This window comes from Diospyros lotus, chromosome 15 (genome assembly GCF_014633365.1).
Source record: "Diospyros lotus cultivar Yz01 chromosome 15, ASM1463336v1, whole genome shotgun sequence".
In the NCBI taxonomy this organism is placed as follows: Eukaryota; Viridiplantae; Streptophyta; class Magnoliopsida; order Ericales; family Ebenaceae; genus Diospyros; species Diospyros lotus.
The window spans coordinates 16,803,886-16,874,860 of record NC_068352.1 but is presented as its reverse complement, the minus strand read 5'-3'; the positions used below and the strand labels follow the sequence as shown (position 1 = coordinate 16,874,860).

General features: G+C 39.1%; 1 protein-coding gene across 2 annotated transcripts; it reads right to left on the bottom strand.

The window, feature by feature from the left end:
* Window positions 1–11,560: 11,560 nt before the first annotated feature.
* LOC127792211 (probable galacturonosyltransferase 15) lies at window positions 11,561–56,447 on the bottom strand. 2 transcript variants are annotated; one of them, XM_052322641.1, is made up of 7 exons: window positions 56,037–56,447; window positions 55,460–55,934; window positions 55,298–55,341; window positions 53,090–53,251; window positions 12,617–13,195; window positions 12,221–12,523; window positions 11,561–12,087 (listed from the first exon to the last, which is right to left on the bottom strand). In XM_052322641.1, exons 2-7 carry the CDS (start codon window positions 55,719–55,721, stop codon window positions 11,803–11,805), a joined length of 1,635 nt encoding a protein of 544 aa, XP_052178601.1. In that variant the 5' UTR covers window positions 55,722–55,934; window positions 56,037–56,447; the 3' UTR covers window positions 11,561–11,802. The 2 variants fall into 2 exon arrangements, with proteins under 2 accessions (XP_052178601.1, XP_052178602.1); XM_052322642.1 differs by lacking the exon at window positions 56,037–56,447 and having other exon boundaries at window positions 53,090–53,246; window positions 55,460–55,564.
* Between the last annotated feature and the right edge of the window lie 14,528 nt (window positions 56,448–70,975).

Genomic DNA, 70,975 nt, shown 5'->3' with positions numbered 1-70,975 from the left:
TTGAACTCTTATTCTCAAAGGCTTGAGTCAGACGAGTAAGTTGCTCCATCATCTTTTCTTGCATTTGTTTGAGACCCATGATTTGAGCTTCTTTCGATGAAAGCCCTCTTGGTGCGTCTTCTATCAAAACCTATGCTCTGATATCAATATAATGTACTCAAAATATAAAAGAAATACTAGCACCCCTTATTTGATAAGAAAATTTATCACAAATAAGAAAATATTAATTTTGATTCAGCACACTCTAAAATAGAACAAGGAAGAGTGATAAGAATCAAGTAAATTTGTCACTAAACAAATGAATTACTTAGATAAAAATTAAGGTAAAAATGCTCTTTGCATTTTCTTCATAAAAATGTTTATACTAAAATATTACAAGATCACATATATAAATACTAGTCTTGTTGACAAATTACAATGATTAAAGAAAAATATAGTGATTAAAGATAGGCAACATCATTGCCTCTTTTGACAAAATGAGGTTAATGATGATAAAAGACAAAGAGAATTATGATGATAAAACACAATGATACATAAAAAACAAAACACCCTCAAACATAAAGAACAAATGAATGGTGACATTATGTATGACATCAGTTAGAAGACTTGAATTTGTTGAACAGGCTTGGGCTTGGCAAATGGGCTGACTGTTTGAACTTGATCATAGAGTGCTTAGGTTGCATTTTGGTTTGGGCTTCCAAGCAAACGAGCAATATGATTAATTTAGATTTTAACTTTTTCACTTTGAATTTTAACTCTTTCAAATGGACTGGAGTCTTCTCAATAAATAACTCAAGTTTCTTTTGAAATTATTTAATCCTTGAACAAGTAATTGGCTCAAGACTTGGAATTATATGTTCTTGGACTGCCTTTGCCTTTCCATCTTTACCGTTCACATCAATTTGGATAGTTTCTAGTTTTATTCTTGCAATCAGTGGGTTTTACAGTTTTTGTTGCAATGTGTCAACATGTTAAATTTATTTGTCTTATTTTCTTTCTAACAATCAGAGAGTTGTTCTCTCACTTCTTCCTGTTCCTGCAATGATGCGCAAACTCGATCATCCTCTTGGGCTCTATTTTCCATTGCAGATTGGAAAATAGGGTTCTAGCCAGCCGTCTCTTTTTTCTTTTTTAATATATATTTTTTTATTTTTACTTGATTAAATTTATCTTAGTTAGCTTAAGTGAATTTATTAACTTATTATTTGCAACGAAGGAATAATAAATCACAGGTATAAAAATATTTGATTAAAATGCGTGCTTAATATATTAATGTCTTTTTGCATCTCTGTATTGAGTAAAATATTAATTAAATATTTATTATTATTATTATTATTATTATTATTATTATTATTATTAAAGTACAGTGCCCCACTCAAGACTTACTAAGCATTTATGCATTGTGCAGTATTTGCTGCAATGTCTTGTGTTATAAAAAAATATAATGTTGATACAAATAATGCTTGGTAATTGAGTATGGTATTGTATTAATTAATATTATAAAAATAAGTGTTTAGTTAATATTTTATTATTATATTGTAAATTTTTAAAACGACAAACAAATGGTAGTATATTAAATTACATTTTGAAACAATAATATATATGAAATTACTTATAATATTTAAAGTGAAACAACAAAATTATAAAGATAAGATACTTTGATTGACAATTAAATAATGAGAATAGTTAAAATCAATCTGGATTGCAAACGAAATTACAGTCGAAAAGTCCTCTATGCCAAGGTTCTTAGGGGTATCATAAACAGTTGAGTCAGAGGACTCTCTCACATCCCACTTTCTTCCTTCCTAGGCCTCTCTTTTTCATACAAACCTCGTTCCCTCGGTTATCTTCGGATTGGCGTTTAGAGAAGGGTTTGGAACCCTTGACTAATCATAATGAGGACGAGGACCCCTCGACTTTAAGCTGAGGGCTAACATAGACATTTTGGGGCCATGTCTCTTGAGGGCCATCCTCCCCCATTGTCCTTATAGAGTTCATAGGGCTTAGTGATTTTCTAGTTATCATACTTCTTAGAACGTTATGACGAGGGGCTGACCCATAAGAAGGCTTTGAGCCAACTATAATACTAAAGAGTATAACTCTAATTGTAGAAGATCAAGATCCCAATGAAAAGAAAGATTATATTAACGATAATGGATAATGAAAAAGGCCTGAAAACAGCAAAAAATAGATGTCAAGATTTCAGGATATAAAGCTGTGAGGATGGCTATCTAATCTTGAACAAGACATCTAACTCTTAAGTTTGAAAAGGGGGTTAATAAAGTGAAGATAAGAATCTTAAGATCAATATATTAGTATTTGAGAAAGCGGCTAAAGAGAATCCATATGAATAAATATATGCCAATGCCACTAAGGAATACTTATACCTATAGCATTATTGGCATGCATGGCCGGGGATGAGTTTACATGTGGAAATAGCTCAACTTCTCTCTTAACTATTAGTAGAGATAGGTAGGGTAGAAAGGACTCCTATTAAGGAAATTATAAGCCCCAACAATCAAACTAAAGTGCTAGCCCGTCTTAAATAAAGCAACCTTTCACAGCAGATATAAAAACAAGCAACAAACCTAATAAAGCGGCAACAAGCACCTTCTCTCTCAAAGTCAACTTTCTCGCTTCTTGCTCTAGAAAGATTTGTAGCTAGTGCGCTTTAGGAATAAGATAGAAATGGCTTTTCTCATTTAGTATTGTTGTTCATTTTGATAGAAATAGGTCTTTTTGCAGGAGGATCATTTGACCCTAGCATGATCATTTACTCACCAAGCTAATAGAGAAGGTTAGACCCATCAATGGAGGGAGTGAGGCTTTCAACCGAACTAGGGAGGGTTGGGTAGAGCTATATTTGCTGAGGCAAGGTTAGATTGGAATCAACAGTGCTCCAAGGGCGAAGCTAAAATCACTCTATGCCACTTGCTGCGCAAAGTCAAACTTTGCTACTGAAGTAAGAAATAAATTAGACTTCACCAACCACTTTGGCCTAATCATCCCACGTCTTTCCTCAATCCCAAAAAGGATATTGATTTTTGATAACCACTTTCACTTGATCCTATTCACCTCTACCAAGCTAGTGAACTAATAAATCATCTTTTCTGAGGAATGGAATGATGTAGCGATATTAGAATTATCCCCAGCTATAAGAAAAAACATCCACAAACTCCTTCCTAATAGTTTCTTCTATTTGGTACTTAATTAAGATGAAAGACATAAGAAGTGCATCTTGCTTGGAAAGACTATTATCGAAAAAATGACAAATGATGGCAATTTGTAACGGCCTGCTCCCACCTATAGGCACTACTGATGAATAATCGACCGAATTACTCACATACAACACCAAACTAATAAAGAGATTGACTATGTTTAATCAGGAAATGTCCTAGGTGGAGATTAGACTTCGTCCTTCCCTTTGCTCCACTCGAGGAGTAGGTCCCAAAATATAAAAAGAAGCACAGCAGACGGGACCCGAAACCCGAATGAGTTTCACCTTTCTCCAGCTCACCTCATAACAAGCCAAAGGTGACCCAGATACAAAAATAGCACATTAAATATTTACCGAGTACTGGGATTTATGAGAAGTATCTCTTTGATCTTTACCTGATCCTAAACTTGGCTCCACCAAATAAGCCACTATCAATCAGAAGTCTACACAATCAATACTACATTATACCGATTACAACAAACGAGATACCATCCAGCGCCCGACAACATACACATTCACCCACAAAGACATATATATACATATCACTACATGAATAAATACAGGAGATAATACAATTTACAATGCGGCAATAACATTAGTCACCACTTTAACCTCCCGACATAATCCCTACTTGCATTTGGACTTGCAACATTTACAATACGAGGTAAAACCTCATGAGTCATAAAGACTCAATAAGGGTGCAAATGAATGTAAACAAGATAATATATGCAATGCAATGACAAATAATTATGCATGAATGACGAGGCATCACTGCTCTCCGAACCTACTTGTTCAAGGCACTTACCTCCCATATTACCGCATGCATTTAGTCTCTCCCATGGCCATAAGATTCCATTAGACTACTTATAGAACATGCACAACACACCACTGCACATAACATATATTTAACCATATTACCAAACATTCGCATGGCCGCCACCATTGGGGTCGTCTTTTATCTGGCTCGAAGTCTCATCTCTACCTTGGCACGAGGTCCAGCCTGAACGCCGAACTCTTCTAGGATCACTGCCTCCTCGGTCGACCCTAGATGAAATCTCAAAACCTAACAACAAAATTAAACCAGGGTCTATGTTTATACTATTCACCGCAAAGACCCACTCATCAACCACTTCCAACAACCCCAACCGAGGGTCTGATCCAACCAACAATTCACATTATATCATCTTACATAATGCAATTAACTAGAAAGAAATAATTAATTTATCTCATCAAATCTCGAGGAGAAAATCGACCAAACTCCCACATCGATGTCGCCTTATGGGATGCCACCTTGCTCTCAAAACCTCCTTTTCGAACTTTCGGTACGCTCCTAGAGCCCCAAATTAATTTCCAAAATTTTTCTTTAATTTTCTGAAATTTTTTAGCTATTTTTCTCTATTTTCTCTCCTTTTTTTTTAAATTTTCTTTATTTTTATTTTATTTTATTTTCTTCTCCACTATTCATCATCCTCCTCCTTCTTCCATGGCGCGCACAGTGCCTACGCACGCACCAGCTAGCCACTGCCGTTGGCCTTTTGCCGACCGCCACTGCAACCAACGACGTCACCAACAACCGCATCTCGTCGCCGCACACAATCGGCCAGCCGCCACCGCCGCGAGCTGCCGTAGCCCAGCTTCCTCGCGCGACTAGTCACCAACTGCCATGGCTGCTTCAGCTCCGTCGGCCTCTATTGCCAACGCCTCAGGCGGCCGTCGCTCACCATTGTCGTTGGTCGCCCTTCAGCTAAGCGGATCGCCACTACCTCAGCCACCATCGTTGCCATCGAGCTCCATCGCCGCAACCGTGGTGGCCACTGTCTCCTTCGTTGGCCATGGCTCGCTGTTGACGTTGCCGCCTTCGGCCAGCCCCTAGCCGGCCACCAATCAGCCCACCTCTCTCCCGATCTCTTGCGATCTTGCACGCCTCTGCCTTCTCACTCTCAGCCTCTCCCTTTCTCTACTCATTCTCTCGGCCAAATGATTCAGCAGACCAAATTTTTGGATCCAATGTTGTTATTCAGAACTTGGCCCCAACCCATAATTATATATATATAATTATTATACATTAGATCCTCAAATCTCATTAATTCCACTTAATACAATTATAATTGCACATGTAATTTTGATAATTACTCTTGGACCCTCTGAGCTTGAAATTAAATACCACAAAACCACACAATTCTTGATTTATCCCAAAATTAATAATCGGTCTATTACTTGGTAAAATCGATTTCGTCACTACGCTTGCACATGACCTTATCTCAGCCTGAAAACGTTTCAACTTGACTTATTCATAAAACCGGGCAACCCTTCGGGCCCCTCTGACTTACTGATAATTTCTCTGTTGCCCCTCACGAACATTCGGTTCAACCAATAATTTCAACTTATACAGTAGCTATATCGGAAACTATTCCCGATCTGTCTTCTTTTAGAGCCATTAGTCTCATCCCGAAACGTTCAACAATCCTTTGTCCTATTTCTTGGACATCCAAGTCCTATGGCATTTCCTGCCATTGATTCAACAATTTGTTACTTTACTTCTCAAAATTGCCCATAGGGCCCATCGGACCGCTCACTATCCAAATTACCAGAATGCCCCTTCCTAGTGCCCATCATTTATTTCTCACCTCTCCTTCAAAGAGCACTCTTTGAATTTTATTTTATTTTATTTTCTAACATCAGTAACACAGGGTGTTACACAATTCCTACACAAATTCGAGAAATTGCTTTTCAGTATAATAGATATTCAGTAATGAATATGATGTGGATCCATTCTAAGGCCCTTAATTCAAAATATAGTGTGAAAGGGGCCGAACTTTTATTCCTAGGTACAATCTTTTACCTTAAGGCATTTTTCTTTTTTATAAGAATATATCAATCGAAGAAATGCAACCAATCTTCAAACCTCAAAACCCTACAAGGGATTTGAAGCCTTTCTTAATGTCTTTCACTCACCCAGTGGATCCAAGAGGCAAGAGAAATCCCTTGATTGAATCTATTCTTAATGTTGTGCTGCTAACAAGGCCTACCTATTCTCTTAATGCAACTCAACTTTTTAGGGGCATATCATTCAATCCACTCTCAATATATGCTCATTCAAGGCTTGAGGGTGGATTGAATTTGTCATGACCTAGGCGCCACCTTCAAAGGTTGATGCCTAGCCCGAACTTAAATAGCACAACATTTTCTTCTGGAAAATCGATGTGAGATTCACCAAGGTCACTCACCGATTACAACGCACCGGGTTTAAAGGTGGTGCCTAGGTCATGACAAGTGATATTAAAGCCGATCTCTTGTTACCAGATGATGGGGCCAGCACGTGCGAGGACGCACGCGTCCGAAGGGGAGGGCTGCTTAGGTTGTGACAAGTGGTATCAGAGTCGACCTCTTGTTATCGGATGGTGGGGTCAGCATGTGTCTGAAAGGGAGGGCGAATCTGGTGCGTTGTAGCCGGTGAATGACCTTGGCGAATCTCACATCGGCTGGCCAAGAAGATGTGTTGGGCTATTTAAGTCTAGGCTAAACATTAACCTTTGAAGGTAGTGCCTAAGTCGTGACAAAATCCAATCCCATCTAGCATAAGCGAGTAGATTTCACTCATCCAGTAGTGAGGCAAAGATGAATAATGATGCTATTACTACAACCCTAATAATGGGTTGGATCTATTGAATGATATATTTGGGATAGGGTTGAGAGGTATGAGATGATTGGATGCTGGGAAGCCTAGGCAATTTGTTCATTTCAATCATTCATCAAGAATCAATTGAGAAAGAGTTGTCTTTTGAAATCTCATTGTTGAAGGTGCAGAGAGGGTTGAAAAAAGTTAGGAGAATTTTTTTTTAGCTATATCAAACATGAACATAAAGAATTGTGTAATGTAATTAATTGGACCGACAGTCCTTTATTCGGCAAGCAATTTCTATGCAACTATGGTTTTTTGTAGTCTCTATTATGTTAATTACAAAGAATCCTTAAAAAATCAAAACTCTCTAATTCAGTATGTAGAACCAAAATGCATGTTGCGCGATAATTTGATTCCCCAAAATGAAAAGTCTCCAAGCTTGAACTCCCCCACACGAGTGACTGGTTGGGGAAAGAACCCGAAAGTAATAATTGTAGTCTCGACACAACTTAATTTGAGACTAAGAGGAAGGAATGAAAGATAAAACACTTACACATCTACTACACTCACGCCTTCGGTGCCTATTTGAAAACCCTTGGCTTTTGACAAGATAATATAATTTGTTCATTTCTCAAAGGTCAAGTTCTCTTGCCCCTTTCCTCTTTAAGGGTCCTATTGCTGCCTAGTTTTTTTGTCATTTTGAATTGGAATGGGCACAACCCAGTTCATTCAATTACTACAAGGATGAACCTATTTTGGAATATGAACCGTAAAAGAAAAGGCCTATTAAATCAATCACAAGAATATTAGTTATAGTACCTATTAGCCAAAGATGAATCTTTCCAGTAGGGTGCTATCGAACATTTACCCCACTTCCCTCCACATTTCATAAAGTGGTCATGCTAGAGACAAATTGTCATGGAGAATTTTGAGATGAGATACTTCTGAATGGGATAAAGAGAATTCCTACAATTACTATTCCCTTTTTCTTTAAGTTAAGAAAAAAATTAAAAAGAAAACAACTAGTTTAACTCGTCATATATAGGCTAAGAACCCCTAGTAGAGATTGGTACGATTTAATTCAATGACATTTTCTTCGTTCAAATTTGATTGTGTTGTAGCTTTAGAATTTGAATTAGGTTTCTTGTTGGATGAATTACATTGCTGATAACCCTAAAAAAGAAAAGGTAGGTACAACTAGTTCGTGAATAGCTAACCATCACATTGTAAAAATTAGATTGGGTAGGTTCAATCATTGCTTACTACTAGAAGGCCTCCTAAAAAAATCTACTAAATTCATCGAGTTGTGCCAAAATGGCATTTTATTGTTTATCTACTCTCTTTGAAATACTTCTTTGGCTGAGGGCTCCCAACCCTATACCAGAAGAGGAAGTTGAACCTGTGCTGACAAATAACCAACCCCAACATTGGTTGAGTAAATAGGGAATGTATAAGTTTGTTATAAATGACCTAGTATCGAATAAAGACTGCTAAGGTCAGCAAAAGAATGTTTTTTTTTTTGCTTTCAAACATGATGTACTCTACATATTCATATACAAATGGTGATCAATTATGCCTTATCTCAAATTCTTTTCATCTTTTTTTCTTCCTCATCTCCAAAACCTTTTCAGCATCATCCATCTCTTATTTTCTTTTCTCTTCCTTTCCAAGGAGTTACCGTCCCAGCTTCAACCACCCATCATCTTCTCTTTTCTTCCTCCTCTCTGAAACCTTTTCGAACTTTGTCTTTCCAAATCCCATCTTGAGCCTGTCGTTCCAGATCTAGATCCTACCATTTCTCCAACTCCATCGAGCTACGAGAAAGGCTATAGTCATTCATTATTTTCTCTTTTCTTCCTCATTTTTAAAACCTTTTCAAGCTTGTCGTTTGCCATTCCAGATCCCTTACCAAACTCGATGTTTTAGCTTCAAAACCCATTTGGTGGGAAAAAAAAAAAGAGAAAATGAGGAGTGGTCGAAGTTAGGACTATGTCTAAAAAAAGAGAAAAGGAAGAGAAAAGAAAAAAGAAAGATGGTTGACACTAAAAAGGGTTTTGGAAAGAAGAGAGAAAAAAGGAAACAAGTCAAATGGGGCCAAAATAACATCATTTTGGTCCTGATTGCCAAAACAATGTCATTTTGGCCCCTTGGAATTGTAATTTCATTTGTAATCCGAACTGATTTTGAGTATTCTAGGAGAAAAAAAAAGTATAATTTAGTCTCTAAATACATTTAGACTTGTCATCAATTATTGTGTTGCAAACAATATACATAATCTTAAATTTCATGTTTCTCTTAATATTCACACTCAAACAATAATGAATGAAAGTTCTACACAAAAATGAAATAGTTCATTAATAATCATACACTAAGAAACAAAACTCTTATTAAATTGATTTCTACTTACAAAAACATAACTTTATTTTTGTGGTATTATTAACAAGAATTTTATAAGAATATTATTTTTTATACATGCATGTATGTATGGGAGCGCATGCACGCATATATATATATATATATATAAATGAATTTGGATTGGCTTGATATAGAAAATAGGAAAATTACACTTTTTTACCCCTAAGGTATGAACTAATTGCAAGCAATACCCTTAAATTTTTAGAAATAGCATGAACTTACCTTGACTTACAAAATTTGTTGCATTGAACTCCTTAGTAGTTAACCTCATTTATAATTCGAATATGATTAAAATACCTTTATTTATTTGTCAATTCTCTTTCCTTGTTTTATTTCTCCCTAGTACTTGGAATATGACAATATGGTTGGAAAAGATAAAAAAAAAAAACTCTTAAAAGTGTGTTTAATTACACACATTTATTATGAAAAATATGTAATTATTACACATTTTTTATGAAAAACAATCAAACACTCTTAACTTTTCTATAGAAAAATATATATGGTACAAGTATTTAAAGTTTCTTTTCATGAAATTTATTTTTTAAGGGGGTGAGGTGATTTTTATTTTCTAGGCAATATTATTTAGAATTAAATTCTAGATAATGCAATTAAATACACATTTACTGTTAATAGCCCATTGTTGGCTATTGATTGCTTGACGCCATTGATCGTTAGAAAATCGAGATTGTCAATCCTTGGAGAAGGAAAAGTCTCTTTTATCTCTCTCGCTACCTTATTTTCTCTATGTGAAAATCTAATTCTACATCAATAGTTTTGTAAAGAAGTCTTGAGTATATTACTTGGTTTTATGGGTCTTTAAGTCATTTTTTCAGATCACAAAAAAAAAAGGTATTTTTTTAAAAAATATATGTATTTGGATTACAAATATAAATATATATTTATTCTTGTGTATATATTTTTAATTTTTAATATATATATATTTCTATTTATTTTCTATTTTTGTCAAATAAAATATATATGTAGTTTAGAGAAAGAAAAAATTATTGAGGAAAGGAGAGAAAAAAGAGAAGTCCAAGGAAAAAAAGAAAAGAAAATAATCATTTGAATTTAATTTTTAAAATGTAAATTCATTACTATTGTTAAAATGTAAGAAATACTCTCTATAATTAAGTCAAATTTTAGGAGTAGGCAATGAAATGTACCCCAAAAAATATTGAATTTGTTAAAAAAGAATATTTGTGTTGGCTTGAAATAAAAATAAATAAACGGTTTGAAATAAAGGATAAAATTGCCTATTATTATTTTTAATTAAACCTAATTCAAACTTGATCAGAGCTTTTATCTTAGCATTTTCAATCTGTTGGACCGCCTTTTTGGTCCTTTGCTCTCATGTGATGAGCAAGTCTGCTTTCTTTGATGCTTTTTTTTTTTTTTTTTTTTTTTTTTTTTTTTTTTTTTTAAAGAATCAATTGATAACAAAAGATTAGCCCTAGGAGCGAATTTTCCTACCATATTTGAACCAACCACTTTGGGTTCTACTTTCTAGGCATTTAGGGGCAGGCTCGAGTTGTTGCCCTCTCCCAGATTCAGCCTTCCCTCAAGTTTGCAAGGCAAATTTAGCCCATTTGAGGGGAGGATAGCTGAAATAATTTATGAATATGAGACCAGCACTTTTCCAAATTTGCTCCTAGATCTAATATAATTACCGCCCCAAGCACCTCTTTAGCTTTTGCTCAGGGAAAAACTACCTCGTCTTCACCTTTGTTACACTTTGGCCAAGTTAGAAATGCAAATGAAAGTCTACTCTCACTTCTTATATGTTACAGGAGTGTGTTTTTTATATTAAAATTTTAAGATGTTACATATAATTTACTTTTTATTTAATGCACATCTAAAAAGAAAGTCTTGAATATCAATCACAACATAAATAAATAAATAAATATCATCAAATAATTTAAGCATAACACATTCTGCCCCGTACATTCCTATTTCTAGTCTATCTTAAATCCAAATAAAGGAAGATTTATTATTCAACAATCAACATTAAATTTATCAGATCAAAAGAACATGAATTTTAGACAAATAACAAAATTGATAAGAGTTAAAATTTAAATAGTCGACTCTCTCGTAATGTAATAATGAGATTAAGGCTAACCGGGCACAACTCAATACATCATTCATAGCACTTTGTAAATAGCACATTTATAGATAGGTGGTTATGAGGAAATGCACACGCAAAGAAATTATCATTAACAAGTGAAAATAACCATGGAAACTTTTAGCAAGTGAACTCTACTTCACAGCATCGTACATTGTTATGTCTATAAAATGACTGGAGCTAAATATCTGAAAAGTATTGTTTATGGCGTGCTACCTTACGAATTATATCTATAAATGTAACAGTAATAATAATAATAATAATAATCCTGTACAAAGCTAATAATAATAAGAGTAAAACAGTAAGCAGAGACTGAAGGCAAAACCTTCTTCCCTCCGCGTGACACACTAATATACCTCCTCCTCTGGTTAGGTGGTGGCTCTCAAAACGAATGCGTGAAAAGAGTGAGGGAAGGGGACTTTGTCCTCTTCACCCCATGAATCTACATTTCCTAACTAATTCGTTCGAGAAATTTACATGTCGGTTCCATAAGCTTCGTACCTCCGGCGATGAAATCTCAAGCCAGGGCTTTGCAGGTCCGCTGAAATGTATAACAGCAGCAGCTTCCAGTATCTGTCGCCCAACGGGGGGAAACCAGTAACCTAATCCGGCCAGATGCCATGAAGGATCGATTGGATGGACATGACCCTCGAATGCTATCAACGCCGGTGGAAGCGCTCCAGGACGCCACAATGTCATCCCCGAATTTAGACTCTAAAGCAACAAAATGTTTTTTTGTCAAGCAAACGAGGATCCTGTACTAAAAGTAGTATTTGTTGAATCGCTACAGATAATAGGAAATGCATTAGGGAGCATCTTAAGGCGCTTCCAAGTAGAATAAACTCACAAGTTTAAGCCATTGATGGTAGGCTGAAGTGATGCTGGTCATCCTCCATGCCTGAAGGTCAAATACATTCACCCCGTACAACCATCCACATCGGTCATGATCCAAGTTAGATGCTATAACTGGGTTGGAGAAATTGAAGTAGTCCATGTATTTTCTTCCCGGACAACACTCGTGCCCACACCAGGAGTCAACAACAGCACCGACAACCTTCCCGTTGATATCCAATTGCCAGAGCGATGATATGTCGTGTTGTACTACCACATCATCGTCCAAGAACACAATCTTCTTCAGATCCGGAAATAGCTGTTGGCCATGATGAAAATAAGACTCTTTTTTTTTTCACCCACAAATTCACATTCAGATTCATCAATAAACTACAGCAAATAAAATAAATACCTCAGGGATATAAATCCGGAGATGATTCATAAGGGAGAGACAGCTTGGGCTTAGAACCTCTAAATTTCTTTCGTTTCCAGTGTCATACTCCAAGTCCTTTTTTAAATTGTCATAGTGATGGCTCCAAATCAAACGATGAATCTCTAGCATCTCCCTAACTCCAACATTCACTTCATGAGACCAATCATACTGATGCAACCCCTTGACCTCCACAACTGCTGAATTAATGTTACTTATTGCAAACCATGCATGCATAGAAGTGTAAGTTTTCTTGTCAGTGACTATGTGGAACACTAATTTCTCAGGCTGGGCTGAGTTTTTTACAGCCGATGAGATGACAACAGAAGCAGCAAGGACATTGTCAGTGAGGAGAACAACATGGTGAAAAGAAGGATCAGTCAAACGAGAAACAAATTCAGGTTGAGGAAGGCGGGATCGTGCCACGGCATTTGCAGCATACTCCTCAGCCAACTTCAGGCAAAGGCAATGAAGACTCTTTGGAACACCATGTGAAGCCAAATGCCAATAAATGGATTCACGCCACCTAGCTGATTGGATCTTCTGTTCCATCTTCAATATCTGTATAAAGCAAAAGGTTGCTCTAGTTGTTATTCCAACAGTAAATATTGTTGATGTCATGTACGTTAACGGTGCTATATTCTTGTAAAAGGCTTCTGGCTTCTAAAGGGACCTAGTGAAAAGAAAACCTTTTTTTTTTTTGCCAAGTATAAAGGGGAAGAAGAGGGATGTGCTATCCTAGCTTATAGTCCTTCCTCAACCAGTTTGCCTTACTATAAATGTCATAAAAATGAAACACTGGCATTGCCATCCAGCATCTCTAAAAAACACCACTCCCCCCCCCCCCCCCCCCCAAAAAAAAAAAAACAAAAAACACAAGCACCACCACAAATAAGAAAGGAAGTACAATTAATTAGAGTTAGTTTATAAAAACACGGTTCCAACCGACCTTCATCAGTTAACAAAATGCCAATGGGCTAGCCACTCAAGTATGATATTTTGTCACTTTTTTCTTTTTCACTAAAATGTCAGTCACCTGACTTGTACATGTGAAATGAATTCTTATATACAAAAAGTGCAAGTACAGTTTTACAATGAAAAATTAATTCTTCTAACAAATTATTAGAAAAATTAAAAATTAATAAGATTGCCTAAACTTTATTAAGATAAGAAAGATTGGAGACAGTAGTGTTTGAATTTTGTTTTCCTTTTTTCTTTTCTTGGTACATATAAAGGGGGTGCATTAAACAAAGAAATAAAAGGAAATTAGACAAGAATGAAAATGTAATTTCTATTTTATGTTAATGTCATTGAATTTTTATAGCTGAGGAGGTAAAAGTGCACACTTTTTAAGATAAGGAGATTTATGATACTATGACATAATTGACAAGGTGCCAATATAACTAACTTTCCTACATGAAGAAACGTTCAGAAGCTATTCTAAGGTGACTTTCTTAATTATGTGAGAAAGGTAGAAAGTTTGATGCCACATTGTGATTAAGGTATTGGATACTAGGTGTTTCGGCTTTAATAGCTAAATTATGTATGAAATAATCTGTTCATCTACTCAAATCTCTTTCGGCCTATTAGTATTTTATGTAGTTATGAATTGGACATACATTCCACAACTAAATTTTGTTACAAGACCACATGCATTTTGTAGAAATATTTGCAATCTTGGCGAAAATATAAAAACCTATTGATTTTTTGAATGAAAGGCCTCTACTTAAACTCCATGTTCCGTATTCTTTCAACTTCATTCAGTCACTCATACAAATATTCAGACTAACTGGAGCTGGTTATGGGGCCATAATTTGACGGAATATGTTTGATATTTCACAGCTTTCATAAATGTGGTCCTTGTGTGATGTAGGAAAAAAGGATAGAACCTTAAAAAGGAATAGAGAGTAAAAATATCCAATAGAGAATGAGTAACTTCCACTACTCAAAACCATTAAAGATAAAAAGGAAATTAGGTGTTTTCATAATAGCTGAAGAACAATATCTTAATGAGATTGTGAATAATGTGAGAAAGAAATATGAGAATACAACTCCTTGACAAGTTACTCATGGCATTTCAAAAGTCTTCGATCTGTTTCTAACATTGAAGTATAGTGTGATGAGCTCTAGCACATCATTCTCTACAAAAATGGGCATACACTTTTCTTTTTTCAACAATATCCATTTTAAATGAAATAACATAAACAAAAGATTTCACAGGTTGCTCTTTCATGATAGGAAGGTCACGATTTCATGTTGTGGATACAGCCTCATTTCAAAGAAAGGATAAAGATGCATAGAAGCACCACCTTCCTAGACATAATTGGGAGAAGCTCATCCGAAACGCTTAAATTGCATTCTCTTCGCTGTTTTCAACTCATTTTGAGTTTTCAGTTTTTCAAAACATTGAAAACGCGTTTATTTTGTTATTTTCAAAAACATATTTTTGAAAAAAAGAAAAAAATTTATAAAGAAAACCCAAAATAGCATTTGGGTATTTTCAGCCAAAACACGTTGAAGACACCCAAAACGCGAAAAACACACACCCCCCCCCCCCCCCGGCAATCTTGCACAGACCCAACATATCTCCTCTCTCTCATCTCTTCTCTCTTTTCTCCTTTCTTCCTTTCCTTCGGTTGTCGACCGCCGGTACCACCACCATCACTGCCGTCGACTGCATTGTCAACTGCACCCACCATCGGCAGTGCAAGCTGCAATCTATCACCCCCTGTTGCTCTCTTGCTGGTTTTATCTCCTCTCTCATCTCTTCTCTTCCTTCTATTGCTGGTTTTTGGGCATGTTAGTCGATAGGCCCTTGGGTGTCAGGTGGTTGCCTCTGATAGTCGGAAACCACCGGCCACAGTGGCCGATGGTGACTGGCAGTGCATATATAAGCAGGTGTTGGGTTTGGTCAAACGTTTAAGCTTAGATATAAGAAGATCTGGCCATTGGATCTTACTGGCTTTTGGGTATGTTAGTTGATGGGCCCTTGGGTGTCAGGCGGTTGCCTCTAATCGCTGGAAAGCACCGGCCACGATGGCCGGTGGCGATTGGCAGTGGTTTTTCGCTTGTGGCCGAAAATTAAAAATTAAATCTACAAAAACCCAACTGTTAAATCTGGCCCATTTTTGTGTATGTTAACCCCTTCGGCTTGGAGTTTCTAATGGTAGGCTCTAATCGTATGAATCTCTGACCAACAGTGATCGCTGGCAACAGAGAAGATGCAGGGTGCCGAAGAAGAAGAAAAGAGAAAAAAAGAAAAAAATATTATTAAATTTTGAAAATAAAATTATATATTTATTTAAAATTTAAAAAATGTAATATATCTATATTATAATTAAAAATATAGGATAACATATAGTATATTATTAAGTGTATAATTTAATATAACATATTGTTAAGATGTATGTCAGTAATTTGTTAATCAAATTTATTATTTTATTTTAATAGTAGAATTTCATTAAAAAGAGTTAATTTTATTATTTAATAATTAAATTCATTGAATAAAATATCATAAAATAAGTTTTTTCAAAATTCCAAAGTAAACACGTTTTCTAATTTTCTATTTTAAGAAACAGTTTTTCAGAATGACAAAAAGAACACGTTTTCAAAAATCTCAAAACAGATACTCAAAACACAACTGAAAATTAATTCAAAACTCAAAACTCAAAACTGAAATACGAAAAGAACACCATCTTAATTTGTCTTTCGATTTGCTTCTCAATCATAGTCTTCTACTGCTTGAAAGTAGCAAAAACATCAATCTTCTGTTTCAAAAAGAAAACCCCGATTTTCCTTAAAAAATCATTGATGAAAGTCAACATATATCTGTACTCTAGTAGGACTCAAAGATTAGAATGGACAAAATCTAATATCCCTTTCGTATTGTGAATGTCTTTATTAAATATGACTCATTTTTCCTTACCAAACATGCAATGCTCACAGAACTCCTATTTTTCAGTACTTTACACTTTAAGAAGTCCTCTTTTACTCAATTTAGTCAATACCTACTTCACTCATATGTTCAAGACGTATATGTCACAACTGTGCAATATCAGTATCAGATAAAGAAGAAGTAGAAACAACAGAAACACTTGTAACAGTAGAACCTTGCAGAATATATAATCCACCGTACTGCTTTTTACCTTTCATCACAACAAGAGCACCTTTACTGACCTTGATGACTCCACTTTCACCAAAAAATTTGTACCTATTTAAATCAAGAGTACTTAATGAAATAAGATTTCTCTTAAGATCATAAACATGTATGACATCAGTTAAAGTTCTAACCAGTGTTCGCTACCCAGAAGCATAGAAACACCACTTTCCTAGACATAATTAGGAGAAGCTCATCTAAAACGCTTAATCTGTCTTTCAATTTGCTTCTCAATCATAGTCTTCTATTGCTTCAAAGTAGCAAAAACATCAGTCTTCTGTTTCAAAAAGAAAACCCAAAGGCGTTAGCCGTTGTGAATTCATGCCAATCGGCATCTTAGGTTCCGAGCCCGATTAACCGGGCCCACTACTTTTGTCTTCTTGAACCTAGAACTAATCTACAATAATTTGTTTTCTCAACCTTAATTCCATTATTTCACTTGTCTTTCCAACTATGATTTACCTGAAAATAACATCAAATTACATCAAAAAGTTAAAAAAAAAAAAAACTACAGTTTTCCTAAGCCCTACCTAGGCGCTAAGCCCTAGTCTAGCACCCAATTAGCACCTAGCATGTTTTAGAACACTGGTTCTAATAACGCCATAAAACATCTTAATTTTAACTGTTCCAATGCCACCAATTTTATAAAAAGAATTATTTCCCATCAACATATCACCAAATTTTTATATATAAAAAATCAATCCCTACGAGGAGACATGAAATGTGCATGCTGTGTCAAGAATCCAATCTTCTCTAGGCTTGGTAATTTCATTAGTTACCACCATAAGTTCCTCATCACTACTGTTATCTTCAACAACATTGGTTTCACCTGAAGTCTCTGGCTGTTTCCCTTTCAGATTTCTATCTCTTAACTTTGTTCTGTAGTTTATAACACTTCTTCTTGATGTGTCCTTTTTTCTTACAATAATTACAGGTTTTGTCTCTATTTCTTGACTTGGATTTACTTTTCCCTTTACCACCAAAATTTCTTTCATGTGTTCTCCCTCTAATCAACAGACACTCTCCTTGTTTTTCAAAATTTCCAAATATTTACTTATCAATTTTCTCTTTCGAGAACAAAGCATCATAACATTCATCTAGGGTGAGAGTGTCACAACTATAGAGTATGATGTCTCTAAAAGTTAAATATGAGATCGATAGAGAACATAACAAAATTTAAACCAAATCCTTATTATCATATTTAACCTCTACACTTTCCAAATCAGAAACAATTTCCTTAAAAGTTGTTAAATGGCTTTCAATCGATGTAACTTTTGTCATTTGATAAGAATATAATCTCTGTTTGCGATGCAACTTATTGATTCATACACAACCGTTCTAGTTTCAACCATAGAGCAACAACAGTTTTTCCTTTCAAAACGTTCTGTAAAATTTGATTAAATAAATGTAGACATATCTGAAATAAGTCCTTACGATCCTTACGTTGATTTTCTTTAGTACTCTATGATTGTGGCATTTTTCCAAACCCCAAAAATGCATCATCTAAATCTATTTATACCAAAATTGCATGCATCTTAACATGCCATAGCAAAAATATAATATTTCAGTCCAATAATGAAATATCATACTTCAAAGTGGCCATTACGAAAGATTAAATAGTCTCAAATAATATCAAACGATCGATAAATAAAACTCCAATAGAAAATAAACCAGAATAGCGGATCTGGGGCAGTAAATCTAGGAAAAACATATATTGATCTATCGAATCTAGGTTGGCAGAGTGAACCAATGGGTCTTGGCAAATCAAGATCGGATTTGGGCCAAGATCTGGGTAGGAATCTTGGAATGGTCATCGATGGCAAAGGCTTGAAGAACAATCGTCGGTGACGAGAGGGGCCTGCTGGACGAGTGTTGCTGAGGGCGACGCAACCGAAAGAAGGTGATAGCATAAACGTCGATGACAGCAGATCGATCACAAGGGGAAGACGAATAGGCGATGGTGGCGGGAGACAATCGACGATGGTTGATCTACGATCGCGAGCAAGGGGACGAGTGGCAATGGGGGTTGAGATCGATCAACAATAAAAGAGGCAGCGGTCAATGGCAATAGCGGAAATCGATGGTGGCAAAAATCCAATGGTCAATTGCGAAGGGAAGACAAGAATAGAGGAGGAAAGCTGACAGTCGCGCGGACAGCGATGGAGAAGGCTGATAGCTTACGGTGACGATTGAACGATGACAACAACTAGGCAACCTGAAACCCTAGCCAAGATGATGAAGAACAACTACAAATCCAATTGTTGTGATCTACCAATAGTTGATGATTTGATCCAACTGCTTTGATACCAGTTTGTTACGATTTTGGATGGAAAACAAAGCACAATCAAACCATCAATCACACAAACAAATACATAATTTAACATGAAAAACCCAAATCAGGAAAAACCACGGATAGAAAGAACAAAATATCACTAAGCTAATATTGGTACAACAAGAGTGACATTGCTACCACCAAAAAATCACTAAGATGATATTACTATAATAATTCCAAGTAATTGGTTTCCTATTTATAGACCTAAAATCATCTATAAATAAACACAGAAAATTATATATTGATCAGAAGATCAATCAAGAGGATATTTCTCTAGATGAGATAAATTCCAATAAAATTAAATTTGCCATCCTAATCACAGTCAAATTCAAAATTCTAATCACAGTCAAATTAGAAATCCTAATCACAGATGAATTTGAATTTTGAGTCACAGTTATTACAGAATCCCTTTATAGAACTTTTGGGTTCCTTACAATTAACCCCTGAAAATTTATCGTCCTTAAGAAATGGACAGTAGCTTGGCAACCTATGGGAATTGAGTCATCAAGTTCGGTAGGTATTCCCATGTATTGTTATCCAGATGGAGGCAAGTCCACTGCACCAGCACTTGTGTCAAAGGGGCTCCATGCTGGTAGATGACCCTCATATCCAAAATGAGGCCTGGTTTCACTAGAGGTGAAGTATCACAAATAAAGTAAGAAGGGAAGAACTAACCGACTGTGCTCCCATTGATTTCTTAAGCATTGAGACATGGAACACTGGATCAATCTGAGTAGAAGGTAGCTGGAGCTTATAAGCCATAGTCCCAAACTTAGCCACAATCGTAAATGGCCCTTAAAATCTAGGACTGAGTTTGGAAATTTGTCTGTGAGAAAGAGCTCTTTGGTGAAAGTGTTTCATCTTGAGATAGACCATATCCCCCACTGTAAACTCCCGTTCACTTTTTTTTCTGTCAGCAAACTGCTTCATTTTGTTTTGAGCAGTTGTTAATTCCTTGTGCAACACGTGTAGAATTTCTTATTGTCACTATAAATGGGAGTCAATTACAGCTATAGATGTAGATTCTAGAGTGGCAGGCAGGAGAAGGGGTTTATAATCGTATAAGGCCTCAAATGAGGACACCTTAGTGGAGCTGTGGTGACAAGAATTATACCATCACTGAGTTAATGGAAGCCACTTATGTCAGCCTTTAGATTACACAAAACAGAGACAATGTAGGTCAGTCTCCAAACACTAATTCACCAGTTCTGTTTGGTCATCAGACTCGAGGTGGTATGTAGTGAAATATGCAGCCTTACACTCAAAGCTCTAAACAATTCTTGCCACAATAAACTCGTAAAAACCTTATCCCTATATGAAATAATGGACTATGGAACTCCATGTAGTTTGACAAAATTATCCAAAAATGTTCAGGCCACCTCTTACGCTATAAATGGGTGTGAAAAGCTCAAAAAATAAGCAAATTTGATAAACCGATCTACATCCACAAGGATGCAGTCCTTGCCCTCAGACTTAGATAATCCTTAAACAAAGTCCATGGATATATTTACCCAAGCTTGTTCTAGCAATGCCAATGGCTACAATAGTCCAGAGGCTACCACCGTCTCATGTTTACAATGCTAGCACATGCCACATGTCATCACAAAATCTATCACTGACTTCTTCAAATTTGGCCAATAAAATATCTACTTTACCTTATGATAAGTATTCTGGATACCTGAGTGACCTCTCAAAGGGAACCCATGCAAGGACTGTAGGATTTTGGCTTTCAATTGGTCACAATCCCCTATCACCATCCTTCCCTGAAATCATATTAAGCCATTGATTATTGTACCCTAGTTTGCTAGATGGATCAATGACCAACTAGCAGTTAACTAATTGCTCTAGCAGTTCCTTAGTCCAGGTAGCCTTCTCATAGCTGGTTGTAACCTCTTATAACCAATCTGGAATGATAGTAGTGTGTCATAAACCTAGGGTTCATAACAGGGTTGAATTGGCAATCGAAAGGATCAATTGAATAGAACTAAGAACATAATGATTTAAGAGGGAAATAGGACAGAAATGAGGGAGAATTGCAGAAGGGAACGAGAGGGAGAATGGGAGAGAATTCTAGAGAGAAAAATGAAGATTCAATATCAATTCAAGCATGAAAAATCCCCCTTGTTTACAGTAACCTTATATAGGCATATCTAACTCCTAACAACATACACAACTCACCCATGTGCTCCTACCCAATTGCTAAAATATCTCCTAACAACTATTATTAGCCTATTACCATATTGCCCCTTTATTGTTCCTTGAGTCACAACAATTCCCCCGTTCTTGAAAGAGTTCTTATCCCCAAGAACTTGCAGCACGTAATCTTGGCTCGTCATCCAATGCCCGCTTTGTCAATCTGTTTCATTCCTCTTTCCTTCTTGCTCCTTCTAAGCCTCTTCTTCGTTCTTAGGTTCCTAGGAATAATTCTAGGCCTAAGTTTCCCAAAAACTTCCATAGGAGAAACTTTATTGAATTCAAGCAGCCTACAACCATCCCCAATAATAGCTACCTTTTCAAGTTTGATCTCCAATCTGAGGACATAATCAGTGACTTCCAGACAAACATACTTAGTAGTTGAAACTTGGGGTCCAACGTAAAGACTATTCGTGTCTATGACCTCCATTAGTAGTTCATTATTGTCCAATACAAGGGTGGCAGATCTCCATCCATAGTTGCCTTTACTATATTCTCATTCAACCCACGACCATGCTTTGTTGCAAAAATATCAACATCATCCTCGAAATGTAGCAATGGAGGATTGTAAACTTGCCTTAGATATGTTAGTGAAGGTGCTCTAGACCCAATCAAATTGGACATGTTGTACATTGACAATTGCAATCATATTTATTATTGAATAAAGAGTTATTCAATTTCACAAGAAGTCGTTCTATTGGTTTCTTGTTATTATAGTTTGTAGACATCATTAAATGTCACAAGTCGTAGCAATGTCAAGAATGGACATTGACAATTGCGACAAGACTTGTATATGCTATGTTTTTGCTATCGGATAGCATTAGGGGTCCCATACTCATAGGCATGGGGATGCCTAGACAAGTACATAGGTGACTAATGTTGGAGAACGTGTCACTAGACATAACTCGCCATGAGAATCCATTTTGGTTATACATTGATGGAATTCTCATACGAGATGGGTGTAACTAATCCTTGGACCTAAGGTTGTCACGGTCATCTCATAAGAAGACCGGTATGCTTTGACATCGTTTCGATGGGCCTAAACAAAGGCTGCATGTGGGCGATCGTTGGGCATATCGTGAGGCTTATGGAGATGGGTGCATAACCAATATGAGACTCGTTTATCCCTTGATAGAGGATAATGTATCTAAGGTGCTTTCGGTGGATATTCACTTTAAATCCATGGCTATGGTGAAAGAGATCAATAAAGAGTTATTGATTCACTTTCTATTTAGTGAGGATATCCGGAGGACCGAAGAAAACTCATGTGATCGTAATCAAGCAACACATCACCAGATTTGAGATCACAGAAGATACATTGATGAGAGGATCGAATTACACGGTAATCATGCTCGTGAAATGTTGTTTATTTATGGATTATGAATCCTTTTGAATAATTGGGTAGATATGATGCCTTTTTAGAGGCCAATCTTGTTTTATGTGTTCATACTGACACATTGTCAACATATTTGAAAGCTTAATGAGTCATACACAATAAGTATAGTCCCTTGCTTAAACTAGGAAAGCGGACGCACGGTTAAGTGGGACACTTCGGTAAGAAGTTGTACCGTCATAAGTTCTCACGAAAAAAAAAATAGATGTAATAACGTCAATTTGACGAGTGACTGTCATAAAGGAAATAGTTTTCTAAAATGGCAATTGATTAAATTAGGAAGAAGTTTTTAATTTAATAATTTTCTATTTGTTGGAGTGGAAAATAGGAAATAAAATATATTTAGCATTAAATTAATATTTGGGTTAAATAAAGTATTTTGGTCGATTTGTACCAAATATTTTATTTAAACTTATTATAATTGGATTTGACCCATTTAATTAAATTCCTATTTGGACTAAGATAAACCCATTCAATTAAATTACTAGTTGGACTAGTAAAGGGCCAGGCCATCTCCATTAGGGTTTTGGAAACCCTAAGAGGTCTTGCTCCTCTATAAATACATTTTTAGGGGTTGCCCAAATTAACGAATGGTTTTGTGGTTTTTCAAGAGTTGAAAAATAAAAATTGCCGTTAACTCTCTCCCGTTTCTTTTTGCATCGATTTGAAACAGGAGGTTCTTTTCCGTCCATACACAAGCCATGAAAAGGAGAGGGAGCTAGCACTCTTATTCCGCTCTCCTCGCTAAAGGACGCATGTCGGGTATCACGAGTTAGAGGCCAGATGCTTGGAGAGCTTGGATTTGCAAACGACTCGAAAATCTAAAGGTTAGACTTATTTTATTTCGTATGTGAATGTTTTGATTTCGACGTTAATCCAATTGCCAGGATCGGGGCAGATTTCAAAATTTTGAACTACGTTGCTTATCCCATAGCGATCTTGATTTACTTTCAGGATACTCATACCAAGACTGTCTATGAGCATTAACATTAGGAGCTACTGCAACTTTAATTCCAGCCAACAATTTCTCAATGACTGACACCTGGCCTCCATCTCGACCTTCTTCCCTAACATGATTTACACCTAGATTAGGCTATGCATCACCGAGATTATTAGATTCTTGTTCTTGTAAAGTGTGGTCTACCCCAATCTCCCCATCCAATCTTCTTTCATTTTCGAAATCCTAAGTTTCTATTAACTTGTTTGCTTCATTTACAACGTCAACTTCCTTAATATTGGCTGAAGTTTCAGTTGGAATCTCCTGATTACATGCAAATAGTCCAAAAACTCCTTTTTCTTTGTGTTTGCTAGAATTTTCCTCAACATGATCTTCTTTTTCAAAAATATCTGATGGTACCTTTGCATCTGCTGCCCTATCTATTTGATTGTCACCGATTCCCTTTGGGTAATGCCATTCACCATTAATATCATCTTTGATGTTGCACTTCTCCTCCGGTTGCTCCATCTTTAGGAATTCCTCTTTGTTAAAACTCCTACGATAATCATCGAAGAATTTAGCGGGAAAGCTATAGTGATACTTCTTAGTTAGTATCATTGCAAACTCTTGCAATTGTCCGTGTATCATACAACTGAATTCCTTGCTCGTATCATGTACCACACTTCTTGTTTCTTTGTCCAAGTGGCTGATTTCATTCTCAAACTTCTTTTCCCATGCATGAGGCTTTTGGCCAAACTCCTCATAATGTCTACCTCCAACTGAAAATGCAACATTCTTTTGCTGCCCTTGAGACTCCATTTGTCTCATGCATGAACAACTCCCCATGGTCAACTTCTCATCAACAAAACATTGCAAAGACCAAGGAGTAGGACTTTTGTTCATTCTTAAATCCCACACTTATCTGTCTCACAACAATCACCTCTGAAATTGATCCAAGAGGTGGCAAATTTCAGGCTCTGTTTCGCTTCAAATTCCAACCTATTTTAGGAACGGAAGAAGTCGCACAGTTACAGCAATTTGATTGGCCTCCTAGAGTCTCCTAGAGCATCTCACTCTCAGCCAAAAATCACAATCGAAATCACAGCAATTGAGGATTGCTAGAATTCACCAAATCTGTTAGATAATCTACTGCCTCAAGGCCAATTAACTAAGAATTCCTTCGTCAGAATCAAGGAGGTTTAATTCGCCTGCAAGTTCCGATTAACCGGAACTGCTCTAGGCATCTCCGAAAGCACCTTTGAACCCAATTGGCCCAGTCGCCTTTAATTTCTAAGCCCAAAGTATTAATCGACAATCAACTCACATCAATCTAGGAGAATCGTTCACCCGATCACCGTCCCATGAATGTCGAAATTCACCAGAATTTAGTGCCTTTAATCTACACTGAATTGTCGATTAGAATCGATAAACGCGATGGATAACACCCTTTGGACTTGCTCGCAATCTGCTCACAATCGCTATAACTTCCAAATCGCCTGAACCTAAGTCTACTTCATGCCTTCACTACTCATTGGACTCGATTGATTCAACGGTCTCCCCAGCCGCGCCTTCTTCTTCTGGCCTCAGATGTTAGTTAACCAACACTCTCCTCTTTGGAATCATTGGAGCTGAATTCAATTCATTCCACCTGAAGCCCACACCACATGTAATTGATCGACTATGTTCTGCAGCTACTTCGCCTCCTCTGATTTGTACTGAGTTGCCCGTCTAATCTGCCACTACTATCTTCTCTGAATTCCGCCGCTAAGATGGTCGAAATTTGCAAACACATAAGAAGCGAAGCCTACAGATGTTTAACGATATTCGCCAAAATCACCATTGAACTCACCTTCAAAAGTCGGACACACTAACTGAATTTCTGAACTCACAACCGAGGAATGACTGCTTTGATACCATTTGTCATGAACCTAGGGTTTATAACAGGGTTGGGCTAGCAATCAGAAGGATCCGATTGAATAGAACTAAGAACATAATTATTCAAAAGGGAAATGGGATAGAAATGGGGGGAGGAAATTTAGAGGGAAATGAGGGAGAATTGTAGAAGGGAACGAGAGGGAGAATGGGAGAGAATTGTACAGAAAAAAATGAGAGATTCAATATCAATTCAAGCACGAAAAATTCCCTCTGTTTACAGCAGCCTCATATAGGCATATCTGACTCCTAACAGCATACACAACTCACCCATGTGCTCCTACCCAATTGCTAAACTATCTCCTAACAACTATTATTAGCCTATTACCATATTGCCCACTTATTGTTCCTTGGGTAATGACACAATGATAGCTGAAATTGTTCAATTTTCAAAGAATCAGGACAAGGCATCCACAACAAGGTTCTTTCTTCCTTTTCGGAATTGGATGGTGTATTATAAACCCAACAGTCTAGTTATTCCTTCCCTTTGAAGCTGAATTTGTAATTTCTGTTGTAACAGGTACTTCAAACTCTCATGATCAGTCCAGATAATAAACTGATTCCCTTTGAGATAATGCCTCCACTTGTCAACCGCTGAGTACAACTAGCAACTCCTTATTATAGACACTTAACCCTCAGGTGTTTTAGAGCTAAGGCTCGGCTTAGAAAGGCAATAGGACATCCTTCCTACATCTAAACAACCCCTACTCCATAATTACTGGCATTAGTTTCTAACATGAATGGTTTACTAAAATTCAATAAGGCCAACACCAGGGTTTCACACATGGCTTGTTTGAATCTAACAAAAGCATTGTCTGCCTATGTATTCCAACATAAGTTATCTTTCTTCAATAAATCTGTTAGAGGCTTACTAATGACTCCATATTTGTTTAACAAACCTCTGGTAGTAACCAGTGAACCCTAAAAAACCTCTCATAGCCTTGACAAAAGTGGGTTTAGGCCAATCAAGCATGAAAACCACCTTCTTGGGGTCAATACTTACCCCAAGATTAGACATGACGTACCCCAAATACTCCACATGCCTTTGGGTAAAGGCACATTTCAATTTCTTAACATACAATTGATTAAGTCAGAGAACCTCAAATGCAGTCCTTAGGTGGGCAATATGTTGAATAATAAGTGGGGCTGTAAGCAAGGATGTCATCAAATAATACTAGGATAAACACTTATAAATAAAGCTCAAAGATATGGTTCATAAGGGATTGAAAAGTAACTGGGGCATTGGTTAGCCAAAATGGCATAACCTTGAATTCATAGAGCCCATGATGGGTACAAAAGGCTATCTTTGGTATGTCTTTCAGTTTCATCTATACTTGATGATAACTGACTCTAGGGTCAAGTTTAGAAAAAACAAAAGCATGCTTGAGCTCATCCAAAAGGTCTTCTATAATGGGGATATGGAACTTGTCCTTAATGGTTATGGCTTTCAATTGACAATAGTTGATGCAAAAATGCCAAGAACCATCTTTCTTCTTGACAAGTAATACAGGGAAAGCAAATAGGCTATGGCTAGGTTGAATGATACATTGCTAGAGCATATCCTTTACAAATCTTTCAATTTCGAACTTTTGTTTTAAAGGATATCTATATGATCAAACATTGATAGGTTCAGTATTTGGTTTGATGGTGTTATGCCATGAAAAATAGGTTGAGAAAAAATGAGAAAAATAAAAGGCTCACGGTAATGTGCCACAAGCCTACTTGCGGAAAAGGGCTTGCTGCAAGGGCCTTGCAACAGTGTGCCACGAGCCTCCTTTGTGGCAGAACCTTGTGGCAAGAGCTAGTGGCAAAGTCTTGTGGCAAAAACCTTGTGGCGAGAGCTAGTGGCAAAACCTTGTGGCGGAAGAGCTAGAGGCAAAGCCTTGTGGCGAAAGAGCTAGTGGCAAAGTATTGTGGCGAGAGCTAATGGCGAAACCTTGTGATGAAAGAGCTAGTGGCAAAGCCTTGTGGCGAAAGAGCTAGTGGCGAGAGCTAGTGGCAAAGTCTTGTGGCGAAAGAGCTTATGGTTAAACCTTGTGGCGAAAGAGCGAAGGCGAAACCTTGTGGCAAAATCTTGCGGCGAGACCTTGTGGCGAAGGCAAATCTTTACGGCTAAACCTAGCGGCGAAGTTAAAACCTTGTGGCAAAAAAGCTTGTGGTGAGACCTAGCAGCGAAGTTAAAGCCTTGTAGCGAAACCTTGTGGCGAAGTTTCTTGTGGCAAGGCCTTGCGGCAGTGTGCCGCAAGGCCTTGCAGCAAAGACTTGATTGCAGCCACACACCTTAAACATGGTTTATTCAACAAGCGACACGTGTCAGTACCAAGCATCCTTGAGAATTGTGCCCTATAAATACCCAGCTACAGGACATTGAATGGGACTTCCAATTTTGGTAAAATCTAAACACTTTGAATGCACATTTACTGTTTTCGTGAATAGTGATTGAGATTCCAAACTGACTTTAGCATCAGAGGGTCTTCGCGGGGGAAGATTCCCGCGAGCCTTTTAACCCATTTTCTGAGCATCAACAGAGTTAAATCCTTGCGGTGAAGTCAAATCCTTGCAGCGAAGCTAGCGGCGAAACCAAATCCTTGCGGTGAAGCTAGCGGCAAAAGCAAAGCCTTGTGGCAAGAGCTAATGGCGAAGCCTTGTGGCGAAAGAGCTAATGGCAAAGCCTTGTGGCAAGAGCTTGTGGCCAAACCTTGTGGCGAGAGCTTGTGGCGAGCATCCTAGCGGCAAACTCCCTTGAGGCCACCTCTCTTACGGCAATCTAACTTCACCCGACACCGAGCTCGAGTGGACCCCACTTCACAAATTTTAATTGTTGTATTTTGGCAATAACATATGAGAACGGAATAGTCAAAAATTCGACTGGGTGGTAAGGTAGTAGATTCTGCAGAGAGTTCCTCAAAACTCATTCAAAAGCATATTTAAAGAATCGAGTTCATGTACCTGCCAAGTTGCTTGGGGTTAGCTGCTAACAGTCACCCTTAGCTCTCCTACATACTCCTACACTCCTTCCATTTCTTTATAGCATGTATTGAGAATAGCTGTGAGGTGGCTCTATCTTATTCTTTAATAACTTCTACAGCTTCTTTCCAGTGATCATTTTACATAGGCCCATATCGAGACTGCCAACAAGAGTTAGTTTCTTTCCATTCCTTTCAAAGGTGGCATCCAACTTATTAAAATCGAAGCTAATTGGACTAATAGTCTTCATCCAATTTACCCAAATGGAAGCTATATATTTACTAAGGCGTCTAATGGAAAGATATCGAGATCATCAGAAGGACCTATATATGGTGTTTATAGATCTAGAAAAGGCCTATGATAGGGTCCCTAGAGAAGTATTATGGAGGGTTTTAGAGAAGAAAGGAGTCAAAATAGCCTATATACAAGCCCTTAAGGACATGTATCATGGTGTAGAGACAAGGGTCAGAACATGCGGAGGGGATACTGAACCATTTACAACTACAATAGGACTGCATCAACGTTCTGCACTAAGTCCATACTTATTTGCCCTAGTAATGGATGAACTCACTAAAGATATTTAGACAGATGTGCCATGGTGTATGCTATTTGCAGACGACATAGTGTTGGTGGATGAAACAAAAGAAGAAGTGAACACTAAGCTTGAGTTATGGAGAAACAATTTAGAATCTAAGGGATTTAAATTAAGTAGAAAGAAAACAGAATATATGGAATGCAAATTTAGTAAAAATGCAAGAGTGGATGATGTTATAATAAAATTAGAAGACCAAATCTTACAAAAAAAAGACCATTTTCGATATTTGGGATCAATAATTCAAAAAGATGGAGAAATCCATGAGGATGTCGCACATAGAATTAAGGCAGGTTGGCTAAAATGGAGAAATGCATCGGGGGTGTTATGTGATGGTAAAATCCCATTAAAACTGAAAGGAAAATTTTATAGGACAGCTATAAGACCAGTCTTGTTGTATGGCTCAGAATGTTGGGCAATCAAATATCAGCATGAGCAAAAGACGAGTGTAGCGGAGATGAGGATTTTAAGATGGATGTGCGGACATACAAGAAAGGATAAAATTAGAAATGAAGTTATTCATAATAAGGTAGGAGTAGTGCCAATCGAGGAGAAGATGAGAGAGACTAGACTAAGATGGTTTGGTCATGTGAGAAGGGGACTAAGAGACGCTCCTATGAGGAGAGTTGATGAAATGCAACAATTAGTCACAAAAAGAGGTAGAGGTAGACCCAAGAAGACTTTGGGAGAAACATTAAAATTTGATATGAAATATATGGATCTAAATGAGAATATGACAAAAAACAGAAATACATGGAAGTCTAGAATTCATGTAGCCGACCCCATATAGTGGGATAAAGGCTAGATATGTTGTTGTTGTTGTTGTTGTTGTTGTTGTACTATATCACATCCTCCCAGTTTTAGCAACCTCAAGTCTATCATAAATTGTTCCCCTTCCATATCCCATCAAAAATCAACACAAGCAAACCAACTGATCACTTTCTCCCCATTAGCCACAGTTACTAACAGTGGTTGCGTGCTAGTGAGACAACATCCTAGTTTCTTGGCTACGTTTTCATCCAAAAACTATGTGTACTTCCACTATCAATTAACATCATCAGCTTGTGATTTTGAGCCTTTTCTTTAACCTTAATGATTTTACCATTAGTTAAGCCCCTCAAGGCATGCAAGGATATGTCACGAGAAGGATCATTACCATAACTCATTTAAATTTTTATTTGCTTCTACTACTATAATTCCTAATGTAGAAGTAGTTATTGTCATGTGCAAGGAGATTAGGAGAATATCAAGTTTGTTAGGGTGTAGGGTCCACCCTGGCAGGAGAATCTTTCATCCCAAATGCCTTGTGTATATTCTCCCATCTTTGGGATGGATTGGAACTAACGAGAATATCAGAATTCTGCATTATTTACCTCTTTTCTCCCTGTTCTTCCTCATTCTTTCTCTCTTCTCTCTTATTTCTCTCTATTTTCTTGGTTTTTTGCTCTCTGTTCAAGTGTTTGATCCTTTTAATTCTCATCGTATTAGAAGTAAGAGAATTGTCAGGCTTTGGGTCATGACAATCTTTGTATCAAAGTAACAATTCTCAGTTGTTGCTCTGTGGAGAGATGCAATGGCAGAAGGAACTCGCATGAAGAATCTGGAGTCATAGCTATAGTAAGTTAGCTCGACGATGAACGACTTCCAAAATCGAGTAGATCAATTAGAGTTTGGGGCTACTTGGAACCATGAGGCAATTGTGGCCATTGATTGAAAATTGGAAAGTTCCATTGAAGGACTGGAGCTGAGATTGTAAGGGTCAATCGCGCGAGTGCGGGAAGAGCTAGGAGCTCAAATGCAGCAGTTCATGGTGATGTACACTGGCCAGAACTCAGTAAGGGTCTCTCCCGACTTCCCTCCTGGAGAAAGAAATGAGCCAATCCTACAAGGGAATAGAATGAACTGGGGAAATGGGACCTTCGAGATTAAGGTAGACCTGGAAGAGGAGTTGGAGAGGATGATGGGCAGGGACAGAGAAGAACTGCACAACCCTCATCATCCGAGGATTTCTATGCCCCAGATGGAGATTTTGATGTTTAGAGAGCTAATCCCCAATGGTGGTTGAGGAAATGCGAGAGGTTGTTTGAGTGGTATAACATACCAAGGGTGCAGAGGGTGAGCTTGGCCACTACATATTTCAATAAGGTAGTGGATGCCTGGTTTCAAGGGTGTTTAAGGGTGAGAAGAAAGTATACCTAGGAAGAGTTCTCTAAAAATCTCTATGAGCGCTTTGGGAAGAGGAGTATGGTGGACACCATTAAGGAATTTAATAAACTAAGGAAAACAAGGAGTGTAGGAGCCTACCTACAAAGGTTTGAGGAACTCAGGTCTTATATGATTGGCTATAATCCTCACCTGTCATAAGCTTACTTCGTGTCAAGCTTCATGAGTGGCCTGAGTGAAGAGCTACGGCCAATGGTCAAAATGATGAAGCCCCAGATGGTAGAACAGAGATCTAAGAATGCCAGCTTGTAGGAGATGCTAGTGGAGGCCCTAATAAAGAAACAAAGGTAGCAACCAAGGGGGGTGGTTACAGGAACATCTAACATAGGAGGAAAGGGCTATAACTGAGATCCGTTGAAAGGGGGTAGTGGAGTGAAAAATGTGATAGGGTCAAGTTCAATTCCCTTTGGGGAGTAACTCAAGGAGCAAAGGAGGTTCTCTAGCCTTTGCTTTCGATGTGGGGATAAGTACCATCCTGAACATCAATTCAAGAGGCAAATCCTATTGCTAAAAAGGGATGAAAAGGATGAACAAGAGGAGGCAGAGGAAGAGGACTATGAGGATATTGGGGAAGAGGACAATAGAGAGATCTCCATTCATTCCTTGAAAGGAGTAGCCAACTACAAAATCATTAAGGTAAAGGGGCAAGTTAAGGGCTGCAACCTCATGATTCTAATAGATAGTGGGAATACCAAGAGCTTTTTTAATGAAAGCATGGCTAAAAGGCTGAAGTGTCAACTCACAGGGACTCCATCCTTGAGTGTAACTGTAGCCAATGGCCTGAGAGACGCAAGGGGAAAAATTTGAAGCAGATTTGAGCTTGTTACAGTTGGAGCGTTGTGATGTGGTTATAGGAGTGGATTGGATGAAGGGGGTAAGCCTCATTAGCTTTGATTTTAACTGGATGGAGGTGTCTTTTGAGAAGGAGGGAAGGAAGATGACATTATCAAGGGGGAAAGAGGCTAGAACCTGCAAGATGATATCAATGAAGAGATTAGAAAGGGTGATTAAGGGAAAATGGGGAACACCTTTTCTCAATTGTGGCAGCAGAGGAGGTACAAGGAGATCAAGGACTGCATGGGCAGATCTACCTATCAGTTAGCGCACCCCAGGGGATGCCGAATCAGGTACATCACTTAGATCTCCTTAATAAACTACTAGTAGAATATAAGGATCTTTCCATTGAACCCCAATCACTTCCTCCAACCAGAATGTTTGACCACTTCATCAACCTAAAACCAAACATTGAGCCTATTAACATTAGAACTTACCGTTACCCTCTAATTCAAAAGAATGAGATTGAGAAAATGGTTAAAGAAATGCTGCAACAATCCATCATTAGACCTAGCCAAAACCCTTTTGCTTCCCCTGTCCTATTGGTTAAAAAGAAGGATAGAACATGGTGATTTTGTGTGGATTACAGCCAACTAAATGCCATGACCATCAAGGATAAATTTCCTATACCATTGGCGCAAGATCTATTGGATGAACTTCACCATGCCCAATTCTTTTCTAAGCTTAACATTCGCTCGGGTTACCACCAAATTAAGATGAAACTCGAGGATATCCACAAAACAACTTTCAGAACTCACCATGGGCACTTTGAATTCTTAGGGATGTCAATTGGACTCACCAATGCCTCTGCCACTTTTCAATCCCTCATGAACAAAATTTTTGAACCCTATCTTCGAAAGTTTATATTAGTGTTCTTTGATAACAAACTCATTTACAACCCTACTTTTGAACAACATTTAACCCACCTTAAAACTACCCTTGACATCCTCAGATCGTACCAACTTTTTATTAAGAAATCTAAATGTGCATTTGGTTAAGGGCAGGTGGAATATTTGGGACACATTATATCAAAAGGAGGGGTGAGTACCGACCCAAGAAAGGTAGAGGCCATATTGTCCTGGCCAAGGCCGACTTTGATGAGGGCCTTAAGGGGATTTTTAGGGCTAACCGGGTACTATCGCCGGTTTGTAAAGAACTATGGGATAATTAGCAAGCCCCTAACTGAATTGTTGAAGAAGTAAGGTTTCAACTGGGGGCAGAAGCAAAAGAGGCATTCAAGAATTTGAAAGGCGCCATGAGTAGGGTGCGAGTATCAGGGCTTCCTGATTTCAATAAGCCCTTTATTCTAGAAACAAATGCAAGTGGAATAGGAGTAGGCAAAGTTTTGGTGCAGGAAGGAAGGCCTCTAGCATTCTTAAGTCAGGTATTAGGTCCTAAACACTTAGGGCTTAGTATATATGAAAAGGAATTTCGAGTTGTGTTGATGGCTATTGATAGATGGAGGCACTACTTGGAATAGGGTAAATTTATAATCAAAACGGACTATGAAAGTTTGAAGTTTTTGTTACAATAGAAATTTCAAATGCAGCTACAAAAGAAGGGGATGGCCAAACTAATGGGATTGGATTACATAATACAATACAGAAAGGGGAAGGAAAATGTAGCAGTTGATGCACTTTCAAGGTGCCATGAAAAAAGGAGTTCTGCAGCTATGATAATGGTGGTGCCCCAGTGGTACCGAGAGGTTATTGATAGTTATGAGGAGGATGAGAAGCTTAGAACCTTACTGGAAAGACTAACTGTTAGGGCCAATGAGGCTGATGGGTATACTTTGAGTGGAGGAATGTTGAGGTACCAAGGAAGAATAGTGATTAGAGATAATACAGACCTCAAAAAGAAGATATTACAGGCCCTACATGAGTCTCCATTGGGGGGGCATTCAGGGGAACAGAATACTTACCTGCGAGTTAAACGAATATTCCATTGGCCGAGGATGAAATCAGAGGTTAAGAGGTTTGCGCAAGCATGTGACATCTATAAGAGATGTAAATCAGAAATGGTGGCCTACCCTGGGCTACCGCAGCCCTTGCCTATCCCAGACCAAGCTTGGTCGAGTATGTCTATAAACTTTGTGGAAGAATTGTCCAAGTCAAAGGGTAAGGATGGTATTCTGGTAGTAGTAGACCGGTTGATCAAGTTTGCCTATTTCATAGGGTTAACTCACCCCTACACAGCAGGAGGTAGCTAAGGCTTTCTTGGACCGGAGGTTAAGTTACACGAGACTCTTACGTCCATAGTTTTAGATAGAGATAGGATTTTCACCAACTTGATGTGGCAGAACTTGATGAGGTCATTGGGAACAAAACTAAGCATGTCCACAGCTCATCACTCTCAAACGGATGGGCAAACCAAGAGGGTGAATCGGAGCCTCGAGACTTACCTAAGGTGCATTTGCCCCTTACAATCCAATGGGTGGCACAAATGATTATCCCTGGCCCAATGGTGGTACAATACTACCCACCATTCCTCAATTAAAATGTCCTAATTTGAGGCCTTGTTTGGGTACAAGCCAACCGTTCTGCTTGCAATAGGGGGAGGATCCAATGTGGCTTCAGTTAGACGATTATTTGTAGTAGAAGAAAAGGGTAACCCAACAACTAAAGCAGGAGTTAGCCTTAGCTCAAAATGGAATGAAGCAATTTGCTGACAAGAGAAGAAGTGAAAGAGAGCTTGAAGTAGGGAATGAGATGTATCTGAGGCTGAAGAACTGTGATGCCCCGATCCCACTTACGGGTGCCACTTGTGAACAATTACCCGAATTATTCACCTGCGTAGCCTGTGGAGAAGGGAGGACCATGTTTCAAGATGAAACGCCCTAGGTAGGAACTAGGCTCGTCCTTCCCTACGCTCAACCCCATGATTTACTAGCAGAATTGGGCTTAACCACACTGCACTTGGCTGAAAAAAAATCTCATTATGATGCCCAATTGTCATCCTCATATTTATAATTAATTCTTTTCCCATCCAAGAATTTCACCGGGCTCCAAAAATTCATCATTTCAATCCATACATTGATTGATTACCAATTTCGGAGTAAAAACTTAAAATTTTTCTTTTTTCAAAATTCGGCAATTTATCTCCATAAATGCCCAAAAAATCTCTTCATTATGAAAATCCCTTTAGGGCCCAAAATCAATTACGAAATGCCCCAAAAATTCCAATTTTTTTAAAAAAATTGGCCAGCAAGCATGTTGCACGGGCCGCCCGCGCCCGCAGGGGCCGCATGCTCACTCGGCCGCCAGTGCGCACACCTCCGCACGGCAGCCCGAGTGCGCTCGAGCGTCCCAGGGCGGCCCAGTGCGCCCTCGTGCGTGCTCGCGCGGCCTGCTCCTGCTGCTGCCAAAAACTTCCTTCTGTTTTTTTTTCCTTGGGATTTTAAACCCATATTTTCCAGAAATTTCACCCCCCAATAAATGCATTTAAAATATCCACTTTTCACATCCCAAAGCCTCTTTTCATAAACAAAATCATTTACTCCAACCTCATGATTTATTCCAAATAAATTACATCCATGGTTTTAAGCCTTCACAAGCCATTACCAACCCTTAAATTACATCACATAAGACACATACAATAAATAGACTTCCCTAAGCCATAAAGCCACAAATTAAATAACCACATGCCTAGGATTCTTTAAACCATAAATTTACAACAAAATAATTAACACCATGAGCTTCCAACCACAAGCTTGCAACTCTTCCTTTTCTCTTTTGACATAAGAACAACCTACAAGGGGAGGATAAAACTTCATGGGCCACAAAGCTCAATAAGGGTGCAATGAGCATAAGTATGAACAAAAACATAATATGTGATGCCAAATGCATGTATGCAACATGGTTAGGACTTACACATCCTCACCACCACCTTAGTTTGAGGCTTTAAACTACCCTACCCCACACAACCTCATGGCCATAGGTCCTTGAGCACAAACAACATGCTAATGCACACACTCAAAGTTTAAATACATACTTACAACTTGCAAAGCCACCATCCCATGGGGCTATCCCTTACCTCATTCTTTTCTTTGAAACTTCAAGAATCTCCCAGCTTCATTTCCCACTCTTCTCCTTAAGAGTTCCTTGAACAAGATTTAAAGAAGCTAAACTACCATTAAAAGAAATGGAAGAAACTTACACACTAGCCTAAGGAAGAATACTTACATTCTTTTTTTTCTTCTTTCATTTCCTTCTTCTCTTCATTATTTCCTTAAAGGCACAATCCTTGTGCTTAAGGGAGACTTAATCTCAACCATTCATTTCAAATAAACTCATCCCTTCTCTTGGAGAAAACACAAGAAAGCACAATCCATGTGCTCCTTTCTTTTTAAATCCAAGCCTTTGGATTTTCAAGAACCATCCACCGCCCTTGGATCAATTTCCATAAATAGATTTCTTTTCTATTTATTTAATTGAACTAATTTTAAGACAAGCCTTGAAAGACATAATCACTTTCTTTTCCATTAAAGAAATTCTCTCCAATTTCACACCATTAATTGATGACTAATTTCTTTTATTTTCTATTTTCTTTTTAGGCAACATCATGGCTTGCATTTAATGCTTGAAAGACCATTAGTTCACTAATTTGAATTTCATTTAAATGCTTATTCTTGCTTCACAAGATTATGCCATGTGTCACTAACCACCGTCTCCTAATTTCTCATTTCTTTTTGGATTCTTGAATCCCATTTGGCAATCCTTGCCCACTTCCAAGACTCATTATTAGCCATTGGATCCCTTTCCAATTTCAAAACCAAATATCAACCATTGGATCAAGTCTTAGAATTTCCCAAAATTAGCCATTTTTCTCATTTACTTAAATGAGACTATTTTCATATCCATCACATTTGAGAGACATAATTAATTTATTTCCTATTTAATTTAATGGGACCATTTTCCACCATTAATGCATGACTAATTTATTTTCTTTTGGATTTTTTCTTTTAATCCAACACCATCATGCCTCTCATTAAATGCTTGAAAGACTAAAATCATTTCTTTTTACATTTAATTAAATCACACCATTTATACTTGAACAAGACTTTGCCAAGTGTCACATTTTAAACCCATACTTGGCTCCCAAGTTCTCATCTCATCCATCCATGTGATATTTCCACATTTATTCACCAATTTAGGGAAAACATAATTATTTTCTCAAATAATTCAATATCCACCATTTTCCCTAATTTCCATAATTAAATTCCGTTATGGAATCACTCCAAATTATCAAAATACCCTTTCATGAATTGTTAATCCCATACCTCCACATAAATACAAAATTGGGATTTAATTCACTTACTCACCTAATTCCACATAGGAATTATTTTCAATTTACCAAAATACCCTTTATTGAACTTCACTATCCAAATTACCAAAATGCCCCTCTCATAGGGCACCAATATTCTCAAGGATCTAACACCTCCTCAAGGGCATTTTTGGAAGTTTTCTTACTTCCTTTCTCATTCTCATAACACTAGGATTACTGGGTGTTACGTTCCACCCCCCTTAAAAGAATTTCGTCCTCGAAATTCACTTTACCATAAACTCCTGCCCAAGACAATCACATTCTCGGGCTACATGCCAAATTCTCATGCTCGAGAATCTCATAGCCTATCCATTCCTCACATTTACCTCAAGTTACACCTACCTCAAGGATTTGCTTTAGGCTTTTGATCCTCCGACTCTCGAGGACATTCAATAACCGAACACCGCTTTGGCTCGGGCGTGCGCGGGGGGCCGCACGAAGGCGCGCGCGCGTTGGTGGCCGGACGCACATGCGCGCGAGCGGCTGCACAGGCATGCAGCCCCACACGGGCGCTTGGCAAGCGCACCGCGCGGGCCCCGGGCGCACCAGTAGGCCATGCCGGCCAATATTTTTTAAAAATTTGGAATTTTGGGGGATTTTGGGGCATTTCTTAATTAAGTTTGGGCCCCTGAGGAATTTTCAAAATAAAGAGATTTTTCGGGCATTTATGGAGATAAATCCGAATTTTGAAAAAAGAAAAATTTTGAGTTTTTCCTCCAAAATTGGTAATCAATCAATGTATGGATTGAAATGATGAATTTTTGGAGCCTAGTGAAATTCTTGGATGGGAAAAGAATTAATTATAAATATGAGGATGGTGATTGGGCATCATAATGAGATTTCTTTTCAGCCAAGTGCGATGTGATTAAGCCCAATTCTACTAGTGAATTCTGGGGTTGAGGGAAGGGAAGGACGAGCCTAGTTCCCACCTAGGGCGTTTCGTCTTGAAACATGGTCCTACCTTCTCCACAGGTCGGGCAGGTGGACAATTCGGGTAATTGTTCACGAGTGACACCCATAAGTGGGATCAGAGCGTCACAGTTTGGTATCAGAGCGATGGTTAGAGCATCAAGTGAAGGATGCTTGAAAAAATGTGGTTGAAGGTTGATGTAAAGACCTTGGTAGTGGGATCACATGTAACCGAGGACCCTAGGAGTTGGGTCGGGGCATTGAGGCTTGTGGCAATGTGAATGGAATGCTCAAATATTCCTACTATAGGAATAGGAAAATATCATGGGTTGAGATGATATACCGTAAGAGATATACGAGTCGAGCAAAGAAGAGTCAAAAGCCCAAGTGTGGGTGTTGGTATCAGGAACCCGAATGTGAAAATTTGGGAGTAAGTGAAGCATTTTAAGGATGAGATTTCCTTATGATTAAAGTATTGAGGCTTGTGTGGGGACACAAAGCCGAGTCATGATAAGAATTATGATGGGACAGGGAGAGCCCGAAGTATATCTAATCCGGGAATGGATTAGCGGAGCACCCCTATGTTGGGGAGATAGTCAAGCATGTATGAGGAAATGGAGTTGTTTCCGTAGAGGGGGTGTGCTAAGGGTTGTGTGCTTGAACTAGGGTGAGCTAAGGCTGAAATTAACTCGAAGCCCTAGGAAAGAAGTCATCAACGGGTTGTGTGATGAGCTCCAGAAGGAGAGTAAGATAATGTTGCTTCCAGTGAGGCTCTAGGTGGAGCGAGCATGTGAAGCATATGTCTGTCATGGCCAGGGTAGGCATGACGTTAGTAGTTTGCAGAAAGACACCGAGGGGAGTCGAGTGTGAGTTATGCATGAGGGATGCATATGGTGCCATGTGATTGTACCGCTATGGCAATCCCGGAAGGGATGTGCCTAGGGTATGAGTGGATCTTAGTTGGTTTCATGATGAAACAGGAATTATCCTAAGGAAGGATAAGTGTGTGGCAAATGGACCCCAGCGAGTGTTTATATGAGATAGAAATCCCAAGTGAGTCGAGCTGGAATCCAGGGGAATCCAGATTGGGGATAAAGGAGTTGAGCATGCATAGATATGCGTGTGGGAGCCATGGGATTAAAGTCCTGGTTGTGAAAGGCCAAGTGACTGTTCAGGTGAATGATGGATGAGGGGCTAATCAAAACTCTCATTATGACGCTTGGGGTCCAGTAGGATGCCTAAGGTTGGGAAATGAGAGGTGAATAGACCCTCATTGTGATGCTTGGGGTCGAGAATAACGCCTAAGGTTATGAGACCCTTGATGAGAGACATGGAAGTCACCCAATGAAGGGTATGAGCGATGTGTGGGCCAAGGGTAGTGAATTGTGGCAACAGGACATCCGTGGGCTATGCGCGCGCAAGAAATGCCAACTTTGGATGCTAAGTAGGCAGGGGCATGGTGAGCAATGTGGAGGCCCCGAAATTTTAGTTCCAAGTCATGGAAGCCCGAGCGAGGCGTGCGGGAAGGCCAGGCTAAGCGTAGTGACTGAATGCGTTCATGAGTGTGCAAGGGGAGACAAGAGATCTCAATTTACCTAGAGAGTAAAGGTAGGTGCTCTATGGTTATGGGTGCTAGAGCTTGAGGTAGGATCAGCATGTTGGTTGTGGATTAAGAGATCATTGATAATCAAACTTTGGGGATGAGCTAGGTGGTGAAATGAATCATGATGAAGTTGGATCCATTGCCATGGAAAGTTGGGGCTTTCAAATGTTAAGTGAGAGCCGTGAGGTATGATCTTGTGGGGTAAGATCATGAGGCCTCAAGATGTGAAGTGGTTTGAGAGTCTCTTAAGCAGTGAGAGATGTAGAGTCCTTAGGAGCGGGGCTCATGGTATGAACTTGAGGTTATCAAGAGAAGGATAACCAAGTAAGATGGCTTTGGTAAGATGGTGGCGGAACCATCGTAGCTTGGGGAGGGTTTAAGTAGCTTTAATGCTATGGGTGCAAGGCTCGATGTGACCGATTTGATGCTATGGACCGTGTGGCAGAGGACTAATGAGTTGGCTCGCGTTGAGAGCAAGTGGCCCATAGGCCTGAGCAATTTAGTGAACTGCAGGTGACGGTCAGATGTCGAAGAGCTGGAGCAGCACCTTAGGAAATTTAGTCAGGTGAGACCGAGAATCTCCTGTAAGGGATAGGACAACTAGAGTAGTCCTAAGGAGGAATCGCGGAACGCGGTAAGGATCCGATAAATTTGTTGCCGAGTAGGAAGCCTAGTAAGGAGAATGGTTGCGAGCGTGGCGAGGTAGTCATGTCGGGTTCGATATCAGAGGTGTGACTGGAAGGCTGAAAGTCACACTAAGGGGTACGAAGCAGATCAGAGTGGGACCTGAGCCATGCTGTTGGAAACTGTTGTTGGGCTAGTGTAAGGGAGCAACACGGTAATAATGATTGGGTGTTGACTCTCCAAAGCACAGGGCAACACGATGGGGAACCAGTGTTGGGCCAGTGTATGGGAGTGACACATGATTGGGTGTCGACTCTCTGAAGCATAGGGCAACATGATGGGGAACCAGTGTTGAGCCAGCGTATGGGAGTGACACGATGATGATGACCAGGTGTTGGCTCGCCTAAAGCACAGGGCAACACAGTGACTATGCAGATGGTCAGGGGCTGAAGATCTGTGAGATGCACGTTAGGGGTGGTGAAACCGGTGGTCAGTTCCGTAACTCAGCTGCGAGTAATAAGCGGCGTTGAGGTGGTTTAGCGAATGTGGAGGCGTTATAGCGTCTCGAGATGTTTGAGAAAGAAACCTGGGGAAAAGAAACGGGTCTAGCATGGGAATAACACTACGGTTAATGCTAGGGACCACTGGATACAGACGGTTAGTCCACAGGAGGGACTGCATCCCTCTACGTGGAGTAACTCGTTTGTAGTGGAGACGATTAGACGCCGAAGACCTGGGGTATGCTGTAGGTTATTCCTGGGCCAGACTTAAACTTCTGTGAGGGTTGAAGTATCGTGGTAGTGCCTTTGTTGTCATGGTAACAAAAGGTTGGTGAATCGATTGGGTGATATCTTGTGGTGTGATATCAAGATGCATAGCGATGCTCCTTGCTTAAGGATGCTAACACAGTTGTGATTAAATTTGACCGAAATGGTTATGGTAAATTGGGATGATGGACCCAGTGTGACCTTGCGATAATGCGAGAAGATGGGTCGATTGTGGAGTCGGTAAGTGGCTCCCAAAATGTTATGTAAGTGTCGTGAAGGGCGAGACTTACGAGTTGGAAGCCAACCATGAGATGGGAATGCTGAAGCGGGTGAAGGTTGCAAGTAAGGGGATCTCTAATCCTGTGATGAGAGTTGGGGTAGGCTGAACCCGTGGCTAAGGCATGGTTCGAAATCCGTGAAGGCTTGCAATTGCACAGTCTAGTGTTAGTCCTGCTCGTGTCGATGTGAAATGAGGAAGTATCCTCATGTGGCACTGGAGGGGTTTCCGGTTGATGACACAGGACAATTGCCAGGTGGTAGCACCTGATGGCAATAATAAAAGCGTGAGGCTTAAGGACTGTGATGTAAAGCCTTGTTAGTTTTCGTGTATGCCTTTAATATAAAGGTTCAACGGGTCCTGGTGGTTAGACCAGGCGAATTTTGAGAAAGAGATCTAAGATTATAAAAGATGGTTGGTCGGGGTAGAATTGTGCCGCTTAAAGGAGTGTGGCTCCGGAGTGAGAGCTATAAATGATAGTGTGAAATGTGGTCAGGGTAGAACTTGAGGTGTTCTCCCAAGAGAAGTTGAACATGGGGCAACAGTGTGGGATGAACCTCCTAAGGCGCTACAACTCTATCAGGAGGGATTACCCAAGGGGAAAGTCAGCATAATGGTGAGTGCTTAAGTAGGAAGGTGAGTCCTACGACATCAAGTGGAAGTGTGAATTCCACATGAGTGACAGGGGTGATTTCCAGTGGGTAGAGTTTAAATCGAAGTCATAGTCGATGATTGCAAGAGTAGTGCCTGGAGAAAGGTTGTGTTGGTGGTGAGCTGGGCGATCCGGCTAGAGCTAATCGAGTCGGTTAGATGGAAGATGAGGGCGAAGTTATGATGTCGCCAATGGGTAAAGAGAGCTCGAAGGAAGAGCTTATATAGGACGAGATTGGTTTTCAGGAATAGTGTTGAGGCGATGAAATCACCTAATGGCTGTGGGTGATACAGCTAGAGGGATGCCTTAGTGTGTGGGCAATTGATGAGAATTAACCTCGTGTCTAAGGTTAATGGTTGTGAAAGGAAATCGGCTAGTGAAGCTGTTGTGGTGATAGAGCCCGTGTGGTCGCTCACCGAGTGGTGTGAGCTGGTTGTAGCAAAGGTTATAAGGAGTCTGGGAGAAGCCAGAGTCTCTCAGGGAATTAGCTAGCTGCTATAAGTATAGCAAAGTGATATGAGGAAGGCGGCCTAAGAGTGGGGTCGTGCTGGTTGCGATGACCAATGAGATTCAAGGAGCAGCGAGTCTTTTGAGATGACTTGGTGGTGTCGTCGTCGCTAGCAGGGAAAAGATGTTGTCAGAAAGGTCGAAAGTAACCATGGTGCATGGTAGGACCTCGAAGCCGAGTGTGAATGACCACGAGGGCTGGTGCCTGTGAAATTTGAGATGCAACGACCGTGGGGGGAAATTAGTTGCTGTCATGGTGATGTCCTTGCCGAGGAGGACAAGGGGAACCATTATGCATGGTTTAGCTCAGGTGTCTATTGCGGATTGAAAATGAACCTGATTTAGGATGGCTGAAAGTGTCGTGCCTCTAGAGTAAGAGGCTCTGTTGAGAAACGGTGAGATTTGAAAAGCCCCAATGAAATTGAAGCTGGGCGAGTAAATTTGACTAAAAGACCGCTACAAGAGTGGGGGGTGTAACCATGTTAGCTTGTTGTGGTGCGGACCAAAGGTACGAGTCATCTTTCAGGTGCGATGCAATAAGTGATTGTGCAAATGGTAATAAGCCAATCACTTGTGCCACGCACCGTGGGTGATGACGAAGGCCGATTAATGGTTCCGCGACCTTAAGCGCAATGGGAGGATCCTTGACTCGCAGTAGGGTTTAATAGCCAAGGTAAGGCCTAGCATGGGGCATGATTGTGAAAACTGAATTGGGTGAAGAATTGAAGAGGGGTTACTCAATGAAGAGTTCCCTGGTATGGGTATGAGACCCTTACTAGCGTGCAATATCTGCCAGAAAAGAAGGCCAAAATATTCTGTGTGCTTATGCGAAGAGCTCCTAGTTGGAAGAAGGTTGTGGCCCGAGCATGGTTAAGCTCGAGGTGAGATTGTGATGGTGCGTGCATCATCAAACTTGAGGTGAACTCGGGTAGTGCACGTAGGGTTGAAATGTGAAATACCTGGCATGGTGTTGGGTATGTAGAGTATGCTTAATCGTATCGATAAATGAGGGTCGGCTGGTCAAAGTAGAAGACCATGTATGAAATGGTCGAAGTTGGCTGGGTGGGCCAAATGGTTGCTTCCCATGTAGTGCTAGCATGGTTAGTTGATCGGTAATGAGAGGTTGTCATGAGGATCGACTCAGACTATGCATACTTGTAATAAATGGCGGTATGCCATGGTGAAATGGGTGTCAAAGTGTCTTGTGGGCACTAGAAGTGACATTGCAGCGGATGATCAATTCTCAGACGTTGCTGGTGGGACCAGCGTAAAATCGTGGCCATGTGTGATTGGCAATGGGAAACATTGCCGTGTGTGATAGGTGTAAAATCGTGGTAGACTGATCAGTGATGCAATGTTAGCGAGAGTTAGTTCAATTGATGGGAAAATGGGAAGTAGACAGCAAAGCGATGCTTCGAGGTAGAGGAAATCCATTCAGAGATGGATATCGTTGCAGTGAACATGACCAATGACCAGTGGTGCGGTTTGGTGGGAGGCCAAAGCGGTGTTCGGTTATTGAATGTCCTCGAGAGTCGGAGGATCAAAAGCCTAAAGCAAAACCTTGAGGTAAGTGTAACTTGAGGTAAATGTGAGGAATGGATAGGCTATGAGATTCTCGAGCACGAGAATTTGGCATGTAGCCCGAGAATGTGATTGTCTTGGGCAGGAGTTTATGGTAAAGTGAATTTCGAGAACGAAATTCTTTTAAGGGGGGTGGAATGTAACACCCAGTAATCCTATTATTATGAGAATGAGAAAGGAAGTAAGAAAACTTCCAAAAATGCCCTTGAGAAGGTGTTAGATCCTTGAGAATATTGGTGCCCTATGAGAGGGGCATTTTGATAATTTGGATAGTGAAGTTCAATAAATGATATTTTGGTAAATTGGAAATAATTCCTATGTGGAATTAGGTGAGTAAATGAATTAAATCTCAATTTTGTATTTATGTGGAGATATGGGATTAATAATTCATGAAAGGGTATTTTGATAATTTGGAGTGATTCCATAAAAGAATTTAATTATGAAAAATAGGGAAAATAGTGGATATTGAATTATTTGAGAAAATAATTATGTTTTCCCTAAATTGGTGAATAAATGTGGAAATGCCACATGGATGGATGAGATCAGAACTTAAGAGCCAAGTATGGGTTTAAAATGTGACACTTGGCAAAGTCTTGTTCAAGTATAAATGGAGTGATTTAGTTAAATGCAAAAAGAAATGATTTTAGTCTTTCAAACATTTAATGAGAGGCATGATGGTGTTGGATTAAAAGAAAAAATCCAAAAGAAAATAAATTAGTCATGCATTAATGGTGGAAAATGGTCCCACTAAATTAAATGGGAAAGAAATTAATTATGTCTCTCAAATGTGATGGATATGAAAATAGTCTCATTTAAGTAAATGAGAAAAATGGCTAATTTTGAGAAATTCCAAGACTTGATCCAAGGGGGGATATTTGGTTTTGAAATTGGAAAGGGATCCAATGGCTAATGATGAGTCTTGAAAGCGGGCAAGGATTGCCAAATAGGATTCAAGAATCCAAAGAGAAATGAGAAATTGAGAGATGGTGGTTAGTGACACATGGCATAATCTTGTGAAGCAAGAATAAACATTTAAATGAAATTCAAATTAGTGAATTAATGGTCTTTCAAGCATTAAATGCAAGCCATGATGTTTTCTTATTCCTGTAGCAAGAATATTCGAGCATTCCATTCACATTGCCACAAGCCTCAATGCTCCGACCCAACTCCTAGGGTCCTCGGTTACATGTGATCCCACTACCAAGGTCTTTACATCAATCTTCAACCACATTTCTCCAAGCATCCTCCACTTGATGCTCTAACCATCGCTTTGATACCAAACTGTAACGCCCCGATCCCACTTACGAGTACCACTCGTGAACAATTAGCCGAATTGTCCACCTGCCCGGCTTGTGGAGAAAGGAGGACCATGTTTCAAGACTAAACGCCCTAGGTGGGAACTAGGCTCGTCCTTCCCTTCCCTCAACCCCAGGATTCACTAACAGAATTAGGCTTAACCACACCGCACTTAGCTGAAAAGAAATCTCATTATGATGCCCAATCGCCATCCTCATATTTATAATTAATTCTTTTCCCATCCAAGAATTTCACCGATCTCCAAAAATTCATCATTTCAATCCATACATTGATTGATTACCAATTTTAGAGGAAAAATTCAAAATTTTTCTTTTTTCAAAATTCGGCATTTATCTCCATAAATGACCGAAAAATCCCTTTATTTTGAAAATTCTTGCGGGGCCCAAAATCAATTAAGAAATGCCCCAAAATCCCCCAAAAATTTCAATTTTTTTAAAAAAATTGGCCGGCGGGGCCTGCTGGCACGCTCGGGGCCCCACGGTGCGCCTGCTGCTCGGGTCGCCTGCACCTGCCGCGCGGCCACCTGCGCGCACACTCGCACGGCCCAGCGCGCCACACGGCCTGCTCTTGCTGCTGCCACCTGCTGCTTCCAAAAATTTCTTTTCTTTTTTTTTCTTGGGCTTTTAAACCCATATTTTCCAGAAATTTCACCCCCAATAAATGCATTTAAAATATCCACTTTTCACATCCCAAAGCCTCTTTTCATAAACAAAATCATTTACTCCAACCTCATGATTTATTCCAAATAAATTACATCCATGGTTCTAAGCCTTCACAAGCCATTACCAACCCTTAAATTACATCACATGAGACACATACAATAAATAGACTTCCCTAAGCCATAAAGCCACAAATTAAATAACCACATGCCTAGGCTTCATTAAGCCATAAATTTACAACAAAATAATTAACACCATGAGCTTCCAACCACAAGCTTGCAACTCTTCCTTTTCTCTTTTGACATAAGAACAACCTACAAGGGGAGGATAAAATCTCATGAGCTACAAAGCTCAATAAGGGTGCAATGAACATAAGTATGAACAAAAACATAATATGTGATGCCAAATGCATGTATGCAACATGGTTAGGGCTTCCACATCCTCACCACCACCTTGGTTTGAGGCTTTAAATTACCCTACCCCACATAACCTCATGGCCATAGGTCCTTGAGCACAAACAACATGCCAATGCACACACTCAAAGTTTAAATACATACTTACAACTTGCAAAGCCACCATCCTATGGGGCTATCCCTTACCTCATTCTTTTCTTTGAAACTTCAAGAATCTCCTAGCTTCATTTCCCACTCTTCTCCTTAAGAGTTCCTTGAACAAAATTTAAAGAAGCTAAGCTACCATTAAAAGAAATGGAAGAAACTTACATACTAGCCTAAGGAAGAATACTTACATTCTTTTTTTTCTTCTTTCCTTTCCTTCTTCTCTTCATTATTTCCTTTCTTCTTCATTTCTTTCTCCAAATGGCCAAAGGAAGACAAGACTCTCTTACTTGCCATTATATACTAGTTTTCCATATTTCAAGAATCCATCTAGGCCATTCACTAAAGGCAGAATCCTTGTGCTTAAGGGAGACTTAATCTCAACCATCCATTTCAAATAAACCCATCCCTTCTCTTGGAGAAAACACAAGAAAGCACAATCCATGTGCTCATTTCTTTTTAAATCCAAGCCTTTGGATTTTCAAGAACCATCCACCACCCTTGGATCAAGTTCCATAAATAGATTTCTTTTCTATTTATTTAATTGGACTAATTTTAAGACAAGCCTTGAAAGACATAATCACTTTCTTTTCCATTAAAGAACTTCTCTCCAATTTCACACCATTAATTGATAACTAATTTCTTTTATTTTCCATTTTCTTTTTAGGCAACAACATCATGTCTTGCATTTAATGCTTGAAAGACCATTACTTCACCAATTTGAATTTCATTTAAATGCTTATTCTTGCTTCACAAGATTATGCCATGTGTCACTAACCACCATCTCCCAATTTCTCATTTCTTCTTGGATTCTTGAATCCCATTTGGCAATCCTTGCCCACTTTCAAGACTCATTATTAGCCATCGGATCCCTTTCCAATTTCAAAACCAAATATCCACCATTGGATCAAGTCTTGGAATTTCTCAAAATTAGCCATTTTTCTCATTTACTTAAACAAGACTATTTTCATATCCATCACATTTTAGAGACATAATTAATTTCTTTCCCATTTAATTTAATGGGACCATTTTTCACTATTAATGCATGACTAATTTATTTTTTTTTGAATTTTTTCTTTTAATTCAACACCATCGTGCCTCTCATTAAATGCTTGAAAGACTAAAATCATTTCCTTTTACATTTAATTAAATCACCCCATTTATATTTGAACAAGACTTTGCCAAATGTCACATTTTAAACCCATACTTGGCTCCCAAGTTCTCATCTCATCCATCCATGTGGCATTTCCAAATTTATTCACCAATTTAGGGAAAACATAATTATTTTCTCAAATAATTCAATATCCACCATTTTCCCTATTTTCCATAATTAAATTCATTTATGGAATCACTCTAAATTACCAAAATACCCTTTCATAAATTATTAATCCCATATCTCCACATAAATACAAAATTGGGATTTAATTCACTTACTCACCTAATTCCATATAAGAATTATTTTCAATTTACCAAAATACCATTTATTGAACTTCACTATCCAAATTACCAAAATGCCCCTCTCATAGGGCACCAATATTCTCAAGGATCTAACACCTTCTCAAGGGCATTTTTGGAAGTTTTCTTACTTCCTTTCTCATTCTCATAACACTAGGATTACTGGGTGTTACAAGTACCCTCACCTGAAGTCTATCAACCGAGAAAAGGCAACCAAGCTCAGTCCAAAGTACTGTGGGCCATTTCCCATAGAAGCTAAGGTGGAGAAGGTGGCATATCGCCTGCAACTACCTGTAGGGTCACTAATTCACCCTATATTTCATGTATCGCTCCTAAAGAGATTAGTTGGAGCATAACCAGCAAGTTCTGCATTGCCTACCCTTCCTAAAGAGGTTAGCCAGACAGTGGAACCCGAAGGTTAGGAGAATATCGAGTTTGTTAGGGTGTAGGGCCCACCCTAGCAAGAGAATCTCTCCTCCCCAAACGCCTTGTGTATATTCTCCCATCCTTGGGATGGATTGGAACTAACGAGAATTTCAAAATTCTGCATCATTTCCCTCTTTTCTCTCTGTTCTTCCTCATTCTCCCTCTCCTCTCTCTTATTTCTCTCTATTCTCTCTATTTTCTGCTCTGGTGTTTGATCTTTGTAATTCTCATCAGATTGGAAGGAAGAGAATTGCAAGGCTTTGGGCCGTGACAAGATATCTCACCATCACCAATATCTTCCAATTCATTCTCTGTCACTGGAGTTTCCTCTATCTCCTTTATTCCTCATCTCCTTCCAGCATTAGCAGATGCTTTTTACATTGATGGCCTGGCACATATTTTTCCCCACACTTGTAACATAGGCCACCTTGTCTCCTCTATTCCACTATTGCAGATTTTCCAGCTGCAAGTTGATTCAACACAGCCGTTGGTTGAATTGCTGCGTTTCTGTAACCCTGATTATTTCTTACAATTTCCTTATTAGCTCCCTGGTTTACCATCCCTGTTTGAGCTCCTAATTGATTCGAATTCATGCGTACACCTCTCCAAGGATTTTTCTATTTTCTTATGATTGCTTCCACTAATAACTCCTACAACCTAGTGCTGTCCGCATCCTGTTTAACGTTCCTCGATTGTAACATCTAGACTATAGGCCGTAGTTCTTCGCTCAAGCCTGGTGAAGCTTGAGATGAAGTACACCTCAGTTAAATACAGGTTGAGGTTAACCATTAAGGACTTCAATTTCTCGAACTTCACCTGATATTGTTGGACAAAACCCTTTTGTTTCAGTTTGTTAAATTCTTCAACTATATCCGTCATTTTCTATCTCCGAATCTGCCACAGAAATCTTCGACAAAGTCTGGCCAATTGTAATTACCTTGCACCTATTCCCAACTTTGAAACCATGAGTCTGCTACACCATTGAAATACACAGAGGCTAGGGTGATCCTCTGCTGCCTTGGTATACAATACAACAAAAATAGCTTCTCACAGTGCCTTTCCCACCATCTTGGATTCTACCCTTCGAATATCGGAATATCCAACTCCGGCATCGGAAAGTACGATGGATTTTGTGTGGCTGATACTTCCGATCGCCTTCCAACAGTCCTCTCCAAATTTTCTCCGATCGCAGCTGGTTCCACCTCCAATTCTACGGAACCAGCTGTCCTAGGAGGAGCTTGTCCGAATCCTGGAAGAATCGGATCAGTTCGTTCTCTAGGAGGGAAATTGGGAGAGATACTTACTTGAGGCTGCCTCGCAAACATCATCATGAAGCCATTTACAGGCCCTTCACCGTCACCCCAATCGATTCAACCCTTCGATCCACTCTTTCAATTTTCTAGTCTATCATGAGAATTGCTTCATGATTCCTTCTGGACCCAGCTTCTAGTGAACTCACGCGCGACTGAAGGTCGGTTACTGTCGAGTTCATTTGTTGTAGTTGTGACTCGAAATTCTTCATCCGTATACCATCGTCCATGGCTAAACCTCTCAAACAGGGGGAACTAAGAACTGCCCTGTATCGCTGTAACAAAACCCGATATTCACCACTGCTCGCCTTGCTTCAATCGATCACCCCAACAATCGCCGATTGTTCCCCGCAACAATCGCCCGGCTCATAGCCAAGGAACGATTGCTCCGATACCACTTTGTCAGGATCTTGAACCTGATAGACCAATTCTCTTCAATTGATAAGAATCGGAACAAAATTTGGGTGAGAAATAAGAGATGAATGGAGGGAGATAAGGAGGATGGGAGGGAGCGAGAGAGAGAGAGAGAGAGAGAGAGAGAGAAGGTTCGGGAGGGAGAGAAACTAAGAGAGGGAGATCTGAAATTGGATAGAAATTCTCGATGCTTCTCGTTAGGCTGGGTTGGTTGCTTATATACTAGTCCTGAGGCAATGTTTTGTTGGCGCCAAGCCAAATTACAGGGTACAACCCAAACAGCTACCTGAAGGTACAATCATCCACTAACTCCCATATAAAAAAATAAGAAAAGGAATAAGAAATCCCTTTATAGAACATTAGGTTTCCTGACATGTCCTTTCTCAAATAACACTAGCTACTAAAGTGTGGTTTTCAAAAACCCATGTTGAAAAGTCTATTCCTAATCCTACCTGAAATTGGTTTTCCATTCTTGTCTAGATTTGGTTTCCTTCAAAACCAAATCCCAACTAACTTCAAATTTAAGGAGTTGTCCAACAATTTCTCTCTCAACTCAAAATCAATACACCAAATTTCACAAAACACTCTGAAGAAAAGAAACCTCTTCCTTCAATGCCATTTGCAAAAATCAACTTTTTTACTGATTCCATCTGGAAAGCAGCATCCTGATGGTCTTCTCCATTGTTTGTTAATGGAATAGCCAACATACTCTTAGTTGTTAGCCAGTACTGGAAATCAAGACCCATTATTGCCAGTAACATCAGAGAGAAGTCCTAACTATCATAGTAACATCATTTTAGTGCCCATTGTCTTTCTCACAAGCCACCAAGCAAACAAGGAAGTTTAGCTCATACGATAGCTGTTATCCAACCACCATTATGACAATCAACTGGTCTCTCAATTTTTTTCTTTTCCTCTTGGTATAGTTTCTCTTCCTCCTTAGGACAACAACTACTCAATACAGGAAGATGAACCAACAACTCTCATAACAATTGCTGAGGAAAAATTCAAGTTGTTTGCACCACCTAATGGGATTTAGGGTTGCATACACAATTAAAAAGAAATCACATCCACATAAAAAATAATAAAAGAAACATTTAATGTGGTTCAGTCTGTCAATAGACCTACATCTGTGATCCCTACAAAGGATAATCCACTAATCAACAAAGTTGAAATTACAGTTTTTGAACAAGCAGAACTGTATGCCTTCTTGTTTCATACCATGCTAATAACTCAGTTACACCCTCCCTCAAATAACAACTCTAGTCATTCAGTATGGATTCCCAAAATCCTATGCTGAAAAATCTATTTCTAAATGACAACCTGTTTGAGTTTTACTCTAGGTACTTCACATTGATCTTTTTTTATTTTTTGCTTGATTACCTCCTGATAGGCTCAACAAGGGTGTAAGAATTTGTTGTTGCAAAAAACAAGTGTGTTCTTCTAATATACACTACAATAGCAAATCTAATCGGTGATGTAATGTTTGAATGCATTATGCAGAGAACGAATTCAAACCTCTGATTAATCACCAATGACAACAAGACTAATCACCAATGTCTTAAAGATTGTATTGCATTAAACAAGCTTTAAGGATGATTTAGATGTATGGAAATGCTTCTCTCTTTTAAACCAAATGAACACTATTTACAATTGGTCATATCCTTTCTGAAAGTGGTGACTTCTCCTTTTTCTTATTTTTCTTCTTCTTTTTTGCTTGGTGAAGTTGTGACTTTTTCAATAGTCAATCATAACTACCTTGAGTAGTTAATTACCAACCTTGATACCTTTTAATGAAATTGTGCGATTGTTGGAATAGTCACTAATATAACTAATCCTTGTATGAATAGTTGTAAAAAGTTGTGACTACTTAAGTATTCATTGATGAAGAGTTGCGACTTTTGGAGAATAATCACTATGTTATTTAATAGTTTTTAGCTAATTAACCAATCTAACTACCCATTTATGAAGAGTTGTGACTATTTGAATCATATTTGAGTAGTTAGTATTTAATTAACCATCATTGCATCTTTTCGTAAAAGAGAGGCTACTTGTCAAGAAGTGTTGAAACTTTCATTAATTTTGAAAATGTTCCCACCAGAATTGATTGTATCGGTTGTTTATTGTTCTAATGCAATTCCCTTCATCAAGTGAGTGATGTGATAATTTAATCAGATGATGATTACCACATACTCTTGCAAAGATTAGAATATCGATAGCTACACTAAGAGGGACTATACAAAGCTATGATGGACAGGAATTATTGATTTGGATCTTGCTAAAAATTAATTCTTTTACCAAACAAAAAATAAATAAATATATTTGCATTTTGTCAATTTGCCCGCAGGCCCAACCTCAGTAGACCACAGAACTGTTTGGAAAAGAACAAACCACAGTCGAGTAAATGGCATTGGAACAGAGACTAAAAAGAGGGAAGGATTTGTAACAAGAGCAGTAGTAAAATAGCAAAAAAGAAATAATAGTAATAGTAAGAGACAGAAAGGGAGGTGCTGTACCATGGCCTTGGTCTTGAAAGCGAAAGCCTTAATGCTCTGTTTGTTTGACGTCACATCCTTGACAAGGTCTTTGAATGACGCTGATGAACTCTCTAACCCTGTTCGTCCCTCCTCGTCACCATTGTTCGCCTCCACCAATGCCCTTGTCAGCTCTTCTCTGAGCTTCATATGGTACACACCATCCCCACGATGAGGGACCAAACATGAAAGAAGATGACATGTAAAGAGAATTTTTCTAAAACAAAAAGCTCCTTTTTTTTTGGCTCAGTAAAGAATCTACAAAATTTCGTGAATAGTTCTGTCAAGCCAAATATCAATCTTAAGCACATTTTTTATTTACAGCAATCAATTGCTTAAAGCCGTGTTGATGGTGGAAGATGTAAAACCCAAATACAAACTCATGAGATTCTGGCTTTACCAACCCATTACTGGAAAGCATAATATCCTAACGTATTAATAAATTGAAGATCGGTTGCTAAATCCACGACGATGCGGGCTGCATCCACGCCCATGACGTGGAATTAGTCAAAAACCAATGCACTAATGACATCAGAACTTCTGTTTTATGCGCTTATTTTATTTCCCTTTTTTTATTTTTTGCTGATAAACTAAGAACAAGTGGAATGGGATATTATGGTAGCAGGAAAAGCCAACAACGTGCCGACGAAGGCAACTAGTGGAGGTGAATTATCAATAATTGTCCAAAGTGCGGTCGCCCATAAGTACAACTGAAATTCCAGCTGTCTTTTTAGAAGTCATAAATACCCTTTTTCCTATTGCTGGACATAAAATGCCATCATGAATTTTGATTTTCCTCCTTTATTTTTCAAACCGTAGAAGATAATCTTATCCAGAAAATTACAGCATGTGAAAGTGCAATTTAAGCATTTTCGGATGCACATAGGATTTACCATGAATATCAAAAAGTGTGGTAATAATCAAATAAGATCCTAAGATAACCACTTAAACCAATAAATTTGATTCTGAACTTTTGGTAATGTTAAATTTTACTAACAAAATGTCTTACGCGAGATGAAGGATAACCTTTAATTTTTATGCTACACTAATTTTTTTGGTTATAAATGATGCATTCTCGAATCCCAATTTTATTATAATGAAATTGTGAACGTATGAAAATGAAATTCTAAATTATTTCTGTTTGATATTTGACATTAAAGAAGGACTAGATCATTAGAGTAAAACATTCATAGGAAGATGTAAATGAAAAATATAAGTACGCATTAAAAAATAATTAAGGTTGAAAAATGTTCAACTTGCAAAAACAAAGGACATTATCTAGAATACTACTTGCCTGAACAGATTCAAAAAATTATTTACTTCGAATCAGTTAACAATTTGCAATCAATTATATAAGTTGCTTACATGAACCCTGATTCACCATTTATGCCGAAATGACTACGATGTAAGAAAACAAAATTAAAAGAAGATCAAATATTAAAAGCAGTGATTAACGTCAAAATGCTAAAATAAATTAAGCGTGCATATGTTAAGCTAAAAAGATTTGCTGAAAAATTCGAGTTTTTTTCAAGGCTACAAGAGAATTGAAGATATGCAGAAGTATTATAACACTGCAAATTTCCCATGAAAAGAATAAACCAACAAACAAGAAAAATAATACTCTTTCATATTTTTGTATAAAGATATTGTTTTTTTAGCGAACTATAAAAATATTATTAGAATAATATTGACAATGATTTTTTTATAACTAGTACTAACATAATAAACATTTTAGTAAATATTTTTCTCATAATACATTATCTTAAAGAGCCAAATCAACTCATGTGTTTATATTAAGAGTAATATTAATTATTGTTCTAATAATAATAGTTAAGATACATGTAAACAATCTTAGTAGTTAATGATTAATATATCATATTTAATTAATTATTTATTTAAAGATAAAAATAAATATAATAACTATTATATATATAAAAATAAAACTATTTAATATAATTTAACCATTAAATTAAATAATAGGTAGAATTACCTTATATACAAATATGGAGTACAACTCAACCCCACCCCCTGCACGTGGCAACAGTTGATGACTATGTTCTTTAACGTAAAAATTTCACGCGACACTTTGGAATTTGGATATTCTTTGAATTTATTTTACCGATAGAAAAATTGGTGTAAACAAGTGGAGTAAGGGATGGGTGAACATGTAAAGTAACAGTGAACACTCACCAGAGAAGAATCACTCCCGCCGAAAAACCTCCGTCGCATACACTCTGGGACATCAACATTAACAGAATTTCATCGGAACGAAAGTAGCAAACAGATATTAGAATATTTCAAATCAGAACAAGAAAGCTGCAATTGACCAAAAATAAAGAAATGTATGTATACCGATGGAAGAAGAGCAAACGGTGGCGGATTCAAGAGCAACAAAAGCTACACGAAGGAAGACGAAGGGTAAAATAATCCCAAGCATCAACAACGCTGGAAACACCGCCCGGTGAGACAACCGTCTGCCGGCCGGCGTTGCCTTCGCCTTCATAAGCTTCCAAAAACGGCCACCACCGCAACCGCCGGCGACGACGGCGCTCGATATCGTCACTCTCTTAGTTCCACTCGCCGATATGTAGAACTTCATATCACCACCTCTCATACAAATCGGATCGTAGTACCAACTCGGAGCTCCGATTTCCGCTTCTTCTTCCTGAACAAGAGAATCATCTCAGCTCCGAGATCTACTCACCTCTACACTTCCCTCTCCCGCACACACATAAGCATACATATACCGATGGAGCTTGTGGCTTCGGATTGAATCAGTATCCAATGAATTACACCCCGAAGAAAATCAATCTCTCTCCACGCAGGTCTGCCAATCCGCATTAAATTCGAATCAGCGATCTAATCAAACGAATTAAGAAAAAGTAATATGTTAATTTGCGCAGATCAAAAGCATTTAATTCGCAATTACCTCACAGAGAAAGAGATTCACGACCACCATAGCTTCGGAACCTAAACCTTGATTTTTTATTATGAGTGCACAAATACATGTATTTCAGGGTATAGTGCCGATTCACTTTACAGATAGAGAGAGAGAGAGAGAGAGGAAAAGCCAAATCTGATGCCGCGTTCAAAGCCGCGGGAAATAGATTGCGTCTCTCTCGAGTACCACTTCTTCTGATTAGGTTAAGCGCATCAAGTTCCACTATTGAGGAGCTTGACGTCAATTTAGCTTTTTCCCTGCGAAAACATAGCGCTTGCTCTCTCTCTCTCTGCCCCTCTCTCTCTCGCTTTTGCCCCTGCGTTGTCGCGTAATATTCAAATATGCCCTACCTCTTCCAATTTTATCACCGACACAAGGCCGATCTCTCTCTCTTTCTCTTTCTCTCTCTCTCTCTCTCTCTCTCGGGCTAGAGGGCCGCGTTGGCGTAAGCGGCAGCAAAGTTGCTGCAGTAACATGCCACAAATTCAGCGTGGAAATAGCTAATGCCACGGAACGGGACAACCAGCCAGTCTTGACCACATCGCAGCAGATTCGGAAATTGACCGAAGCGAAGCGTTGGGAGGTATTTAATGCGTCGTAACTGGGAGCTTCCTTTATCCAGACACTAAAATAACGGAAAAGTCTGGAGAGCGAGGGACCGGAAAAGTCTTGAGAGCAAGTGAGGGACCGATAAGTTGATCAAAAGAGGGTAAAATGATAGACTTATTTTGGTTCATTTTATAAATTTATAAAGTGGGTCACTGTCCTACTCACTTGCCTCCTCTCCCATAACTGCCGACTCGCCTCTGCCTTCTCTCGCTGCCATGCCACCGTTGTCTCACCTCATCTCCGTCATTTTGCCTTCTTTCGATAATTGCATCGGTCACCCTCTCTAACCCTATAAAACGACTCATAACTAGGGAGGTTTGGATTGTGGACAAAGTTTGGAAATTTAATTGATTTTTAAATTTATTGAAAGTTTAGTAAATTTTAAAATGATTTTAGTAAATTTTAATATTTAGTAGTTAATTTTTAATATTTACTTATTAATATGTAATAATTAACATTTAATGAATTAATAAGATATTGACACATCACCTGAATTTGAGGAATTTACCGAATTTTCAATCATTATTCTTGGATTTTCTTGAAATGCATTCTTTAAATTAAATTATTATCAGTGATTTGTTTATATTAAATCATAATCAAACTATTATATGCCTGAAAATTTTCAAGTCACAACTTAATCATTTTGGCAGTTTAACTAGATTAAACGATTTTAACTATAATAATTAATAAAAAGAGAAAAAATTACTAATAACAATAATATTTTCTATTTTTATAAAAAAAAACTTGAGAGTTATCTATTAAAGGAACCCACCAAAATTATTATTTTTTATAATTGAGGGTGAAGTAAAAAATTAATGATATTTTGATTGCTTCAACAATTATACTCCAAATCATGAAATCAATTAAAATCTAGAGTTTTAGTACTAAATAAAAAAAAAAAACTCAAACAATAAAAAATTTAATTTTATAGACAATTTGACAATCCAACAAATCTCAAAATTCAAACCAAATCATTAGATAATTTTTAAAATGGTCAAACATAATTAATTATTTATCTAGCAATTTGGGACATTGATTTTAGATGGTTTAGTTTAGTTTAGTTGAGTGATTTAAGATATCGTTCTATTAGTATTTTAGTTTTCAGTTTTACATTTTATGTTTTGAGTATTTATTTTGAAAATACGTTCTTTTTATCTATAATGTTTTTTGAATTTGAAAAATTTTGAGCATATTTGTGATTAAATCAATTAAAATAATTTTTTATTATTTTGAGTTTTTTTATAAAAAAAAATTTATTTTAAAAAATATGAAAATAAACACATTTTTATTATTTTAAAAAATTAAAAAATAATATGAAACGAGCACAGGATCTTAGGTTTTCTTACTCACTTCTAGAAACGAGTTTATGTCATGCACCGTTAGAGTAATGCTATTTATAGCCTCTTTTATATGATAATAATACTACGCACCTATTAAGATTATAAAAATAAAATTAAATAATATTATTAAGTCAAAATCTTGGGTCTCTCCATTTTTAATTTGGCGAATTGTTCGATCAGGTAATTGAATTTGGATGGTGACTCCTGACTTTTATAATGTTACACGGCTTTTCGTTGCTTGAAAGTCGTAAACCATTAACGGAGTTATCTTTCTTCTTCGCAATCTAGCATTTATTAGATTGAGCTATTTAAATGGACAAAAACAATTCTGATGATTGTTAACATAAAATATGGACAAATTGGTCATTTCACTTAATTGATCAAGTTAGTAGGTACTTTGAAATTGAGGTGACTTTTTAATTTCGTAAAACATGAATGCTGTGATATATAATAATAATAAAAAAAATGTATTATATAAACATTTACAATTATTTATATCGTACGAAACACCAACTATCATAGAATTTTAATATTTAAAAAATGTGAGATCTTAAAAATGATCCATCTTAGCGATTGCCAGTTAAAGAATATTACGACTTTGAGGTTGATTTAAATAGTTTATATCTTTTGTGAGGTAAAGTCAGAATTTGAATTTAGTGAAGTCAATATATTAAGATTTAAAATAATATTATAAGAATGTAAGTAAGTATAACTATTAGACAAGGTATCAACCAAAAGAATTATGCTTATTGAAGGTTTTCTAATAATCTCATATATTCATGTAACCAATTTACAATGGTATAATCCCAATAGAAAACTAGTAAATCATCTACAAAGGAAACATGTCTTTTAAGGGAATTAATCTATGTATTGAAAAACTAACTAATAAGGCCGTACATTGAATATTTGTATATTACAAAACTAATATCCCTTAATTTAATCAATATAACTCCATAATCTTCGTTATTCAACGCTCTTTCTTAAGTTGGTGAACGGATGTCTTTCATTCCCAACTTACCAAGAATTTCTTGAAATCTTGAAATAGGTAATCCTTTGATTAGAACATTACCTATTAGTTTCTTGATGTCACATGAGGAATAATGATAAGTCCATTGTCAATCTTTTCTTTGATGAAGTGTCTATCTATTTTTACGTGCTTCATTCGATCATGTTGAATTGAGTTCTATGATATTCTAATAATTGATTTGTTATCACATTATAACTTCATTGATCCACTTTCTTCGATCATTAAATCTTATAGAATTATTTCGATCCAAAGAAATTCACAAACACCAAGAGTCATAGTATGAAATTTTGCTTTTACACTTGATCTGGTTATAACATTATGTTTCTTGCTCCTCCAAATGACTAAATTTGCTCTTATGAAAGTGCAATAACCTATAGTTGACCTCATGTCTATAATAAATCCTATATAGTCAACATCATTGTATGCTTCTATTGTTAGGTCACTTTTCTTTTTGAATAAAATTTCTTTTCTTGGAGTTGCTTTCAAGTACTAGAAATTTCTTTAAACTGCTTGTAGAGGCATATTCTTCCTTAAGATCATGTATGAACTGACTAACTACACCTACAGCATAAGCAATGTCAAGTCTGGGGTGTGAGATAAATTAGTCTCACTACTAACCTTTGATAGCGTCCTTTATCAATAGTTGTTCCATCCTTGCTTTCTTAGCCCATTTTAGGACTTGGATCAATAAGAGTATGATAGATGTGCAAATTTACCACCCTTCACGCTATGCATGGCATGTGCACATGCAGGGCATGCGCACAAGAGAGTTGGTTGGTTGATGTTAGCTTAGTCAAGTGATTGGACCTAGTCAATGTAGTTGCTTATTCTTAGTGATTTCCATTTCATGTTTTCTTGCACTTAGTTAGCTAGTGTAACAGCCCCACTTAGTAGTTTTCATTTCCTATCTTCTTACACTTAGTTAGCTGGTGTAATAGCCCCACTTAGTTGTTTCCTGTTTTGTGGGAGAAGTTCCCTTGATTGTTGTAACTGCTCATTGGTAGTGACTATATGAGACATTATAGCAAGAGGAATAAAACTTATGGAAATTATAAGTTGAAACTCTCCAATCTCTTCTCTTTTTCTCTCACCCTTTCTTTTACATATCATTGGTGTCAGAGTTAGGTTTCCAATATGGAGACCCACAACAAAAGCAACACCAAATTCCACAATAAAGTGTCAGAAATGCTCGCTTGTCATGAGTTGAGTTTTGATACTTTAACCCATAACTACAACCAGATGAACACTACTCTTCAAAACATCCTCACTGAATTGCAAGCCCTTTGTATTAACCCATCCACACATCTACCCCATCCGAAAGTAAACCCATTTGCTCGAGGAGAAATATCCAACAACCACACCATGTCTCATAACGATAATTCCTCTAGTTCTTCACATGACCGAAACCAAACACACCTCAAGTTGAATTTCCCTACATTTGGAGGAGAAGATCTCATGGGGTGGATATACAAGGAAGAATAGTACTTTGAATTCAAGGAGGTTGTCGCTCATCAACAGGTCCAATTAGTTTCTTTTCACCTAGAAGGAATAGCCTTGCAATGGCATAGATGATTTATCAAGTTTAAAGGACCCTTGACTTGGGAAGAATTCACCAAAGCATTGCTCCATCGATTTGGTCCAATTAATTATAAGGACCATTCAGAAGCTCTCTCTAGGCTCAAGCAAACCAGTACGGTGCAAACATACCAAGAGGCCTTTAAGAGATTATCTCATCGTGTGGATGATCTTCCATAAAATTATTGGATATGATGCTTTATTGTCGGGCTTAGGAACAAAATTCGATTAGACGTGAAGGTCAAGCAACACAAAACTCTCATTGATACTATTGGGGTGGTATGTTTAATTGAAGAAAGGAATTATCTTCAAAGGAAAACCACCAACAATTGTTGACCCTCAGCATCTGTCATGGCTTCAAGAAATACTCTAACATCTACTGCTGGTCTCCTTGGACCACCACTAATCAAAAATCTGTCACAAATGCCAATACCCCTCCCATTTGAAGGATTACGGGGCAAGAAGCTAGAGAACAACGAGAGAATGGATTATGCTATTACTGTGATGAGAAGTACCTACCCGGACACAAATTCCAACATCCCCAACTCTTTATGATCGAGGATTGTTCTCTTGGACCCGAACCAAATTGAACAAAAGGCGATTTGGAACCCAGGGTGATGGAGCCTCTACTAGAAATATTGTTTCATGCCATGTCAGGGACCACCAATCCTCAGACCATTCAGGTTACATGGAAGTTAAAGAACAGAGAGCTGACAAAACTAATAGATGGGGGAAGCACTCACAATTTCATAGACTAGACCACTACTTCCAAACTTAGCCTTCCAATAGTTTGAGACAAGTGTTTCCAAGTTATGGTAGGTAATGGGGAACAAATAGAGTGTACTGGAAGGAGCCTTGGTCTTACTTTAATCATTCAATACTGCCCCATCAAAGCTGATTTTTATATACTTCCAATCGCAACATGTTAAGTTGTCTTTGGGGTGCAATGGATAAAAACCTTAGGTCTAGTAGAGATAGATTACAAGTAATTGACTATGACTTTTTACCAAGGTAGACAGAAACAAACATTTCAGGGGTTGCAGAGGTCAGGTTTGGAACCATTAGAGTCCAAAGAGTTGTTGCAACTTATTGGTCTTGGATATTTTCTACAGGTTGAACCAACCGGAAATTCCCAAGCTATCGCTCCTAATGACACATATCCAGCAGCCCTGCGTTAACTTCTTGCTAAATTTGAGTCAGTATTCACACCACCTATTGGGTTACCACCTCTGTGTTTGCATGACCATCGTATTCCCCTTAAAGAAAACCAAGGGTCGATTAATGTACAGTTAGTGTTAGTGCCCTAATACTAGATTCAGATGGCATCTACCAATTGTAATTATGGGATTAATGATACAATTCTTGTAAATGTAATAAAATATATTTTCATATTTATGGTCATATCTTCATTCATATCTAGGGGTGAGCAGAAGTTCAGATAAACTGAACTAACCGAACCGAACCGACCAAATTGGGATGTTCGGTTCAATTTTTTTAATGAAGTAATTTAGTTCGATTAATTCGGTTCGATTTTTTTTATGAGACGGTTTGATTCGGTTTGCAATACTTCAAATTTTCGGTTATTCGATTAACCAAACTAACCGTGTGAGTTTAGCATAACCGCCCCCTCTCCAAAACACGGAACCCACACCCGACCTGCCGACCGACGCTCACACTCCCCTCATTCTCTCTCTCTCTCTCTCTCTCTCTCTCTCTCTATCTCCCCCCACCCTCGCCAGCAAGTTCGTGTGCTGAAGGCATAACCGCACCCCCATTCTCTTTCTCTCTCTCCCCCCCCACTCTCCCACTCGCATGTGAGACTGCGAGATCGATTCTGGCGGCCCCAAAACACGGAACCCACAGCCGACCGAATCGAACCCTCACCCTCACCCCACCATCCCTCGCCTTTATTTTTTCTTTTCTTTGTGCTTGGACGATCAACGAGGGCTATTCCAAGATCTAGGCCATGAAGGCGACGCTAGCAGTGGCGACTGCTGAAGTGGCAGAGGGGCAATCGACGATGAAGACGTGCGCTTTGAAGCTTATCGACCAAACCCTTTTTCTTCCCAAGCGTTACAAGATCCCCGGCAACCTCAACTCTTGCGTCAAAGACTCAAAGGTACACATATTTCTGATTCAGTGATTCTTGTTCACTTGTTCTGGAAAATTTTGATTGGGGAACTCTCTGGCTATTTTCGATTCTTGTTCATTTGTTTTGGAAATTCTGATTGGGGATCGGAAAATCATTTTGGTTTCATGTTCGGTTATACTAGGATTATCAGTTCTGATTGGGGATTGTAAACTCTCTGGCTATTGTCGGTTTATGTTCCGTTATTGAATTTTATTGTTCGGTTATTTCAGTTTCGGTTAATTCTGTTATACTTGGATTATCGGTCGATTCGGTTCAGTTATTAGGGACAATTTGGTTCGATTCAGTTATAATTTTTGGATGGTTCAGTTTGGTTATAACCGATTACATACCCCTATTCATGTCTCTCCAATCTTTACATGAATGAGTCCCTAGATTTCTTAATAAATGTCTAATTTTTAAATGTAAAGAATATGTGACAAGGACCTTTGAATTAAGGATTTCTTAAGGTTATTCTCAATTCTTAGACTTCTCAGAAAGGACTATGATTAGTCAATTACGGATTGACATATCGGTTGTAACACCCCATTTTTCCAAGGCACGACATTAACCCGGGATTTCGAGAATATTTTTTTTTCCACTTATACACTCAACGCAGTACACATAAATCAATCCCTAACAGTCTTGTTTCACCTTCTCAGCCCACTGAACTTAATAATCAATAAGCCAAGATAGGTAACATCATCATAAATGCGGAAGTAAGATCAAAACCTAATATGGTACATAACCGAATTCAATTTAATCATAACATAGGAAACCATACCATTTGTTCAACATAACATTTTCCTAGAAATATACATACAGTCTTGTTTCTCAATGATAACAACTGAATACCTCAAACATACCAATTGATACCTCCAAATGATATTGAACTATAACAATATTACATGATCGTTTCTCAAACATCATTCGTAATACATAATGTTCCTTTATTTTACAAGACTGTTCACAAACTGTAATACCCGCTATTACATGGTATTGAAAAATAAATAAATTTGGATTATTTTGTCAGGACCTCGGGTGGTCCGGAAAGCCCAAGGGTCAATCCCGATAAATTAATTAATAAAATCGCAGAATTGGCGGCTGGGAGTGACTCGGGACTTGGATGTCCAAGGAAGAGGGCAAGGGATTGGTGAGCGTCTTGAGATGAGAATAATGACGCTGGAAGCAGTTCGATCGGGAATAATTTTCGGAATAAGTTCTGTATAAACCTGAATGAGTGCCAATACCGAATGGTTGCAGGGGACCTCCTGGAAGCTGAGGGGACCCTAGAGGTGGTTCGGTTTTCTGAGTAAGGCAACTCTTTAGTGCTTCGGGATCGAATAAACGTCCCGTGCAGGCGTAGGGACAAGGTCGGTATTCCCGAGTAGCGGTCGGTTATTAATTTCGAATAAACCAAGATTTTAAGTGGCTTAATTATAATTAATTTAAGCATTGGGAGGGCCCAAGTGTAATTGGTAAATTCCTAAAATGCAATTAGTATGTTGCTTAAGTGGAGTTAAGTGTGATTAAGGGGTTAAATGTGTAAAATTGTAAATTATATATATATATATATATGTATGTAGGCGCGTCTATGAGGAAGCTTCAAGGAAGCTTCCTAGCCTCTGATTTTTGAAATGGCCGATTGGAGCAGAGAAGAAATGAGAGCAGATTAGAGGCATCGCGAGATCGGCTGAGAGAAAGATCGAGCGATTGAGAGAGAGATCGCTAGAGTGAGATTGAGAGAGAGCATGCAAGATCGAGAGAGAGACGATGGTGGCCGATCGTGGGCGGCCATGGCTGAAGCGGTTGAAGCAGCCGCGACCAACAGCAATGGGGTAGCAGCAGCGGTGGCATGCGACGGAGCCCGCGGAGGCGGCTGGCGAGGTCGCATTGGGCTGAGGCGGCTGCATCGACGGCCGGAGGCGCTGGAGCAGCCGGTTGCAGCAACCATGGAGGTTGTTGCCATGGCGGCGAGCGCGGAGAAGAAGGCCAGCCGCGGTGGAGGCAGGGCAGGCCAGTGGTGGCGCGGCTTAGGCCGGTGGTGGCGAAACCGTGGGGTGCAGTCGGCGATGGCAGCGGGCAAGCGGTGGCTGCCGGCGGTTAGTGCGCGCGCAGGTCGGCCGTTTGAAGAAGATGAAGGAGCAGTGGCTGCGCGAAGAAGAAACAGGAGAAGAGAAATAAAATAAAGAAAAAAAGAAAAAAAAATAAAAGAAAAAGAAAAATGGAAATTCTGAAAAATAGAGGAAAAAAAAAATCTCCAAAAATTCCAGAAAATTCTGGATTAATCTTGAGAACTATTTTGGAGCTTGACGAGTATGCCGGAGGCTCGGAACTTGGATTTTTGTGCGCAAATGGCTTCTCGAGAGGCAAGGTCGATGTAGGCATTTTTCAAGTCTTTCTCCAAATGAGCCGAGGTAAATTAATATTTCTTCCCAAATTATTTACATTAAGCGAGTTAATGTAGAATAATTAATTATTGGATTAAACCCTGTGTTGGGGTTATTTGAAATCTTGTTGATGGATGATTTTGGCAATGTGCGGCGTAATTGAGGGCATTGGTTAAATGCCGGATGTTAATGGAGTTGGGGTTTTGTGTGTTTTGCATCTAGGTTTAACCGGGGAGGCGGTGATCCTAGAGGAACTAGAGGTTCGGGCTGGAATTTGGGCCGAGGCAGAGATGAGGCTTCGAGCCAGGTAAGGGATAGCCCCATGTGGAGGTGGCTTGCAAGTCGGTAAATACGTTTGATAATATTTTTATGTTGCATTGGCATGTAGTGGTTATATCTTGTGTGATGCAAGAACTAGTGGACCTGTGGCCATATGGAGGACTAGTGGTGGGGGTTGATAGGTTGATGCCTCAAACCTTAGTGGGTTGTGAGGATGTGTGAGCCTAACCTCATTTGCATGCATTTGTATACATAAACATGATTATATTCATATTTACATGCATTGCACCCTTACTGAGTCTTTATGACTCATGAGGTTTTACCTCATGTGTAGATGATGCAAGCTGGGATGGTGCCGGGAGGCTGTTATGGAAATTAGCTTGTTGCTTGAGTTGAGTTGTTGTGTAATCTCCTGTAAATTTTTATAAGTATTCATGTAATTGAATGTAAACGATATTGAGCACTAGATGTATTTAATTATAAAAATCATCGTAGTATGATAAATGATTGTGAGATTGTTCATGGTATATGGCTTAGTTGGAGAAGCCGAGTTCGGACCGAGTAAAGATCAGCGAGGTATGTTCTCATAAATCCCCAATACTCAGCGAAGTATTTGTATGCTAGCTTTGTGCCTGGGTCACCTCTGGCTTGCTATGGGGCGGGCTGAAGAGAGGTGAAGCTCACTCAGGTTTCGGGTCTTGGTCCGCTGGATTTTTCTTGTTTGAGTTGGGACCGATTCCTGAGTGGAGCGAAGGGAGGGACGAAGCCTAGTTCCCACCTAGGGCGTTTCCTGTTGAAACATAGTCCAACCCTTCAGTTGTGGTTTGTCGGGTGAGTAATCCGGTCGATTATTTACCGGTGGCGCCCGTAAGTGGGAGCGGGTCGTTACAGTTGGTATCAGAGCATGGCTAGCTATATAAGTGAGGAAGGCTAGCGTGCTTAAGTGTTAAGTGTGGTCGGTTAAGTGATTAATGTGAGTAATTACCGGAGTTTTGGAATAGAGGATGTCTGGCATGATTGGATGTAAGTCGAATGTCTTAACTGCTGAGTTGGGGTCGAGAACAATCGATTTGAAATCTTGATATTTCAATGTAAGGTTGGTCCGATAACCTTGAAAGTTGGACATGTGGACCGAGGATCCTAAGGGATTGGGTCAAGTTATTGAGGTCTGCAATGGTATGTTTGGATATTCCTGATCTTGGGGTGAGAAAATACCCTAGATTGAGTTGACATACCTGTGAGAGGTATAAGGGTTGAGCAAAGAAGAACCGAAAACCCAAGTATGGGTGTCGATGTCAAGAAACACGAATTTGGGAATTTTGGGTAATATTAAGTGTTCTGGGGATGAGAACTCCTTGGGATTGAAGTGTTGAGGCTCGTGTGGGGACACAAAGTTGAAACGTGACTAGTCCAAGAAAGGATTAGTGAAGCGTCCCTATGTTAGGGATTTGTCGAGCATGTTTGAAGGAAAAGAGCTGTCCCTTGGAAGTGGTGAAGAAAGGCTGGTGCGCTTGAGATAGAGTGAGCCATAGTGGGAGTTAGCTCAAGACTCAAGGAAATGAGTCATCAACTGGCTATGTGACGAGCTCCTGGAGGTAAAGTTAATCGTAGTGAGGCTCTATGGGGAGTGTGCATGTAATGCATTTGTATGTCACAGCCAGTGAAGGCATAACGTAAGTAGATTCCGGAAGGACTCTGAGGGGAGTCGGGATGCTTGATGTATGTGAAGCAATGTGATCGTATTGTTATAATGATCCCGGTGGGGATATGCCTAGGGTATGAGTGGACCTTAGTTGGTTTCGTGATGAGACGAGGTCTATCCTTGGGAATGATAGGCATGTGGCAAGTGGACCCTAACGGGTGTTTGTATGAGATGAAAATCCCAAGTGAGTCTAGCTGGAATCCAGGGGAATCCAGATTTGGGATTAAGGAGTTGGGCATGCGTTGATATGCGTGTGAGAGCCTTTGGGTTAGAAGTCCTAGTTGTGAAGGGCCAAAAGACCGTTCATATGATTGATGGATGAGGGGCTAATCAAAACTCTCATTATAACGCTTGGGGTCTGGCGAGACGCCTAAGGTTGGGAGATGAGAGGTGAATAGACCCTCATTATGATGCCCGGGGTCGTGATGATGCCTAAGGTCTCGAGACCCTTGATGGGAGACGAGGAGGTCACCCAATGAAGGGTATGAACGGGTATGTGGGCCTAGGGCGATGAGTTGTGACAATAGGACATCCATAGGCTATGCGCGCGATGGAAATGCCAACTTCAGATGCCTCGGTGGGCAGGGGCATGGCGTGAAATGTGAAGGCCCCGAATTTTATATTCCAAGTCATGGGAGCCTGAGAGAGGCCTGCTGGAAACCCAAGTTGGGTGTCGTGACTAAATGCATTGAGGATGTGCAAGGAGAGATGAGAGGTCTCGATTTACCTGGAGGGTAATGGTAGGTGCTTTATGGTTATGGGTGCCGGAGCTTGAGGTATGATCTCGTGAGGTAAGATCATGAGGCCTTAAGAGGAAAGGTGGCTTGAGAGTCTCCTAAGCGGCAAGAGATGTAGAGTCTTGAGGAGCGGGCTCATGGTATGAGCTTAAGGTTATCAAGGCAAGGATAACCAAGCAAGATGGCTTTGGTAAGATGGTGGTGGAACCATTATAGCTCTGGAAGGCTTCAAGTAGCCTTGATGCTAAGGGTGTAAGGCTCGGTGTAACGGATCTGATGCTGTGGATCGTGTGGCAGAGGACTAATGAGTTGGCTCGTGTTGAGGGCAAGTGACCGATGGGCCTGAGTAATTTAGTGAACTGCAGATGACGGTCAGATGCAGAAGATCTAGAGCAGCACCTTAGGAAATTTGGTCATGTGAGACCGAGAATCTCCTGTAAGGGATATGACATTTAGAGTAGTCCTAGGGAGAAATCGTGGAACGCAAAAACGTTCTGATGGATTAGTAACCGAGTAGGAAGCTTAGTAGGGCGAAGCTACGGGTGCGAAGCAAATCAGTGATAGGCCTGAGCCATGCTGTTGGAAGCTGTTGTTGGGCCAGTGTATGGGAGCAACACGGTAATGATGATCAGGTGTTGGCTCTCCGAAGCACAGGGCAACACGATGGGGAACCAGTGTTGGGCCAGTGTATGGGAGTGACACGGTAATGATGACCAGGTGTTAGCTCGCCTAAAGCACAGGGCAACACAGTGATTATGCAGATGGTCAGGGGCTAAAGATTTGTGAAATGCGGTAGGGTGACGAAAGTTGTGGCCAATTCCACAATTTAACTGCTAGTAATAAGAGTTGTCAGGGTGTTGCACCCAAGTGGGGTTTAAGCCCTTTATCTCGTTAAAGTAGTGTCAAGGCGATTTAGCGAAGTGGTTTGGCTAATGTTTGGGTGTTGTAGCGCTTCGAGATGTTTGAGAAAGAAACCTGGGGAAAAGAAACGGGTCTAGCGTGGGAATAACGTTACAGTTGATGCCTACGGTTGACGGGTCTAATGCCAAGGACCACTGGATATAGACGGTTAGTTCACGGGAGGGACTGCAGCCCTCTATGTGGAGTAACCTGTCTGCGGTGGAGACGATTAGACGTGAAGACCTGGGGTATGCTGTAGGTTATGTATGGGCCAGACCTAAATTTCCGTGAGGGTTGAAAACAATCATCGTAGTGCCTTTTGTTGTCTTGGCAGCAGGAAGATTTGTGAATTGATTGGGTGATATCCTGTGGTATGAAAACGAGATGCGTGGCAATGCTCCTTGTTAAAGGATGCTAACGCAGTTGTGGTTAAATTGATCGCAATTGATCGGGTAGATTGAGATGATGGACCCAGTGTGATCTTGCAGTAATGCATGAAGATGGGTTGATTGGTGGAGTCGGCTAATGGCTCCAGAATGTTACGTAAGTGTCGTGGAGGGCGAGACTTACGAGTTGGAAACCAACCATGAGATGGGATTATTGAAGCGTGCAAAAGTTTCAAGTATGGGGATCTCCAATCCTGTGATGGGAGTTGTGGCATGTTGAACGTGTGGCTGAGGCACTGTTTGAAATTCGTGAAGGCTTGCAATTGCACGGTCTAATATTAGTCCTGATGTGTCGATGCGAAAGTGAGGAAGTGTCTTCATGTGGCATTGGATGGGTTTCCAGTTGTTGACACGGGATTAGTTGCCAGGTGGTAGCACCTGATGGCAATGGTGAGAGCGTGAGGCTCGAGGACTGTGAAGTAAAGCCTTGTTGGGTGCCGTGTATACCTCTAGTATAAAGGTTTAGCGGGTCTTGGTGGCTAGACCAGGTTAAATTTTTGAGAAAGAGATCCAAGACTTAAATAGATGGTTGGTCAAGGCAGAGTTGTGCCGCTTGAAGGAGTGCTACTCTGTAGCGAGAGTTGTAAGATGGTAGTGTTGAAATGTGGCATAGGTAGAACTTGAGATGTTCTCCCAAGAAAAGTTGGACATGGGGTCACAACATTAAATGGACCTCCTAAGGCACTACCACTCTAACAGGATGCATCACCCAGGGAAAGCTAGCGTGATGGCAAGTGCCTGAGTAGGAATGTGAGTCCTACGGCATCTAGTGGAAGTGTGAGTTCCACAGGAGTAGCAAGGGTGATTTCCAATGGGTGGAGTTAAATCAAAAATCATAGTCAATGAGTGCAAGAGTAGTGCCTGGAGAAAAGTTGTGTTGGTTATGAGCCGGGCGATCCGGTTAAAGCTAATCGAGTTGATTAGATGGAAGGTGAAGGCGAATTTAAGATGTCACCAATGGGTGGCTAGAGCTCAAAGGAAGAGCTTGTGGGACGAGATTGGTTCTCAGGAATCGTGTAGGAGTGATGAAATCACCTAGAAGCTATGAGTAATACAGCTAGAGGGATGCCTTGGAGTTTGGGCAATTAATGAGATTTAACCTCGTGGCTAAAGGTTAACGATTGTGAAAGGAAATCTGCTAGTGGAGCCGATTGGTGACTAGCTGAGGGTAGCTGATGGTGACCAAAGGCACCAATTGGTGATAGCAGCAGCGGCGAGCGGTGGCTAGCCATGATTGTGTTGCGTTGTGAGAGTAGTTGGTCAGTGGCGTAGGTGGCTCCCGAGTCGCAGTTGCGGCTGGATGTGGCGCTAGGCGATGGCAAGAGGTCGTCTTAGCTGATGATGATGGCGTTAAGGCTAATGTGGTCACTCACTGAGTGATGTGAGCTAGTTGTAGCAAAAGTTATAAGAAATCCGGGAGAAGCCAGAGTCTCTTAGGAAATTAGCTAGCTGTTATAAGCATAACAAAGTGATATGAGGAAGGCGACCTAAGGGTGGGGTCGTGCTGGTTGCATTGACCAATGAGAGTCAAGGAGCAGCAAACCTTTGAAATGGCATGGTGGTGTCATCGTCACTATCAGGGAAAAGATGTTGTTAGGAAGGTCAAAGGGAACCATTATGTATGGTTTGTATCAAGTGTTTATCGCAAATTGAGAATGAACCTGATTTAAGTTGGCCGAAAAGTTTCGTGCCTAAAGAGTAAGAGGCTTTGTTGAGAAATGTGAGATTTAAAAAGTCCTAACGAAATTGAAACTGGGCGAGTAAATTTGGCTAGAAGACCGCTACAAGAGTGGG

Coding starts and splice junctions, on each gene's coding strand:
- LOC127792211 (XM_052322641.1), bottom strand. CDS start 55,721: ATGAGAGGTGGTGATATGAAGTTCTACATATCGGCGAGTGGAACTAAG. Junction 55,342..55,459: donor CGTTTGCTCTTCTTCCATCG/GTATACATACAT, acceptor TTGATGTCCCAG/AGTGTATGCGACGGAGGTTT. Junction 12,524..12,616: donor TCCGGATTTATATCCCTGAG/GTATTTATTTTA, acceptor CATGGCCAACAG/CTATTTCCGGATCTGAAGAA.